The sequence below is a fragment of the Sminthopsis crassicaudata genome, chromosome 4 (genome assembly GCF_048593235.1).
Source record: "Sminthopsis crassicaudata isolate SCR6 chromosome 4, ASM4859323v1, whole genome shotgun sequence".
In the NCBI taxonomy this organism is placed as follows: Eukaryota; Metazoa; Chordata; class Mammalia; order Dasyuromorphia; family Dasyuridae; genus Sminthopsis; species Sminthopsis crassicaudata.
This window is the reverse complement of record NC_133620.1, coordinates 391,019,675-391,091,763: the sequence shown is the minus strand read 5'-3', so window position 1 is coordinate 391,091,763 and position 72,089 is coordinate 391,019,675. Positions and strand designations below refer to the sequence as shown.

The 72,089-nt window shown below is 33.3% G+C and overlaps 1 pseudogene; it reads right to left on the bottom strand.

The window, feature by feature from the left end:
* Window positions 1–29,798: 29,798 nt before the first annotated feature.
* LOC141540863 (formylglycine-generating enzyme pseudogene) lies at window positions 29,799–35,042 on the bottom strand (annotated as a pseudogene).
* Between the last annotated feature and the right edge of the window lie 37,047 nt (window positions 35,043–72,089).

Here is a 72,089-nt window from a genome sequence, read left to right as displayed (position 1 = left end):
GGGCCCTTACAATGAACTATGGGATGGCTCAATATGCTTATAATTTTGACTCATCAGTTTCCTGCTTTTCTTCTTATCTTAGTTGCATTGGTTTTATTTGTGTACAACTTTTAAAAAATAACATAATAAAGTTATCCAAAACTCCCTTTCTCTTATTTGGTCATAAATTGTTTCCTTATCCACAGATCCAGCAGGTAAAGTATTTCATGTTCTTCTATTTTGCTTATGATATCATTATATCTAAAACATAGAATTATTTTGACCTTAGTGAGAGATTTCTGATGGTTTGAGAAAAATTCTATTTATTATGTTAAGGAAAGATTTTTTTATTCTATCCTCTCTAGTACTGTTAATAGAAATGGATGTAGTATTTTGTCAAAATATTTTTTCTGACTACATTGAGATAATTGTATTCTTTCTATTGGGTTTGTCCTTGACATGGTCAATTATGTTGATAGTTTTCCTAATATTAAATCAGGCCTGTATTCCTTGTATAAATCCCATGAGCTTATAATATGATTTTTTGTGATATGTTACTGTAATCACTTTGCCAGAATTTTATTTAAAAATTTGTATCAATATTAATTGCAGAAATTGGTTTACCAGCACCATGTTTGCATAGTAGAAGGAATTTGATAGAACCTGTTTTTCTGCCTATTTTTCAAGATAGTGTCTTTAGTATTAGAATTAATTGTTCTTTAAATTTTTGGTTAAATTAACTTGTCAACCTGTCGGAATTGGGTTTTCTTTTTAGGAGTTCACTATTGGCTTGCTAAATTTCTTTTTCTTTTCTTTCTTTTTTTTTAATTAAATATTTTTTATTTTCAAAACATATGAATAGATAATTTTTAACGTTGACCCTTGCAAAACCTTGTGTTCCAAGTTTTTTTTTTCCCCTTCCCTTTCCCCTCCTGACTCCTCTAGATGGCAAGAAATCTAGTATATGTTAAACATGTGCAATTCTTCTATACATATTTCTACAATTATCATGTTGAAGAAGAAAAATCAGATCAAAAAGAAAAAAATGAATAGGAAAGAAAACAAACTGCAAGCAAACAACAACAAAAAAGTGAAAATACTATGTTGTAGGTATGTAAGTACCCAGAGTGCTATCTTTGTGTACAGATAGCTCCCCTCATCATAAGACCAGAGGAACTGTCCTGAATCACCTTACTATTGAAAAAAGCCATGTCTCTCAGAACTGATCATTATATAATCTTGCAAATGCAGTGTGCAATGTTCTCCTGGTTTTTTACTTCACTTAACATCAGTTTATATGAGTCTCTCCAGGCCTCTCTGAAATCATGCTGCTGATAATTTCTTATACAACAATAATATTTCATAACATTCATAACTTATTCAGCCATTTTCCAAATAATGGGCATCTATTCAGTTTCTAATTTCTGTCACTACAAAAAAGACTGCTATAAACATTTTGCACATGTAGGTCCTTTTCTCTTTTTCATGATCTCTGTGGGATACAGACCCAGTAGAGACACTGCTGGATCAAAGGGTATACACAGTTTGATAGCTCTTTGGATATCGTTCCAAATTGTTGTGTAGAATGGTTGATTAGGTCAGAACTCTAACAACAAAATGTTAGTGTCCCAGTTTTCCCATTCCCTTCCAACATTCATTATTATCTTTTCCTGTCATTTTAGCCAATCTGAAAGAGGTGTAGTGGTACTTCAGTGTTGTGTTAATTTGCATTTTTCTGATCAATAGTGATTTAGAGCACCTTTTCATATAACTAGAAATGATTTCAGTTTCTTCATCTGAAAATTATTCATATCCTTTGACCATTTCTCACTTGGAGAATGACTTTAATTCTTATAAATTTGAGTCAATTCTCCATATATTTTAGAAATGAGGTCTTTATTAGAACCCTTAATTGTAATATTTTCCCCCAGTTACTGTTTTCCTTCTAGTTTTGCCTGAATTTGTTTTATTTGTACAAACCTTTTTAACTTAATATAATAAAAATAATCTTTTTTGCATTCCATAATGTAGTCTGGTTCTTCTTTGGTCACAAATTTCTTCATTTTCCACAGATTGGAGAGGTAGATTGTCCTTTGTTCTTCTAATTTTCTTACAATACCACTCTTTATGTCTAAACCATGAACCCATTTCAACATAATTTTGGTATAGGGTATTAGATGTGGGTCAATGCTTAGTTTCTGCTATATCAATTTCCAATTTTCCCAGCAATTTTTCTCAAATAGTGAGTTCTTATCCCAGAAGCTGGGGTCTTTGGATTTACCAAACCCTAGAGTACTATAATCATTGACGATTATGTCTTGTAAACCTAACCTATTCCCTGAGCAATTACTCTATTTCTTAGCCAGTCCCAAATGGTTTTGATGATTTTATAATATAGTGTTAGATCTGGTACAGCTAGACCACCTTCATTTGCAACTCTTGTTAATTCCCTTGAAATTCTTGGCCTTTTGTTCTTCCAGATTAACTTTGTTATTATGTTTTCTAGCTCTGTAATTTTTCTTGGGAGGTTTGATTGGCACCACATTGAATAAGTAGATTAATTTAGGTAGTATCATCATTTTCATTTTATTAACTCAGCCTACCCATGACCATTAGATATTTCCCCAATTGATCAGATCTGACTTTATTTATGTGGAAAGTGTTTTGTAATTGTGTTTATATAGTTCCTGACTTTGCCTTGGCAGGTAGACTCTCAAATATTTTATATTATCTACAGTTATTTTAAATGGAATTTCTCTTTTTTTCTCTTGCTGCTGCATTTTTTTGGTAACATATAAAAATGCTGATGATTTATGTTGATGTATTTATTGTGTCCTGAAACTTTCCTAAATCTGTGAATTGTTTCTAGTAGTTTTTTAGTTGCCTCTCTAGGATCTCTAAGTAGATCATCATATCATATATGAAGAATAATAACATATTTTCCTCATTGCCTACTATAATTTCTTTAATTTCTTTTTCTTTTCTTATTGTGAAAGCTAACATTTATAATATAATATTGAATAGTAATGGTGATAATGGGCAATCTTGTTTCACTCCAAATCTTATTGAGAATGATTCTAGTTTATCCCCATTACATATGATGCTTGCTGATGGTTTTAACTATATGCTACTGATCAGGGTAAGGGAAACTCTATTTATTCCTATATTCTATCATATAGAATAGTATTCCTTTCCCCCTGTAATTTGAAATAATTTGCATAATATTAGAAATAATAGTTCTTTAAATGTTTGTTCAAGTTCACATGTAAATCTATAGAGGGCTGGACTGTTCCTGACTCTGGCTGATCCTGAGGCCCTCCAGAGAGCTAGCCTAGACATAACTATTTCTGCATTTGATTTTGAGGTTTTTGTGCCCTAATATATGTTCAATTTTTGTGTAGTTTCCAGGTTCTGCTGAGAAAAATATATATTCCTTTATTTCTCCATTCAATTTTCTTCAAATATATATCATACCTATTTTTTTTTTATGAGACAGTTATGATTAAGTGAGTTGCCCAGGATCACATAGCTAGGAAATATTAAGTATCTGAGGCTGGATTTGAACTTCAGGACTGGTGCCATCTAGCTGCCCCTCATATCTAATTTAAAAAAATAATTTACCTCATCTTCTTTCTTATTTATTTTGTAGCTTAATTTGTCTAGTTCTGACAGAGCAAATTTGAGATCCTCCATTAGATTCCCCCCCCAATCTCTTCTCTAGTAATATAGATGCTATACCTTTTGGTACATTTATGTTTAGTGTTAATATTACTTTGTTATTTGTGGTACCTTTTAGCAAAGTGTAACTTCCTTTCTTACCTTTTAAAATTATATTTATTTTTGCTTTTCTTTGATCTATTATGATTGCTGCTCCTGCTTCTTCTTCTTCTTTTTTTTTTTTTTTAATTCAGCTGAAGCATAATAGACTCTGCTGCAGTCTTTTACCTTTATTTTGTATGTATCATCCTGCTTTAAATATTTCTTGTAAACAACATTTTGTAGGATATAGGATTCTGGCTTTTAATCCAATCTGCTATCTGCTTCCATTTTATGGGAGAATTCATCTCATTCACATTCACAGTTTGAATTACTAACTCTGTAAATCCTGCCATCTTATATTCCCCAAATTATACCTGGATCTTTCCTTCCTTCCTTTCACTGCACCCCAGCATTTTGCTTCTGACTACTATCTCCAAACACAAATAGCCCTCTTTTTTTTTAAGTTCTTTCCCCTTTGTTATCCCTTTTCCCTTCTACTTTGTTCTCCCTTTTATTAGCCTTTTTTTTCCTGTTCCTGTTTCTTATCCTACTTTCCTATAGTTTGAGACAAATTTCTCTGAGTAAGTAAATATATTTGATAGTCTCTCTTTTAGTCAAATCCAATGAGAGTAAGCTTCACATAGTGTTCCTTCCCCCTTCCTTCTTTCCCTCAGTTGTAATAGGCCTTTTTTGCTTTCCATTGATATGTAAATCCATTTTACTTACCTTTTCCTCTTCTTCCAGTATAATTCCCTTTCCATCTCTAATTTCTTTTTTATAGCCTCACAATAAAATCAGATTATACCTTCATACTCTAAATATACCCATTACAGAATTATAGTTCTCAAGAGTTAAATATATCATCTTCCTATATAGGGATATAAACTTTTTAACTTATAAAAGAAACTTACTTTTTTTCTTTTCTTTTTTAAACTTTTTATGCTTCTCTTGTGTTTTGTATTTGAAGATCATATTTTTCTGTTAGTTCTGGTCTTCAGAAATAAAGGAAATTCATCTGTTTTATTGAATGTCCATCTTTTCCCCTGAAGCATAATGCTTAACTTTCCAGGATAGTTGGTGGTTGGCTGAAATGCAAGTTCCTTTGCCTTTTAGGATATCATATTCCAGGCCTTTTAATACTTTAAAGAAAGTGGAAGCTGTGAGGTTCTAAGTTATCTTGATTGTGCCTCCTTGATATTTGAATTGTTTCTTTCTGGATGCTTGCTATATTTTCTCCTTGATATGATAATGCTGAAATTTATCTATGATATTCCTTAGAGTTTTCATTTTGTGGTCTTTTTCAGGAGGTGATTGATGAATTCTTTCAATGGCTATTTTACCCTATGGTTCTAGGACATCAGGTTAGTTTTCTTGATGATTTTCTGAAATCTGTTGTTTAGACTCTTTTTTTCATCATGGCTTTCAGGAAGTCCAATTCTTAGATTGTCTCCCATCATTCTATTTTCCAGATCAATTGTTTGTTCAATGAAGTATTTTACATTTTCTCCTTTTTTTTTCATTTTTTGGGGGTTTTGTTTGACTGATTCTTGATGTCTCACCAAGTCATACATTTCTATTTGTTCATTTAGAATTTTTAGTAAGTTATTTCCTTCAGTTAGCTTTCTTATCCCTTTTTGCATTTGGCCAATTGAAATTTTAAACGAGTTGCTTTGTTCCTTGATTTTTTTTTTTTTAGTTCAGTAATTATATTTTATAAGTGAATTGGTTTCTTTTTCCATTTCATCAAATCTATTTTGTAAGGAGTTGTATGCTTTTTCCAATTTCCATTTCACTAAATCTATTTTCTTAGGAATGTTCTTCAGATAATTTTTGTTTCTTTTTCCAAACTCTCCTGTAATGTTCTTATTTTCTTCCCCCATTTTTCTTCCAACTCACTTTTCAGATCATTTTTGAATACTTCAAAGAGAACTTTGTGAGATGGACACCTACTCATATCACTTTTTGGGGCTTCATCTGCAGATGATTTGCTTTTACTTCTCAGGGTTTGAAGTCAGTTCTTTGTCTCTAAAAGGTGTAAATGTTCAGAGTTCTTGATTTTTTGATAATTTTTAAAGGTTGTGGTCTACACTTAGGATAATGAATATATTGTCTCAAGCTTCCTCTATAGGCAATAGTGGCTTCACACTATCCTGAGGTTGGTGCTGCTGACTTCCTTCCCATGCTAGATGGGCGTGGTGAAGTCTCATTTTATTCTGGGTTCAGTGGCTCACTATCTGCTTTTTGTAGTTGCATTGGATGTCTTACAGCTACTCTGCTTATCCATTGGCTTCTGAACCAAGACAGAATAACCTTTGCTGCTGTACTTTGGCTACAAATCTCTTTGGAGAATCCCCTGGCATGTGGACACCACACTGCCCTGGGTCTCTTCAACTGTGCTCAGTCGACACCTTTCCCATTCCTTTGCCCAATGGAAACAGACTTTTTTTAAAGTTCCTTCAAAATATCTTCTACTGGAAATTTACCAAATATTTGTATGTTCTGTCACTCCAAAATGAGTTCTGAGGCTTGATTTGGTATTGATCTGATGCAAACCAGGAAGAGCTCAGACTAAGATCTGTCAACTCTCTGCCATCTTGGCTTTGCCCCTAAATTTATTATTCTAAGATAAGATTACCTAAATATATTATTTACTCTTCTATTAACACAGAAAATCTATCTTTTTCTGTAAATATTCATACATTTTATTTAGATTGTTAGATTTATTGGCATATAATTAGGCAAATAAAGTTTAATAATTGTTTGAATTTCATCTTCATTTGTGATATATTTACCTTTTCTTATTTGATTTTAGTAATTTGCTTTTTTTTCTTTCTTTTTTTGGATAAAATTTACCAATGATTTATTTAGTTTATTGCTCTTTCCCCCATAAAACTAACTCCTACTTTTATTTATTAGTTCAATTGTTTTATCATTTTTAATTTCATTAATCAGTGTTTTGATTTTCAGGATTTCCCATTTGGTGTTTACTAGAGATTTTTTTTCCTAGGATTTTTATTGTTGTTGCTCATGCTAAATTCATTTATTTACTCATCACTATTTTATTAATGTGTTTAGAGATATATATTTCCCCTCCCATAAAATGTGGCATCTTGAAAGATGATTTATTTGAATCCCTATTATATTCCAATCAGTATTACTTTGATAGAATTATATCAAAATTCTGCATATAAGTCCCAAGAAATATAAGCTACATATTTATAGTTCACTTGCTTAAATATGTTAACTAAAGGCTTTCTACTTCATTTTTCCTTGTCATCATAGCTAAGCACAGTGTAGCAGAAGTGACAACTACATGGAAAGTCCCCCAAAATATTTGTGTGCCTCTAGACAAATCCCTTGTTCAACAGGAAGAGATGATCATCTTATGACCATGTAGGTCACTGACTATAAGAGATTGAACCATTTCTTCTTTTTTAACCTAAGGCAAAGTCTGCCAATATTGTGTGGAGATATTCCTTACTTCACCCAACTAGTGACCCTGATGATATATTATTTTGCTTATTTTAGCTTATTGTCACATGTTAATCAATGGAATTATTCTGTATTTGGTATAGCTGTTTTGGAGTGACTGGACTTCTAACCATATAAAAATAAGGACTTTCTGAGATCCATTTCATTAGATGGGACCATTGACTCTTTAATAAAGTGCCATTGGCTTTCTGCTCTGTCTCAGTCTTATTCTTGTAGATTGGATAAATTTAATCCCCACAATGTTGTTGTCTTTCTATTTAATTAAACTATTTTTTTATTTATAATTTGTTCTTTGACCCAATCATTTTTTTTTTATTTCAGGGCCAGTGCTCTATTTACTTTGCCATCTGGCTGCCCCTGACTCAAACATTCTTTAGGATTACATATTTTAGTTAGCAAATAAATATCAATTTATATTTCCCTAGCTCTAATGTAATTTTATTGTACTGTTTATAGGGTTCATTTAATATTTCTGCTTTTCTGCATTTAATAATAAGGTCTTTACGTCCTAATACATGTTTATTTTTTCTGCAGGTGCCATGGATAGCAGAAAAAAGTTATATTCCTTTGTATTTCTATTCAGTTTTCTTCAGAAGTTTATCATATCTAACTTTTCTAAGGTTCTCTTCTCCTTAACTTTTTTATATTTAGATTTACCCATCTCTGAGATGGAAAAGTTGAGATCTCCCATATTTTTACTGTTTCCTCCTGTAATTAATTTACTTTTTTCTTTATGAATTTGTATACTTTACTATTTGGCACCTGCATATTCAGTATTTATGTTACATCCCTAATACAGTTCCTTTTAGGAAGATAAAATTTTTCTGTTTATATATTTTAATTAGGACTGATTTTTCTTTCCTTTGAAATCATGTATAATCTTCTAATATAAAAAAGTAAACAGTTTAACCTTGCTGTGTCCCTTATGATCTCTCTTTTTTGTGTCTTTTTTATGTTTCTTTTGTGTATTGAATTTGAAATTCACAATGTATATTCAACTCTAATTTTTTTTCTTTATTAAGAATACTTTAAAGTCTCTATTTCATTAAATATATTTTCTTCCTCAAATGAGCTTATTCAGTTTTGCTAGGTAGGTTATTCCTTGTTGATTGTCCACTTTCTCACACTATTTTTGATTTGGAACTTTATGTCAATTTTGGATTTTGTTTCCCATATTGCAGGGGGTGATTAGAAGGAGATTGTATCTGTTAGGGTCTTTTTTACAAGGGTCAAGCCCAGTGCAAACAGGAAGTAAGAAGCCAGAAATGCTTGAGGTTTCCAGAGGATTTCTATGACCAGGAGATCATCTAGTGGGTGGGACTTTGCTCATATCGAGATAGCCTCATTAATGGAAGTGTCTCCTTCTCTGATTGACTTTATGTGTGAGACCTCACAAACCCTTCTTAAGCCTGGTTTAGCAAGAGGTCAGCCTCTTTGTCCCAGGGAAGCTGAGAGGATGGATAGCTGAGAGGTGAGGCTCCAGGTAGTGAGCACATGTGTCTCTTGCAGACCTGGTGTCCATGTGGGAGTTAATAGGTCAGGGCAATATGTGAGCAAGTATAATAAAGGACTTTAAGTTTGCGCATGGATGTCTTGAATGTACTATCGGTTATTAAACTATGGTTTGAGAAAACATAGCCAGAGACCTCTGAAGACCTCAGAAGAGGTAAGCCAGGTTACAGTTGGTTGACACTGCAAAAGGTCAATGAACAGAGATTCTCTGAATCCCTGAAATAGGAGAAACTGGCAATGTAAAGAGCTGCAGAGTAGTACTAGGGCATTTGCAAATGAAGTGACTAATCAGGGTTAAGTATTTTGCCCTTTACAATATCAAGTTTAAGACTCTGGTAATTTGGAAGTTTTCAGTGCTTCTAAGGTGGTATGGTTTGGGGAGACTTATGGTCATTGTTCTTTTGATCTGAACTCTGATTCTTCCCCAGGAAGAGTATTTGATTCCTTTGGCATGCAATGCATACTGCTCCTCAGGCCTCCCCTTTCTTTGGATTGGAAATAATGCCTTTTCTAAGGGCCAGAGATCCCTCAGGGCATGAAGTTATATTTTCCCTCAGGACTTCCATTTCTTGAACAAAGATGCTTCTTTCTGTCCTTAAACGATATCCTAAAATTTGGTATAGACAAAATAATTGCCAAACAGTTGTCCCACAAGGCTTCCACTCTCCCTTGATAGAACATGTTTCTTCTCTACTCTTCAACTATGACCCAGAAATGATAGTAGTGATGGAGACACCAAACAATGACTGTTTTTGTGTCTAGTATTAGCATTGGGATATACTATATTTTTTCTGACCAATTGCCAAATCCCCTTACCATTTCTCTTTTGGGGTCTTCCAAAGTTGCTACTGTTCTGTTGACAACAGTCTGGTTTTACATGCAGGTGTGATAGATGCAGATTCTTTTTTCAACCTAAGCTGAAAGAATGTCTAACTCTAATGTTTTGTTGACTCTTCTATTCCAAAATTCAATTTGAAGCTTTATTTTAAAGTTTTTTGGAAGGAACATTAGGAGAGATTTGGTGAATACTTCCCTACTCTGCCATCTTGGCTCTGCCCTTAGAAGTCATTTCCAAGAAAATTCTTTATTGGTTTTAGAGAGGGAAATGACAGAAAACCACATAATAAGCTCATCTTCTATACTCACTTTCAAAAAAACCTCCACAATTAATAAATCTTTCAGAAAATAAAAATCTCTTGAAAGAAATATAGTCCTGGAGGAGGAATAAAGTGGTTGAATTTGGAAATTTATTTATAGTAATTTATACTCTATAGAACCCACGTACACACATGCAAGCACACACACACACACACACACACACACACACACACACACACACACATACACTAATAACAGGATTTACTCTGGAACTACTGAAAATTATGTTGGGGATATGATATATTTCAGGAATGATAAGGGAATAATGCATATTACTAAAACCAAATGCTTGATTAGGTGGGGTATATATATACATATATACATATATATATGTATGTATATGTATATGTATATATATATGTATGTATGTATATGTATATGTATATGTATATGCATATATATATATATATATATATATATATATATATATATATATATATATATATATATGATCACAGAAGGGAAAGATCAATTTGTGGCAGTTAATTTTTAAGAATTAAAATTATGGGGGCAGCTAGGTGGCACAGTGGATAGAGCACCAGTCTTGAATTCAGGAGGACCGGAGTTCAAATCTGATCTCAGACACTTAACACTTCCTAGCTGTGTGACCCTGGGCAACTTAACCCCAGCCTCAGGAAAAAAAAAAAAAAAAAAAAACAATTAAAAATATGTTAGAGAGATTTAAAGTACTTGATCAGTGAAGATGTTGTTTTTGTTTTCTAATATTTGAATATCATTCCTTTGCATAGATGAGTTTTGTTATATGAGCTGAAGTCTAATAACATGTGGTTATAACATCATAAGGTATTCAGAATATTAAAAATATTACAGGATGCCATGGGTCAAAATATTTCCTTTGAAAATGTCTATGTTTTTTCAATATTTGATAGAATATAACCTATATTTTGAGGGATTCCATTATTTTTAAGTCTAGTTAGAAATACATACTTTATAGTTTGTATATATTTGCTTTCTTCTTGTTTCCTCATCCTTCCTCTAACCCACTTGTTCCACCTTCCCCTTGTTAAATTCCCCTTGTTAGTTCCTTGAGAAAAGCCTTTGTCTTTTTCATCTTTACATATCCTCATAACTTAGCACAGTTTTGGCCATATAGTAAGCTTTTAATAAATGTTTATTGACTAATAGATGAATTTGTAAATGATGTTTTAGTCAATATAATCATCCAATTTCCTCCAGTTCTGTTCAGTAGCAAGCATATATGTGAAGGAGGTAGCAAGCATATATAACTCAGGGTAAAATTTGGCAAGATGTAAATACCAATAGCATTCCATAACAGAGGATTATGTCTTTGATATTGAGAAGGGAAGAGATTATACTTAGCAAGCAGTTTTACTAGTTAGATGTTTGTGATGTACTTAGGTTTGGAATAGAATCATGTATTTTTTTTTTTTTTTTTTGTAACAGAAGTTTTAAAATACATGAAATGATATGAATTATTTATATTATATTATTTATATGATTATTTATAAATCCATATATTAAATTTGTATTGGTAACTTTGATGAGAATTAGATAAGGAGTATCTAAATGAAATTAGGTGTAATTGAGGTCTAGTGGCAAGTTCGGGGTACAGGGAGTCAAACAGAGCTCCCCTGCAACCCCTTTGAATTCGGTGCAAAGATACAAAGTTAAATGAGGTCTAGTAGCAGCACAAGAGTCCTCTGTAAAGGAATTTACAGACCCGAAAACCTAGATTGATAAAAGAGGTTTATTGTGGGGTTTGGAAGTAAGGTTGAAAAGCAGAAAGACACCAGGACCAAGGCTGGCACCGGTGGGCAGAAACCCCAACATGGCCAGTGCAAGGATGCCATGTTTGGGACTTCTGCAAAAATGGACTCCAAAGTTCCCTTTTTATAATCTGAAGGGGCTGTGGGTGGAGTCCCAGGTTTGCCTCTGGTTTAGGCTTCAACCAGGGTTAGAATTTGAATAGAATTCAATGGGTTTTTAGATAGGGAACTGAGGGTTGGGAAACCTGAGCAGATCATTAGAATGGGGGCTGGGACAGCCTGGATATCTCCCATTGGAATTCATGGGGGTTGGGAATCAGAAAGGAATCTTAACCCACATCAACTTCATAATACAACACACTTAATATCTAATAAGAGAAGGATAAGAGAGTATTCAAAGGGAATTTGTTCTTTGTTTGAATCTTGTATTATTTCTTGGATGATAGATTTATGTAAATGTTTGATAGATTTGTTACAACTTTAAAAATAGATAATTAAAAGATAAATTAAATCATATAGAATTGCAATTGATTTTAAGTAAAGGCATTTTTCCCCTTTAATAGGTACCTGATATTCCAAAATACTGGTGTTCTTTAAAAATCCTTTGTTCTTTATAGTTCTGTCTAATGTTTACCAAAATAACAAACATCAGACTGAGGCAAATTAAAAAGATTTAAAAGAAACTCAGTAGCTTAAGGCTTTATAACACACCAACAAGTTTATAAATAAATATTTCATATATCCCTCAGCTCAAATCTAATTCCCTTATTTCCCCATTTCTAATAGTACCTTTAAGATAAACAATGACTCTTCTGTGGATATAATATCACAAATTAATTTATCATTTGGCACAGGTTTTACTTTTGTAAATTGAATTAGTTACAGTCTTTTTTTTTTTTTTTTAAAGAAAATGAAGTTGTATTTGCTAAGGCAATAGACACTCAGACCTCCTTCCTTTAAATATTCAGATGTTTTCTTTTATTTTCATTTTAAAATTGTTATAATCAATAAAAATAGATGAATATATTTTAAGCAGTTTCTTTAAACAGATAATTTTATAACTTTACATTTTCTTTCAATTGCCTTTTATATCCAGTCTTGGGAAATATTGCTGGGTAGGTCTCCCTGTTATTGACATATAAGCTACTCTGTCCCTTGCTGCTTTCATAAAGCTTCCAGCATACACAGAGTGCTCATTCCTTTCATTCCTTTCAGATCTCTCAATGTCCTAGCCTAGACCTTTCTCAGCTGTCATTCACACCTGAATTTTTCTTAACAAAGATAATTTGAGGATAAGCCTTGTGTTACTTGCCTTAGCACTAGTTTGTACTATTGCTCTAGATTCAAAAATGATTAATTATGGATCAGAAGTCTACTGATACTTTCTATGTGGTTATATGAAATTAGAGGAAATAGTATAATGGTGTATATAAGATAAACTCAGTAAATGCCATTTAATTTCCACTCTTTGCAAAAATCAAGTAACAGTCTATAAAAATTATGGTAAATTAGAGCCAGTGGATTTTTTTGGCAATTCTATTCTGTGGCAGCCATGTAAAAACAGCTTTTGTGCACCAAGGAAAACTATTTTGGAAATAAACCTGTCAGACGGATTAAAAATATCATAATATAAGAAAAGAGAAAAATAATAGTTTAAACTTTTAGTATTGGCATAGACATACATGCATGTATATTTATATACATAAGTATATGTATATATACATAAATATATGTATGCAAGCACATATGTGTATATATATATATATATATATATATATATAGAGAGAGAGAGAGAGAGAGAGAGAGAGAGAGAGAGAGAGACAAAATGCACATATATAAGCATAAAATGCAGGTCTACACACATATACACAAGCACACACTTTTAAATACTCTAAAACACTACCTAAAAATTAGAGCATATCAAAGTTGAAAGGAAACAGAAGCTTTTTACTCAGATTTCTTTAAGAATTCCCTATTCAATATAGGCACCAGCACATTCCTGTTTTGGATGTTTCTAATTGTTAGACCTCTACATGAAACTTTTTCAAATTTCCTCATCTACTGGTGTTGTAACCCCTCTTATCTTGTCTATACCATTATTTTCTGACCCTAGTAGTTTGTGGGTTCTTTGGGGGGGGGAGGAACTGTTTCATTTTTCTTTTTTTTTTTTATTTTTAATCTCCATCCCTGAATACATATCATGATATTTAAAGGGGATTGTTTATTGTTTGTTAAATAGAAATTTTTTCTCCTTCCCTTACAATAAGCCTACATCTACATCAATTTCTTTTTTTTCTTTTTATTTTTTTTTATTTAGAATTTTTTCCCACAGTATATATGCATGAGTAATTTTTTAAAAATAATATTATCCCTTGTATTCATTTTTCCAAATTATCCCCCCCCTTCCTCCATTCCCTCCCCCCCCATGACAGGCAATCCCATACATTTTACATGTGTTACAATATAACCTAGATACAATATATGTGTGTAAATACCATTTTCTTGTTGCACATTAAGTATTAGATTCCGAAGGTATAAGTAACCTGGGTAGATAGACAGTAGTGCTAATAATTTACATTCACTTCCCAGTGTTCCTTCTCTGGGTGTAGTTATTTCTGTCCATCATTGATCAACTGGAAGTGAGTTGGATCTTCTTTATGTTGAAGATATCACTTCCATCAGAATACCTCTTCATACAGCATTGAAGTGTACAGCGATCTTCTGGTTCTATTCATTTCACTCAGCATCAGTTGGTACATCTACATCAATTTCTGTGCATTGCTCCTAATTGTATTTTTCTGAAAAAATCAGAACAAGTCAAATTCTTCTTCCATATAATGTCCTTCAAATACTTGACAATAGCTATTCTATTCCTACTAGATGATAGCTTCACTATCCAAAACATTTTCAAATTCCTGTAATATCCACATCAAATAAAATGGCTCCAGATATCCTGATTGAAATTCTCTTGATGCCACTTCAGTCTGTCAAAAACCTTTCTAAAATGTAGTACAAAGAAGTGAATATAATATACCATATGTGGTCTGACCAGGGCATGCTCTGATGATTGATTATTGCTTTTCCCTTTCTAGATACTATGCCTCAATGCAGCTTCATTAAAAATTAATCCAGAATTCTCCAAAAGGAGGAAATATTAAAACTAGACCTTAGAATGAGAGTGAACAATGCCTTCATTTTACTCATACAGACATATATGTATATATTTATATATGTGCATTATATATATACACACACATATATATATATATATATATATATATATATATATATATATATATATATATATACACACACACACATCCATCTATACGTCTTTAGACACAAATGGGTGTTTATATAATATGTGCACTTATTTATGCCCCTGCATGTGCATGTATTAAAAAAAAAACATATCTGCATAAATCTTTCAGATTAATTATAAACTTTTCTAGTAGCTTTTAAACAATTCCTTGTTTTTCTTTTCTCCTTAGGGAATGAAACTCAGTTTCTTCTGAAATCTGTTTGATTTATTAGCCATGTATCAAATCCACATTTCTTTTTGGTGTGATAGATCAAATCAAACTGCAAAATGAGATAGGAGCAAAGGACAAATTATCTGACAGAAGCTAAAAGAGAGGTCATATTATAGTCACTTCAAAATAAGAATTATGGGTGGTTGCAGAAAACTTGGAAAATATAAAGCAAAATGTATTAAGCAGGAAGAAATAAAGAAAAGCATGAACTATACAAGATCTTTCCTGCTTTTTCTAAATTGATGAAAAAACTTTAGAAAAGGATCATGTTTCATTTGACATTATTCTTTATTCATTCATCATTTCTTCTTTTCTTTTTACAGTTTTCTCCCCACTTTTACATTTCTTTCCTCTTGTTGAGCCTTCTATTTACTTTATTCATACCTTGCTTTGCTTGCTATCCTAAGACTTAATTTCTACCTTAGCAGAACTACAATAAAAGTATCTTCCAAACTTTTCTCTCTAAAACACAACACCACTAGCACCTAGAAGAAATAAAAATGCTTATCTCTCAAATACTTTTTGGCCATTATTTAATTCCCATCTCCCCATACTAATTTTAAAATTCCCAACAAAAGTGTGTGGAAGATTTTAAGAAGTATCTATAGACTGTTGATAAAATAAAAAAGGAGAAATATATGCAACTTGGGATATAAATCTGACACTTATTTTATATACCTCAAAAGATCTGTGATTTTATTAGTGAGTATTTTCTGGAATAATGCAGCTCTCCATCCTCATCCTTTTTGACTCTTGTTTTCCCATAAATCCTTCCTAGGGACTCTGTTTAATATGAGAATTCTTCCTAATATATAAGGATACTAGAGCTGCAAGGAATCTTTCTTTTTGTCATTTGATTACCTGAGTAGTCACCCTACCTAAGTACAAATCTTTAATAACACCTTTTATCATCATTTTAAATGCAATTGATCATTAACAATTCATTATTGATAGTATACTATAACCCACTTATACCCACCATACCTTTCTTTTATTACTACCTTTCGGCTGACAGACATCATTTTTCATAAGTTGTGATCTTTTAGGATGCATTTGTATTTCAATGAGAAATCTGGGATCACTGAAAATACTATTGAATCACAGAGGAAATTAAGTACATTTTCTTTGTCTTCCTTAATTTGTGGTCTAATTGTCTTCCTCAAAAGACTATCATAAATGTATTAAAAGATTAACTCAATGGACTGCCATCAAGCCACATTAGTAGTCTAGACAATGAATATTTTAAATTGGTTTGGAGTTTTTTGCATGTTAAGCTTTCAAGTGATCCTGAGTCTCATAGAGGAGGATGATAACAATCACTCTTGTTTTTTGAAATAAATTATATTGAATTTACTGGGGAACATTTGAAAACAAATAAACAAAAACATTGACATAGGCATGTCATACCAATTGAAATGATTTGAAAAATTAGCATATACTGTGATGATTCTAAATGATGCTCCAGGTATTTTAAATTAAGTGGGTTGGTATTTCATTTCCTCAGTCTCCAAGCCTCACTGGTATCAATAGAGGACAACAGTGAATTGACACTTTTTGTTTTCTAACTTCCTAAAAAATAAGGGCAAATCACATTACTTCTTAATCCTCAATTAATGTGTTTATAAATTAGGAGATGAAAATTGGTGACCTAGATGGTCATTTCCAAGCTTTAATTCCATAATTCCATAATTTTATGATTCACTGAAGGAAAGGGAATAGTGAGACCAAAATAAAGATGACAGGAAAGAAAGTATAATTGGGACACAAGCCAGAAGTTCCAAACGTCAGAAAAAGCTAATGTTAGTAATAAACTATAAAGACAGTATAAAGGTTTTCTTTTTTTTTTTTTTTTTTTAAATCTTCATATAAGAGGAAAGATCAAAGAACAGATAAGAACAGCTGCTCAGGGGTGAAAGGCAGTACTTCTCAATGAATTTCCCTGTTTGTTTTTTTTTTTTTTTCCTCCTCACAAATAGAATGGTTTAGACTGGGAAGCACAAAAGCATAAGGATTAACATTGAATTAAAACTCAAGATGATTACATAACATATTAAGAGAGAAACAGTCTTCTGTGAATTTAAATCACCAAATCAGATGTGTCTCAGCCAAGGGTATTTAAAGATCTGAAAATGTTTATTTTTAAGCTACTCTAAATAATTAAAAATATTGAAAATGTGAGAGTTGCCTCAATTTTGGTTATGAGTAAATATTCTAATTTTCAAAAACAAACAAATAAACAAGGGGAGAGGATAGAGTTTTGAAATCATAGACTAATGAATTTGATTTCAGTTTTTCACAAAAATTTTGGAATTTATTATTTTAAAGTAGTGAGTTCTGAGCAATTAGAAATGAAAGTAAGAACACTAAGATTGCCATGGTTTCGTAAAAAAAGCAAGTTATTCCTGGCTAAGTTCATCTTCTTTTTTTTTTTTTTTTTTTTTTTTTGATAGGATTTCTACATAGGTGTAACAAATGAATGTCAGGAACTCTGAATGCTTTCGTCATGTTATACAAAGTGTTTCATGCCATTCATAAAGATATAATTTTAAAAGAAAATTTTGATTTGAAAAGCTTTTTTTTTGGTATGTTTATACTTTGTTTAATGACTAGATAGCAAGTTTAGTATTTAATGGAATAATATCTTCATGGAAAACATGGAGAAGAGTCACTCACATTTTTAGCGTAGGTTCAGCAATTTTGTCAGTGAGTCAGAAGAAAACATATAAATTTCAGCTATTGATATTTGCTTTAACTTTAAATTCAATAATTTATTTTATCCTTACTCTTCATTCCTTTTAGCCTTCCTGTAGCATTTGAACTGTATTATATTCTCATTTTGTTATTCTCCTACTTTTTTGTCCATTCTTTTTCAGCTGTCTGTGGTGAATCAACCTCTTCCTTTGTTCTATTAAATATGGCACCTCCCCAAAACTTTTTCCTAGCTTCTAATTTCTTCTTTCTTTATACTCTATCAGTGATGTCATCAGCTCCACTGATTTAGTTATCGTCTTTGAGCAGTTAGCTCCCACAACAATGTTGGAAGACAATGAAGTTGTTTTGTTTTTCTTTTTCTTGAACAAAATAAAATCCCAAAGCAAAGAGGTTTTGCTGCTGACAGATGAGTATAATAAAGATAAGGATTCAACCAAGAGAAGATAATAATCTCTTTTCATTAACCTATATTTGGTTTCTATAGTATTGATGAAAATAATTTGCAAGATAGACCAGAAAAGAGCTTGCCTTATTCTTGAACTTAATTTAAGGAAAAATGTTGTGCTGTAATTATAACTATCTCCTCAGCTTAAATATCTATCTGGTCTAAGCATATAAAGTTCAAGCAAAAGAGGCACTATTTCTCTCATGAGGAAGGGTAGCTTTAGTTTATATTCCCTAGCTTAGCTCCTTTCAAACCATTGCTTACATTAAAAAAATTACACTAATTAATAGCAAAGTAATCTATCCAGACAAATAGCAGATAGATATCAAAATTATATAAATTAGAATATATCAATGAATACATCAGAGTGAATAAGTTCTTCAACTATTAGGGCAATTCAATCTCAATTCAAACAGGAAAGAAAGAATAATCTTAGCATAAGAGATTCTTTCTATCAGCCTCTAGAATTCAATTCAAGTTCAAAGACTTCATGGGACTGGCTTTCCATTAATGTCTGATATTTCTAAGTTTTTCCTTTTTTTTCTTAGAGTATTCTCTTTATACATATTTCTCCAACAAATATCTGGAACCAACTTAGTAGGACTCCATATATGTATTCAGTCATTCTTAGTATTCTTTCCATCACTTTTTTCCACCAGTTAGAAGTTATACTTCTTTCTACATCTAGAGTAGCACACAAAATACCTCAGGCTTGCATAGTTGCCATGTTACAAAGAATTGAATTTATTAAATGAATCCTTTTTAGAATGAGTAGAAGTTGTAAAAGGGCATATTTCAGCTCAATATTTTTTTTTATTCATTTTTCCAAATTATCCCCTCCTGCCCTCCACTCCCTCCCCCTGATGGCAGGTAATCCCATATATTTTACATGTGTTACAATATAACCTAGATACAATATATGTGTGTAAATACCATTATCTTGTTGCACATTAATTATTAGCTTCCGAAGGTATAAGTAACCTGGGTAGATAGACAGTAGTGCTAACAATTTACATTCGCTTCCCAGTGTTCCTTCTCTGGCTGTAGTTATTTCTGTCCATCATTGATCAATTGGAAGTGAGTTGGATCTTCTTTATGTTGAAGATTTCCACTTCCATCAGAATACATCCTTATACAGTATTGTTGTTGAAGTGTATAGTGATCTTCTGGTTCTGCTCATTTCACTCAGCAACAGTTGATTCAAGTCTCTCCAAGCCTCTCTGTATTCCTCCTGCTGGTCATTTCTTACAGAGCAATAATATTCCATAACCTTCATATACCACAATTTACCCAACCATTCTCCGATTGATGGACATCCATTCAACTTCCAGTTTCTAGCTACAACAAAAAGAGCTGCCACAAACATTTTGGCATATACAGGTCCCTTTCCACTCGTTAGTATTTCTTTGGGATATAATCCCAATAACAGCAATGCTGGGTCAAAGGGTATGCAGAGTTTGACAACCTTTTGGGCATAGTTCCAAATTTCTCTCCAGAATGGCTGGATTCTTTCACAACTCCACCAACAATGTATCAGTGTCCCAGTTTTCCCACATCCCCTCCAACATTCATCATTATTTGTTCCTGTCATTTTAGCCAATCTGACAGGTGTGTAGTGGTATCTCAGAGTTGTCTTAATTTGCATTTCTCTGATCAGTAGTGATTTGGAATACTCTTTCATATGAATGGAAATAGTTTCAATTTCATCATCTGAGAATTGTCTGTTCATATCCCTTGACCATTTATCAATTGGAGAATGGTTTGGTTTCCTATAAATCAGGCTCAGTTCTCTATATACTTTGGAAATGAGACCTTTGTCAGAACCTTTCCTTTTAAAAATATTTTCCCAATTTGTTACTTCCCTTCTAATCTTGTTTGCATTAGTATTGTTTGTACAGAAACTTTTTAGTTTGATGTAATCAAAATCTTCTATTTTGTGATCAATAATGATCTCTAATTCTCCTCTGGTCATAAATTCCTTCCTCCTCCACAGGTCTGAGAGGTAGACTATTCTCTGTTCCTCTAATCTATTTATGATCTCATTCTTTATGCCTAAATCATGGACCCATTTTGATCTTATCTTGGTATATGGTGTTAACTGTGGTTATGGTTGGGTAAATTGTGGTATATGAAGGTTATGGAATATTATTGCTCTGTAAGAAATGACCAGCAGGAGGAATACAGAGAGGCTTGGAGAGACTTGAATCAACTGTTGCTGAGTGAAATGAGCAGAACCAGAAGATCACTATACACTTCAACAACAATAATTCCTGACTATTCTTTGGCAGATGGATTCCCAAATACTTTATACTCTCAACATTTGTTTGGAATGGAATTTCTCTTTGTATCTCTTGCTGTTGCATTTTGTTAGTGATATATAAGAATGCTGAGGATTTATGTGGATTTATTTTGTATCCTGCCACTTTGATAAAATTCTGAATTATTTCTAATAGCTTTTTATCAGAGTCTTTGGGGTTCTCTAGGTATACCATCATGTCATCTGCAAAGAGTGATAGTTTGATTTCCTCATTTCCTACTCTAATTCCTTGAATCTCTTTCTCGGCTCTTATTGCAGAGGCTAGTGTTTCTAGTACTATATTGAATAGTAATGGTGATAGTGGGCAACTTTGTTTCACTCCTGATCTTACTGGGAAAGGTTGCAGTTTATTTCTATTGCATATTATGTTTACTGAAGGTCTTAAATATATGCTCCTGATTATTCTAAGGAATAATCCATTTATTCCTATACTCTCAAGAGTTTTTAGTAGGAATGGATGTTGGATTTTGTCAAATGCTTTTTCTGCATCTATTGAGATGATCATATGGTTTTTATTAATTTGATTATTAATATGGTCAATTATACTAATAGTTTTCCTAATAATAAACCAGACCTGCATTCCTGGTATGAATCCTACTTGTTCATAGTGTATTATCCTGGGGATGATTTTCTGAAGTCTTTTTGCTAATATCTTATTTAAGATTTTAGCATCAATATTAATTAAGGAACTTGGTCTATAATTTTCTTTCTCAGTTTTCAATCGACCTGGTTTAGGTATCAGTACCATGTCTGTGTCATAAAAGGAGTTTGGTAGGACTCCTTCATTCCCTATTTTTTCAAATAGTTTATATAGCATTGGGGCTAATTGTTCTTTAAATGTTTGTTAGAATTCACATGTAAATCCATCTGGTCCAGGGGATTTTTTCCTGGGGAGTTGATTAATAGTTTGTTCTATTTATTTTTCTGAAATGGGACTATTTAAGCAATTTATTTCCTCCTCTGTTAATCTAGGAAGCCTATATTTTTGGAGGAAGTCGTCCATTTCACTTAAGTTATCAAATTTATTGGCATAAAGTGGGCAAAGTAACTCCTTATTATTTCTCTAATTTCCTCTTCATTGGTGGAAAGATCCCCCTTTACATTTGTAAGACTAACAATTTGATTTTCCTCTTTCTTTTTTCTGATCAAATTTACCAAAGGTTTATCTATTTTATTGGCTTTTTCATAAAACCAACTCTTGGTTTTATTTATTAATTCAATAGTTTTTTTTACTTTCAATATTATTGATTTCTCCTTTTAATTTTTGTATTTCAAGTTTACTTTTTGGTTGGGGGTTTTTAATTTGGTCTTTTTCTAGCCTTTTAAGTTGCAAGCCCAATTCATTAATCTTCTCTTTCTCTATTTACTTCAAATAAGCCTCTAAAGATATAAAAATTTCCCCTTATTAGTGCTTTAGCTGCATCCCACAGATTTTGGTATGATGTCTCATCATTATCATTATGTTGGGTGAAATTATTAATTGTTTCTATAATTTGCTCTTTCACCCAGTCATTCTTTAAGATGAGATTATTCAGTTTCCAATTACTTTTTGGTCTATTTATCCCTAACTTTTTACTGAATGTAGCTTTTATTGCATTGTGGTCTGAGAAGAAGGCATTTATTATTTCTGCCTTCCTACATTTAATTTTGAGATCTTTATGTCCTAATATATGGTCAATTTTTGTATAGGATCCATGAACTGCTGAGAAGAAAGTATATTCCTTTCTATCACCATTCAGTTTTCTCCAAAGGTCTATCATACCTAGTTTTTCTAATGTTCTATTTACTTTTTAAATTTCTTTCTTATTTGTTTTGTGGTTTGATTTGTCTAAATCTGAGAGTGCAAGGTTGACATCTCCCACTATTATAGTTTTACTGTCTATTTCTTCTTGCAACTCTCTTAACTTTTCCTTTAGAAAGTTAGATGCTATACCACTTGGTGCATATATGTTTAGTATCGATATGGCTTCATTATTTATGCTACCTTTCAGCAGGATATAGTTTCCTTCCTTATCTCTTTTAATTAGATCAGCTTCTGCTTTTGCTTGATCTGAGATAATTATAGCTACCCCTGCTTTTTTGGCTTTACCTGAAGCATAATAGATTATGCTCCAACCTTTTTACCTTTACTCTATATGTATCTCCCTGCTTTAAGTGTGTTTCCTGTAAACAACATATTGTAGGGTTCTGATTTTTGATCCAGTCTGCTATCCGTCTCCGTTTGATGGGAGCATTCATCCCATTCACATTTACAGTTAAAATTACTAATTCTGTATTTCCTGCCATCATATTATCCCTAGATTATGCTTTTTCCCTTGACCCCCCTGAACCCCTTCCCCAATATTTAATTTACAGACCCCCCTTGTGACGCGCAACCCTCCCTTTTTTTTTTTAGTATCCCTCCCCCCTCCCTCCAAGTCCCTTCACTTATTCTCCTTTTCCTTTTCCCTTTTCCTCTCCCCCCTTTTAATGAGGTGAGAGAAAATTCTCTGAAAAACAAATATGTTAATTATTTACTCTTTGAGCCTCTCCTGATGAGAGTAAGATTCACACAATGATTCTCCCCCTCACTAAATTCCCTCACATATGGTGTATTTTCTATGCCTCTTCCTGGGATGTAGTTTCCCTCTTTTTATCATTCCTTCCCCTTTTTCTGAAACGACCTCCTTCCCTTTACTACACCCCCCTTTTTTTCTTTTATATCAGTAAAATCAAATTATCCTTGAATACTTTTTATATACCCACAACAGAGTTACAGTTCTCAAGGGTCCTGTGTACCTTTTTCTGTTTCTCTTCAGTCTTGTGGATGTAGATCAAATTTTTTTTTTAAGTATGGTTTTTTTCTTAGAAACATATAGAATTCCTCTCTTTCATTGAATGACCATCTTCTTCCATGGAAAAAGATGCTAAACTTAGCTGGGTAGTTCATTCTTGGTTGCAGTCCTTGATCTTTTGCCTTATGGAATATCAGGTTCCAGGCCCTTCTATCTTTTAATGTGGAGGCAGCCAGATCTTGAGTGACCCTTATTGTGGCACCTTGGTATTTAAATTGTATTTTTTCTAGCTGCTTGCAGGATTTTCTCCTTTGTGTGGTAATTCTGCGGCTTAGCCACTATATTCCGTGGTGTTCTTTTTTTAGGGTCTATTTCAGAAGGCGTTCAATGAATTCTTTCAATATCTACTTTCCCCTCTGTTTCTATTATCTCTGGACAGTTCTCTTTGATAATTTCCTGTAAAATAGAATCTAGGCTCTTTTTTTGGTCATAGTTTTCGGGAAGTCCAATGATCCACAGATTATCTCTCCTAGATCTATTTTCCAGGTCTATAGATTTTCCCAGTAAGTATTTGACATTGTTCTCCAACTTCTCATTTTTTTTGTTTTGTTTGACTGATTCTTGGGTTCTCTGTGAATCATTCATTTCTATTTGTTCCATCCTGACTTTTAAGGAGTTATTTTCTTCTTTCACAGTTTTTAGTTCTTTTTGTAAATGCCCAATTTCGTTTATAAATGAATTATTTTGCTCTATTGAATTTTTTTCCATTTCCCTAATTTTTTTTTGAGAATTATTTTCTTTTTCCAATTCAGAAATTCTATTTTCTTGAGACTTTTTTATCTTTTCCAATTCAGAAATCCTACTTTCCTGTGATTTTTTAACCTTTTCTAATTCACAAATTTTGTTTCCCTGCATCTCCTGTGAATTCTTTATTTTTTCCAACTCCAATTTCCAGACGTTGTTATTCTCTATCATAGCTTCCCTTTCCTTTCTCCATTTTTCTTCAAATTCTCTTACCTTTTTAATAGTGGAGAGAGTTATGTGATGGGCGGCAGGAATCGTTCCCCTTTAGGTTGTTATCTGCTGTCTCTCTGCTGTTAACTTCCTCAGAGTTGGATACCCGCTCTTTCTCTGTGTAGAAGGAATCTATGGTTTTTTTGGGCTTCTTGCTCATACTTAAAAAATCTTTTGGGGTCTGTGCCTGGGGTAGAACATTATTTATTTATTTATTTATCAGCTTCCTCCCAGACTGGATGGATGCAGTGGCTCTTGCGCCTGAGCTAAGAGAGCGCTCTGGGAGAGACTTCCCCACCCCCTCCCTGGAAGTGCCTCAGAGGTGATCAGCACTGCTGTGCTTTGAGGGCACTGTGTTCTAGGGGCTACCCTGAGGTTTGAGACTGAACAGTAAAGGCGACTCAAAGCCTAGCCTATGCGTCCCAGTGGGGCGTGGATGTCTGCAGCAGTTGACGTGAAAATCCCCTGCACTCAAACTGGAAGTGTCTGCCAGAAACCACGGTCCCTAGTTCAAAGGTTCCGCTTCTCTGGGACTTCCGTTCCACAGCCTCCAGCCAGTTGAGCCAGGCACTATGAGTTACCGCCCTGCCCATTTTTCAATCTCTTATCTACCCCCGGTGAAAGCCTGGATTGCCTTTGTCGGCCACACCCATAGTACCGAGATCTGCTGAGTCACCCCCGGGATCCAGGAAGATCCAATCTAGTTTTAAATTTTAAAGTGGCTTATATTTCTCCTCTGAACTGCTGTTTTATAAGCAGAGAAGAGCTAACAGCCTGTGCCAGATTCTTTTATGTCAGTGGATTCTCTGATCCCAGAGCCCTCCCCAGCGCAACCGGCGCAGTGTGCCACTACCCCACCATCTGCACTGGCCTCTCTTCTTTCTCCCCTGGGAGCTGACCTCTCCTGATGAAACTCCAGATTCTCTTCAGCTGGTAAGTCGTGCTTCCAGTCCTTGTGGATTCTATCAGTCCAGCGCTATTTCTGAGGCTGATTAAATCTAGTTGGTTGTGAGGGAAGAAAGGAGCTTACACAGTGGTGTGTATCTTCTCCGCCATCTTGGCTCTGCCCCAGCTCAATATTTTTTAAAAGTTACAAAATGAGAACCAAGTAAAAGTAGAATTATCTACTTAAGAAAATATTGCTTTCCTCAGCATTAGCATTCAAGTAAAGGATGAATGCTCACTTTTTGAGATGTTATAGAGGAGATTATTGTTTGAAAATAGTTTAGATTTTGATATCACTTGTCCCTTTCAACTATGAGATTTTTTGAGTTAAGGAACCAGAGGTAGAGGAAAATAAATGTGTTAACTATCTATATAGCTACTAAAGTAAGGTGGGAATTAGCATGACAAGAACTGGAATTAGAGACAAAACAAAGAGAGAAGAGAATCCAGGTCTCAAGAAACAAAGTATATTATTGGAAAGGTGTAAATCATGCCATATTTTGTCAGATTAGTGTCCCTGAGCCTTGTAGGAACCTCATATGATGCTTATTTTGCTAAAGTTTTATATGTTCTTTCTTAAGATGTAGTGAATTGAGAGACTACTAGATAATAGGTGGCTAACTGACATTTCAAACACTAAATAAACATAGGTAAGTAATAGTAACTTAGTAAAAATGATTTCATACCTTAATAATAATAAACAAAATAACTGATAGTTATATATCATTTTAATTTGGCAAACATAGCACTTTGCATACTTTATCTTCTTTGGTCCTTACAATAATCATGTGAGAAATAGATGCTATTAGTATCATTTATCTTACACAACGAAGGAAATTGAAATCGGCAAGATTGACCTTGACTAAAATCACAAAACTAGTAAATGTCTAGTATAGGACTGAACTCAGTATTATGATATTATCCTAATTTTTACACAGTTTGCACAATATCTATTCCATTCAACTATATGCTCCTTCAAAGCAGGGACTGTTTTTTCCCCCCTTTTTTTATTCCAGGCATTTAATATGATGATGAGGATGAGGAGGAAAATTTATTAAACATTAAATATGTACTAGACATTGTGCTAACTGCATTACAAATACTCTCTCCTTTGATCCTCACAATAACCATTGACTGTCTATATACTGTGTCATACTGTATCAGTTATAGATCATGAACAAGCACAGCCAATTTTAATTTTTAGCCTTTAAAATAAGAGCTTTGATAGATCAGTGAATGTTTGCAAAAGTAACAGACATTTTTATATGAACATGAAGACAATTGATATTATTATAGAGCAATTTAGAAGGAGTAATAGAGACCCATAATGGTCTTAGATAATTTTTTCTTCTGAATAAAGTTTTTTGTGATTTACTGGGTGCTACTACCATGTAAGACAATGTTGACAGCATCAAGATTTTTTTTTTTTTTTTTTTAATCATTTTGCGGCAAATGCAACTTGTGCAGGATTTGGAGGGAAACAAAGAGGACAATCAAGGGATCTAAGCTATGGCAAGGTAAATGATTACAGACTCAAATAACTTCTGCTAGTTGCAGATTTCCTATGTATACTTAAATCTTTAGAGGCTTTGGCCTCTAACAACAAAGAACATTTACATCAATCAGTGAGCAGAATATTTTAGCTCATTATAGCATTTCTGAATATATCCTCTTAAAATTACTTTAATGAATTTTAACCAACTAATTATACCCCAATAAGAAATAACTTGATTTTTGTGTTATTGTAATTATTATAAATCAAATGGCAATAGATATGGAAGAAAAGAAAGATACAAAGCAATTCTCCCATCACAGTGCTATGAAAACTAATTTTAATAATAAAAAACCAAGAATTAAATGAAGAGGACTTTGATGGAATAAGAATCAATATATCCCATTTGGAAATATGAGAAGTTTTGTATAAATTTAGTACTACTTAGAATATTGTGTTTGTGGGGGGGTTGAAGAAGCTCTTTCATATAGATCTGTTAGATCTTTGTGTTGTTTTTCCTCCCCTCTTTTTTTTTTTTTTTTTTTCATTTTCTCCTTGGGATTTTAGATGTTTTGGATTAAGAAAAAAAAGAAAGTTTAATTTAATAAAAATAGTTGTCAAAGAGACTTTATATTTTGATTCAATATAATTCAATCTTCAGTATTTAAATGATACTTTTATGATTTCATGGTTCAATATTCCTCAATCCAGTGACAAACAGGTGACTTCTCATATGTTATTTTCCCTTCTTCTTCATGCCTTTCTTTCTTTATAGAGGATTCACCCAATACTTTTTTTTTTTGTTTGTTATTTTGATGGTACTATTTGGTCTTATATATCTATTATTTCTCATCCTTCTCATATGACTATACAATTAAAATTTGTTTACCTTCAAGAATCAGCTGAAGGACTACTTTCTTCATGAAGCCTTTTATGATTCGCACAATTTATAGAGCAGCCTTACGCCACAAATATCTTGTAGTGTATAAATTTTGTATTTACTCATACATATAAATAGTGTTCCTTTACCACCCTTAACCTCTACCCTATCAGAAATAAACTCCAGTGGAAAGGAATTATTTCCCTTCTTTATGTCCCCAGTCCTTAGTAAATAAAGCTCCTCACATGTATTAAGAACTCAATAGGGGAGCTAGGTGGTGCAGTGGATAGATACCAGCTCTGAAGTCAGGAAGACCCACGTTCACATCTGGTCTTACACACTTTATACTTCCTAGCTGTGTGGTACCGGGCAAGTCACTTAATCCCAATTGCCTCAGGAAAAAGCAAAAAAAAAAAAAAAAGAACTCAGTATCCCTTTGCTTCCTTGCTTGATATTAAATGTCCTTGATATCTTTTACACTGTCTTTCACAAATGTGTTTATTAAAAACTTTGAGGGATATAGTTTCTGCAAAATTTAATAATTTCATTAATAAGGTCAGCATAGTTATTAATAAATTTAGTTTTCTCTCTTAGACCAAAGACCCTTCATGGAGAAGTATTCAGTTTATTTGCTCTTGACAAAGTGGGTGTTCCAGTGAGAGTGTCAATCAATTCTGATTGATTAACAATTAATGAGAAAATATAAGAAGAGGACAGGCTATATTATGATGCGGATCTTGTGATATCCACTTTCTGTCTGTGCAAATACAATGAGCAGGAATGCACCCTTTTGTCCAAATTTAGAATTTCTCTTATTTTCTGATAAGAAATAGCCTGGGTAAATCTCTGCCTAAGATATCTCACACTGGCTGAGATGATGAAGTACAGAAGAGAGAAAAAAAAGTTGGTCTTAATACAATAACTAATTATTAAATGTAAGGGAGAAATACTCATTTCTCACACTGGTAATAACATACAACCTACTTACATATTTCTTTTTTTTTTTTGGCTGTTTCTTAAGTTACTTATAATTTTGAGTGTCCCTTAATTATAGTATTCTATGAATCATAGCTATATATCATACATGATTCATATCCATATAGTTCCACAAATATAGATAGTAATGATATAATGGTATGGATTTTTATAACAAGGGCAAAAGACTCCAAATTAGTAATTGGATGAGACCTCTGAACATGCTATTTCAAAAGATTAAAAAATAAAGAATAAATTTCTGATTATGCAGTATAAACAAAAGCTGTTATAGGAAAACAAATCCACACATTTACTAAATACCTTCTTATGTGACAAGAAAATGACAGATCAACAAAGTTATTAATAGCCAGAGAAAACTTCATCATCCATGAAATATACCAATACCAGACAAATTTCACTATCACAAATTTTATTCTATTTAGAGCAAAATAGAAAGGATGAACTTAAGAAAGAACATATGAGGAAAAAAATCCAGAAATACTCAATTCCTATTTAGTTTTGATCTTCTCCACTTAGGAAATTGGATTTTGAATGATAAAAGGTTAGAGCAACATAATCATATTAATAATTTACATTATATTTTGCTTACAATTTAAACAGTGCTTTCACTATAGAAATCCTTTGATTTAGATAGATTATTTAAAAATAAATACTGTTATAGCAGAGAAAACTGAGACACAGAAAATTTTGATTTAAACAATTTTATGATTCCAAGTCTTGCCACTAATTGTATTTTTTTCTTCAGTATACCATTATTAAAGCTAAATGCAAAAGAGATGACGGTGTAAGACCTAATCAACTTTAAATGTGATAAAGATTTTTGTACTTAACTTCATTCAAGTGTAAAAGGTAATTATAGACATGATATTAGGGTTATTTTTTTAATTGGTTGGGGATTTTATCAAGAAATTTTTTTTATTTGCAATTGGTAAAATAAGGTAGAAATGTATGACAAATTTAGGGAATAAATCACATTTTATCTATACCCAATAGAATTCTCAAGCTCTTTATTTTTAAAAGCATATTATTATTTAATCTCACTTTATAGTTTCTTTTTGAAATAGAAACTATACCAAATAGACTCTGGAACCAAGAGAATTACATTTTCTGTCTGTGGATAGCATAGATATTTGTATTAATAGGAGTTATGGTTAATGTATGATCCAATTTTCTTCAGTTGGTCATTCCCAGAGGATTTTCCTTTATGATCAATGGTTTTATCAGCAGAATAATGAACAGTCCTCTGTACCAAAGCCAACTCCTATGCATTCCCCACTGTGTAGTATAGATGTTATTTATTTGGAGGAAAGGCAGTCAACAAACCCAGTTCCTTGGTAGCCATCTTTACTAGTGTTTCTCACACTTTTCCTGCCAAGTGTTTGCATAATATGGTTTGAACTTGTTGCCCTATGTGAAAAGCCTATTCTCAAGGACCCTTCTAAAGCTATATTCCCATTCAGCTTCTGTGAGTAACTGCTTTCCAGGTGAAGTCTACTGTGCCACCATGTTATTCCAGGAAACATGAAGAATTGGGTGATCTATTCTGTGCAAAATAGTAGAATTAGAGGCTTCTGGATTAGCTCCTTTAACAAGCAATCACCATATAGCAGCTACAACTGCCTGTTGAATGTCATTCTTTATCTAATCACTCAACACTTTGTCAAAGGTAAAGGAATCACCAATTTTTTTTTTGCTTTTATCACACAGCCAGTTAAGTTTGCAAATTTCTCAAATTTTGCATTATTGTCTTCACACAAATGCATGCAGAATGATTTAATTCTGATCCTTCTCTTGGATCCTTCATCTTGCTTTATTTGAGGATCATCTGTGCCCAATATAATATACTAGGAGCAATGTGGATCACTTGTGGAGATAGCACTGGCCTTGAGAGGATGGAAAGTGTGTTGTGTTAAGAGTCATGTGACCACTCAGTGTGTTCATATACATATATGTATGCATGTATGTATTTATATGTCTATCTATCTTTTATCTCAGTCTGCCTATCTACTTTCTGACTATCTATTTGTCTATTTAACAGACCCTTACTATGAGTATCATATAGAACATCAAGCATTGTTCATTTCTTTAGTTTTTTGGTAGCTAGACTTTGCAGTGAATATAATTTTGGACATGGAGTCAGAAAGATCTGAGTTCAAATGTGATCTTAACTTTACTAGCTATGTGACATTACAAAAGTCAACTAGTCTATATGTGTTTCTTTTTCTAATATGTAGAATGGGACTAATAACAGCATCTATATTCTAGGTTTGTTGTGAAGATCAAAAGGGATGATAATTGCAAAGTGCTTAAGAAAGTGCACTTAATTAAGGGTATAGAAAAATGTTCATTCCCTCTAATAATATATGATTCACTCTAATAACAGAGTTAATAAACTAAACTCTTAAGTAGTTATGGATATTTTAAAGGAGGATTTGCAATTATTCAAATCCTGATGAGTTTGTAAAATGTCATTTACAAGTATATCAGAAGGATTTCACCATATAGAACAGAGATTCTTCACCTGTTCTTTAATTTGTTTTTTAAAAAGTCATTCTCCAATAAACTGGCATTTACTTTGTTTACTGTGACAACAACAAATAAGTGTTGCTATGAAAAGTGCTGTGCATTGGGACCTTCCTATCTTTGATTTCCTTGTGTATACTTATAGTAATAAGACAGCTAGATCAGAGTATAGGTATTTAATCACTTTTTTTGTATTGATACAAATTGTTTTTCCTAACAGTCAAATCAATTCAACACTCCCTCAACAATGTTTGCACTTTTGTTTTTCTTTCTTTCCTTTTTTGACATTCAAAAAGCATTTATTAATACTTTTACTATTTTGCATAGATGTCAAACATTGTAAAAAGGAATAGTATGGTAACCACTAGTAAATTGTTTCAAAGAATTAACATACCCCCATTAATTTCTCTAAGACTTGGTTTCTTGATTTTCCATGTTTCTTTCATAATTAACTATTTCTGTCTTTTTCTAGTTGTGAAATCAAACCTCAGAATTGCTTTTCTTCTATTTCTGTCATAATTATTAGTGATTTTCTTTCACATGACAGTTAATAGTTTGAGATTTTATTCATGCAAAATATATTTAATTTCACATAATCAAAAGTATATTTTATTTTTGTGTTCATGTTTGATTAAGACTCTCCTCCCCTTCTAACCAGTTGTACTTATAAAAATTATTTGATTTCCTTATTTGCTTTTTGATGTAACTTTTATATTATAGTTAGTTGTGTTTTTTGAGTATGTAGTATAAGATGATATGAAACTTATTTGTGCCAAACTGCTTCCCAAATTTCCCATCAGTTTTCTATCAAATAGGAAATTCTTCATCAATTACTTTATTTTCTTAGATTGATAGAACATTTGGTTATGGAATTGAATTATTTATGCACTTATCTAGTCTATTTATGATTTTTACTTTCCAATGTAATTTGATGTCTGAAGGTGAAATTCTCCTTTCTACCTTTAAAATTATTCCCTTTGAGATTCCATACATTTTATTACTCTGAATGAATTTCATTATTGTATCTACCATATTTACCATTGGAGTTCCCATTAGAACTCAGATTTCTGTCTCTGGGATTCTGCACTTTGATTGATGAATCCTCTCTTACCAGGTCCTGAACTTGCCAAGGCAGTTTTTGGACAACTTTAAGACTCATTAATAGGAAAGAAAGAATGAAGGAAGGAAATAAGAATTTAGGTGACAAATATGTACCAGAAACTATTATAAGCTATTTGCATATATTATATTATATGATCTTCATAAGAACCGTAAGAGGTAGATACTGTTATCATTTCATTATACCATCAAGTAGCCTGAGGAAGATGGAGATTAAGCAACTTGCTTAGATTCACATAGTCAATAAGTGAATCTGAATTTGTATTCAGGTTTACCTGATTCTAAGACCTATATTTTTATTCCTTGCATCACCTTTGGGTAGCTAATCATATATCCTCTGAATCACTTTCCAATTCTTCATTACTTCTACATATTTTCTATGCCAATTAGAATGTAAATTTACTGGATACAAGACTGTCTTGCTTAAATATCTGTCCTTAGCACTTGGCACAGTTCCTAGTACAAAATTAAACTTTTAATAAATGCTTTTTCTCATTCATTCATTCATCTAATACTTTAAAGTAGTTTTTGGTATTTTGATTAGCATAGCACAAACTCAAACTTTAATTTGCATCATAATTTTTGTAATATTGGCATGGTGCAAAACTTAAGCAATAAATATTCCTTTAATTATATGTTTAATTCCTTATATCTTTAAAAAGTGTTTTATAATTGTATTTATATATTTTCCATGTGCTTTGGTAGAATAATTCCAAGAAATTGGATGAATTTTTTATTATTTTGAACAGGATTTTATTTTCCATTATTTTCTCCTGGAATTTGTCATTGTTATCAAAAACACTGATGAATTTGTGCATTTTATTTGAATTCCAACATTTGAGTGAAATGATTATTTTCATTAGCTAAGCAAAAAAAAAAAAAAGAAAGAAAAATCATTTCAGTAGTAGAATAGTAGAATCAGGATAATTCTATATCCTTATTTATATTTATGCCTTTTCTCTTATATTGTTTATATTGTTAGCAGCATTACTGTAATTGCTTCATATAACAAGCATTATGGCATAAGAAATAGGTGTATATTCAATTTACATTTGCCTTTTTATTGCCTTCCAATATTTCCATTTTTCAAATACACAAACACATATAATACACATACATTTAATTGAGAATAAATAGATAAATAGGGACTGGAACTATTCATCTGGAATTATTTTTTGTGTAATACAAGTTTATTCTTAAAATTGGGTTGATTGAGACTCATTTCATAATCTATAAAGTTAAGAATTTTATATTTTATAGGCAAACTTTTATTGAAATTATTTTGTTTATATAAATATTTTTGCATATAGTAAGTTCTTTTTAATAACTACTAGAGCCTATTATTATCATTCTTTTTATCATAGTTAATACTTTGTTCAGTTTTTCAAGCTATCATTATTAGATCATTTGATGTATCTTGTACCTCACTTTCTTAATCTTGAAAATGAAGAATGTGATTATATGATTTCTGAGATCTCTGGCAATTCTAACCCGTTGGTCATATTATTATTAAGATTTTTTTCCAGACATGTCACACCTTTGGCTCACAATCACTTTGTGGTCAATTCTAAACCTCCTATGCTTATCAAATAAAATGTTGCTGAATACAGTTTTTCTTTATTCTGCATGCTGATAATTTGATTACTCAATATCAATATTACATTAGTAGTTGGCAAATTTCATATTGGTTTATATTTACCCACTTGAGATTTCTTTGACCTTTTATTCTCCCTTAAATGGTATTAATTATTTCTTTACTTCATATTTTCATTTTGCTAATGTTTTAGTTTGTTTCAGTTGTTTTGAGACTTAAATATATATATATATATATGTATATATATATATATATTGTAATGAATCAAAGTAATAATGTATAAGGAACAGGTATTTCATGGTAGATTGTTTTAACTCATATCAAGAAAAGGATTAGTTCTAACTTGAGGCACCCAAATACATAGGAAAAGAGGAACATAAAAAGAGGGGAATCATAGTAAAGGAGACCATTAAATCTAGGTTACCAAAGAGGGATGATACAACTAAATCTTTGTCACTCTTCTTGGAAGTTACCATGCCAAAACTAAAATGATCCACTAGTCGAAACTAAGGGAACAAAGGTATTCATTGGTTCATATATAGTTTTCTTTCAGATTTCTCACTCAGGGAAGATGCCAGTTTTGTCACTCCTACTTTATGGAAAGAAATAGCTGGATTATTGCCATTTTCCCTTTGGAACAAGCCATTCTTTAATGGTGGCCTTAGATTTTTATTTTAAAAAATGTAAAAATCGCTCCATTGTAATCCAAGTTTAATGCTTGCACTGTTCCCAATTATAACTTATTAGTTGGGAATCAATTCCAATGAGAGTATACATACAAAGAGTAGGGGTTTTGCTCAAAGATATCATAGGTTAAGTATTATACAATCTAGAGGGGTATACGGAGTGCATAGTGATTGGCACTGCCTTGAAAATAGATGAGTTATAAATAGTTCATTAAAAGACATTCTCAAAAATTATAGTGGAACATAGAACAGGGTTCAAAAAAGTAGGAAGGATAGCCTTTACTAGGTAACATTTAATCACTAAATATTTCAGGATTGTCATAGCTTGCCCCTATTACTTATCATTTGTTACCTGAATTATCATTGTTACTGAATTTGAAAGTTTCTTTTTTTTAATTAATTTTATAATTATAAAAAAATTTTGACAGTATATAAGCATGAGTAATTTTTAATAACGTTATCCCTTGTATTCATTTTTCCAAATTTTCCCTTCCTTTCCTCTACTCCCTCCCCTAGATGACAAGCAATCCCATGCATCTTAAATGTGTTACAGTATAACCTAGATACAATGTATGTGTGTAAATCCATTTTTCTTGTTGCATGTTTAAGAATTGGTTTCCGAAGGAATAAGTAATCTGGGTAGAAAGACAGTAGTGCTAACAGTTTACATTCAATTCCCAATGTTCCTTCTCTGGGTATAGTTGTTTCTGTCCATCATTGATCAACTGGAAGTGAGTTGGATATTCTTTATGTTAAAGATATCGACTTCCATCAGAATATATCTTCATACAATATTGTTGTTGAAGTGTATACTGATCTTCTGGTTCTACCCATTTCAGTCAGCATCAGTTCATGTAAGTCTCTTCAAACCTCTCTGTATTCATCCTGCTGGTCATTTCTTACAGAGCAATAATATTCCATAACATTCATATACCATAATTTACCCAACCATTCTCCAATTACTGGATATCCATTCATTTTCCACTTTCTAGCCATTACAAAAAGAGCTGCCACAAACATTTTGGCACATACAGGTCCCTTTCCCCTCTTTAGTATTTCTTTGGGATATAAGCCCAGTAGTAACACTGCTGGGTCAAAGGGTATGCACAGTTTGATAACTTTTTGGGCATAGTTCCAAATTGCTCTCCAGAATGGTTGGATTCTTTCACAACTCCACAAAAAATGTATCAGTGCTCCAGTTTTCCCACATCCCCTCCAACATTCATCATTATTTGTTCCTGTCATCTTAGCCAATCTGATAAGTGTGTAGGGGTATCTCAGAGTTGTCTTAATTTGCATTTCTCTGATCAATAGTGATTTGGAACACTCTTTCATATGAGTGGATATAGTTTCAATTTCATCATCTGAGAATTGTCTATTCATATCCTTTGACCATTTATCAATTGGAGAATGGTTTGATTTCCTATAAATTAATGTCAGTTCTTTATATATTTTGGAAATGAGGCCTTTATCAGAACCTTTAACTGTAAAAATATTTTCCCAATTTGTTACTTCCCTTCTAATCTTGTTTGCATTAGTTTTGTTTGTACAGAAGCTTTTTAGTTGATCTAATCAAAATCTTCTATTTTGTGATCAATAATAATCTCTAGTTCTCCTCTGGTCATAAATTCCTTCCTCCTCCACAGGTCTAAGAGGTTGACTATCCTCTGTTCCTCTAATCTATTTATGATATCATTCTTTATGCCTAAATCATAGACCCATTTTGATCTTATCTTGGTATATGGTGTTAAGTGTAGGTCCATATCTAATTTCTGCCATACTAATTTCCAGTTTTCCCAACAGTTCTTTTTCAAATAATAAATTTTTATCCCAAATGTTAGTATCTTTGGATTTGTCAAATACTAGATTGCTATAGTTGTATCCTATTTTTTTCTGTGTACCTAATCTGTTCCACAGTCTATTTCTTAGCCAATACCAAATGATTTTGGTGACTGCTGTAGATCAGGTATAGCTAGACCACCTTCATCTGGCTTTTTTTCATTAATTCCCTTAAATTTCTCGACATTTTATTCTTCCATATGAATTTTGTTGTTATTTTTTCTAGGTCATTAAAATAGTTTCTTGGAACTCTGATTGGTATAGCACTAAATAAATAGTTTGGGGAGTATTGTCATCTTTATTATATTTGCTTGGCCTATCCAAGAGCACTGAATGTCTTTCCAATTATTTAAATCTGACTTTATTTTTGTGGCAAGTGTTTTGTAATTTTGCTCATATAATTCCTGACTTTTCTTTGGTAGATGGATTCCCAAATGTTTTATCCACTCGACAGTTGTTTTGAATGGAATTTCTCTTTGTATCTTGCTATTGCATTTTGTTGGTGATGTATAAAAATGCTGAGGATTTATGTAGATTTATTTAGTATCTAGCAAATTTGCTAAAGTTCTAAATTATTTCTAGTAGCTTTTTAGCAGAGTCTTTGGGGTTCTCTAAGTATACCATCATATCATCTGCAAAGAGTGATAGTTTGATTTCCTCATTACTTACATTCCTTTAATATCTTTCTCAACTCTTATTGTCAAGGCTAGCATTTCTAATACAATATTGAATAGTAATGGTGATAGTGGGCAACCTTGTTTCACTCCTGATCTTACTAGGATAGATTCCAGTTTATCTCCATTACATCAGTAAGCATAATTTACTGATGATCTTAAATATATGCTCCTGACTATTTTAAGGAATAATCCATTTATTCCTACACTCTTAAGCATTTTGGTAGGAATGGATGTTGGATTTTATAAAATGTTTTTTCTGCATCTATTGAGATGATCATATGGTTTTTATTAATTTGATTATTAATATGGTCAGTTATACTACTAGTTTTCCTAATATTAAACCAGCCCTGCATTCCTGGTAAAAATCCTACTTGATCATAGTGTATTATCCTGGGGATGATTTTCTGAAGTCTTTTTGCTAATATCTTATTTAAGATTTTAGCATCAATATTCATTAAGGAAAGTGGTCTATAGTTTTCTTTCTCAGTTTTCAATCTACCTGGTTTAGGTATCAGTACTATGTCTGTGTCATAAAAGGAGTTTGGTAGGACTCTTTCATCCCCTATTTTTTCAAATAGTTTATATAACATTGGGGCTATTTGTTCTTTAAATGTTTGGTAGAATTCACATGTAAATCCATCTGGTCCTGGGGATTTTTTCTTAGGGAGTTGATTAATAGCTTGTTCTATTTCTTTTTCTGAAATGGGACTATTTAAGCAGTTTACCTCCTCCTCTGTTAATCTAGGAAGCCTATATTTTTGGAGGTAGTCATCTATTTCACTTAAATTATCAAATATATTGGCATAAATTTGGGCAAAGTAACTCATTATTACTCTAATTTCCTCTTCATTGGTGGAAAGATCCCCCTTTTCATTTTTAAGACTAACAATTTGATTTTCTTCTTTCCTTTTTCTGATCAGATTTACCAAAGATTTTTCTATTTTATTGGCTTTTTCATAAAACCAACTCTTAGTTTTATTCATTAATTCAATAATTTTTTTTACTTTCAATATTATTGATTTCTCCTTTTAATTTTATTATTTCAAGTTTAGTTTTTGGTTGGGGGTTTTTAATTTTGTCTTTTTCTAGCTTTTTAAGTTGCAGGCCCAATTCATTAATCTTCTCTTTCTCTATTTTATTCAAGTAAGCCTTTAAAGATATAAAATTTCCCGTTATTACCGCTTTAGCTGCATCCCACAAATTTTGGTATGATGTCTCATCATTGTCATTATCTTGGGTGAAATTATTGTTTCAATAATTTGCCGTTTCACCCAGTCATTCTTTAAGATGAGATTATTCAGTTTCCAATTACTTTTTGGTCTATTTACCCCTAACTTCTTATTGAATGTAGTTTTTATTGAATTGTGACCTGAGAAGAAGACATTTACTATTTCTGCCTTCCTGCATTTAATTTTGAGAACTTTATGTACTAATATATGGTCAGTTTTTGTATAGGTTCCATGAACTGCTGAGAAGCAAGTATACTCCTTTCTATCACCATTCAGTTTTCTCCAAAAGTCTATCATACCTGTTTTTTCTAATGTTTTATTTACCTCTTTAATTTCTTTCTTATTTGTTTTGTGGTTTGATTTATCTAATTCTGAGTGTACATGGTTGAGATCTCCCACTATTATAGTTTTGCTGTCTATTTCTTCTTGCAGTTCTCTTAACTTTTCCTTTAGGAAGTTAGATGCTATACCAGTTGGTGAATATATGTTTAGTATTGATATGGATTCATTGTCTATGCTACCTTTTAGCAGGATATAGTTTCCTTCCTTATCTCTTTTAATTAGATGCTTGATCTGAGATAAGAATGGCAACCCCTGCTTTTTTGGTTTTACCTGAAGCATAATAGATTCTGTTCCAACCTTTTACCTTAACTCTGTATGTATCTCCCTGCTTTAAGTGTGTTTCCTGTACACAACATATTGTAGGTTTCTGACTTTTGATGCAGTCTGCTATCCGCCACTGTTTAATGGGAGTGTTTATCCCATTCCCATTTACAGTTAAAATGATTAATTCTGTATTTCCTGCCATCATATTATCCACAATTATGCTTTTTTTCCCCTTGACCCCCCTGAACCCCTTCCCCAGTATTTAAATTATAGACCCCACTTGTGACACTGACGTCCCTTTTTAGTTTCCCTCCCCCCTCCTTTTAAGTCACTTCCCTTTTCTTGTACCCTTCCCTTATTCCCCTTTTCCTTTTCCCTTTTCCTCTCCCCCCTTTTAATAAGATGAGAAAGAATTCTCTGAAAAACAAATATGTCAATTATTTACTCTTTGAGACTACTCTGATGAGATTAAGATTCACACAATGTTTCTCCCCCTCTCTAAATTCCCTCAGATGTGGTAGATTTTCTATGCCTCTTCCTGGGATGTAGTTTTTCTCTTTTTATCTCTCCTTTCCCTTTATCTGATACTATCCCATTCCCTTTACTACTTCCCTTTTTTATGTTATATCAGTAAAATCAAATTATCCATGTGGACTCTCTCTATATCCACAACAGAGATACAGTTCTCAAGAGTTCTTTTTAGTTCTTTTTACCTTTTTCTGCTTATGATTCCTGTGGATGCAGATCAAATTTTTTGTTTAAGTCTGTTTTTTTTTTTTTTTTTTTTTTTTTAAGAAACAAATGGAATTCTTCTGTTTCATTAAATGACCATCTTCTTCCATGGAAGGAAATGTTAAACTTAGCTGGGTAGTTTATTCTTGGTTGCAATCCTTGATCTTTTGCCTTTCGGAATATCAGGTTCCTGGCCTTGCGATCTTTTAATGTGGAGGCAGCCAGATCTTGAGTGACCCTTATTGTGGCCCCTTGATATTTGAATTGCTTTTTTCTAGCTGTTTGCAATATTTTTTCCTTTGTGTGGTAGTTCTGCAGCTTAGCCACAATATTCCATGGAGTTCTTTTTTTTAGGGTCTTTTTCAGAAGGTTTTCGATGAATTCTTTCCACGCCTATTTTCCCTTCTGTTTCTATTATCCCTGGACAGTTCTCTTTGATGATTTCCTGTAAAATAGAATCTAAGCTCTTTTTTTGATCATAGTTTTCGGGAAGTCCAATGATCCTCTGATTTTCTCTCCTAGATCTATTTTCCAGGTCTGTAGATTTTCCCAGTAAGTATTTGACATTATTCTACAGCTTTTCTTTTCTTTTCTTTTCTTTTCTTTTTTTTTTTTTTTTGTTTTGTTTTGTTTGACTGATTCTTGATTTCTCAATGAATCATTCATTTCTATTTGTTCAGTCCTGATTTTTAATGAGTTATTTTCTTCATTCACATTTTTTAGTTCTTTTTTTTTTTGTATGCCCAATTGAGTTTTTCAATGAATTATTTTGCTCTGTTGAATTTTTTTCCATTTCACTAATTTTTTTTTAGTGAATTCTTTTCTTTTTCCAATTCACAAATCCTACTTTCCTGTGATTTTTAAAAAACTTTTCTAATTCACAAATTTGGTTTCCCTGCACCTCCTTTGAATTCTTTATTATTTCCAACTCAAATTTCAGGACATTGTTATTCTCTATCATAGTTTCTCTTTCTTTTCCCCATTTTTCTTCAAACTATCTTAACTTTTTAATAGTCTCTTCTAGGAGAGAGTTATGTGTTGGGGGGCTGTTATCAATCCCCTTTAGTGTGTTATCTGGAGACTGTCTGCTGTTAGCCTCCTCGGGGTTGGATACCTGCCCTTTCTCTGTATAGAAGGTGTCAGTAATTCTCTTCAATTTCTCACTCATTGTTAAAAATCTGTGTGGGATCTGACCTTTGGGTAGGAAACTTATTTATCTGCTTCCTCCCAGATGGAGATAGGTTGGTCTTGTGTCTGGAGTAAGAGAGAGCACTGGGAGAGAGTTTTCCTCCTCCCTGGAAGTGACTTAGAGATTTTTAGCACAGCTGCGTTGTGAGGAGTGCCCAGTGAAGGACCCTTGTTGTGTGGCCTAGCAACTTCCCTGAGACTAAAGGCTGAACTGTAAAAGTGTCACAAATCCCAGCCAAAGCTTCCAGTGGGGCCGTGGATATTAGCAGCTGATGGGAAAAGTCCCTGTGCTCAAACTGGATGTGTGTGCCCAGAAAGCACAGTTCCTGTTGTGAATGTTCCACTATTATGGGAGTTCTGCTGGTGCTGGAGTTTTTGCTATAAGGAGAATTCTACTGCCTCAGGTTGAACCCCACACTATGTGGATTACAGGCTGCCCTGAACTGTGTCCCCCCTCTGTTCAGGTTCTTAACTGCCCCAAGGAAAAGCCTCGGACAGCTGCAGGCGGTTGCACAGCCATGATGAGATCTGTTAGGTCGCTTCTAGTTTGGGGTGATTATATTATCTGGCTATTGCTTTAATGTGGCATTGATTTCTCTTCTGATCTGCTATTTTTAAAAGCAGAGTAGAGCTATCAGCCTATGCCAGATTCTTCTATCTCAGTGGCTTCTCTGATCCCAGCCCATTTGGCACAGTGTGCTAGCCCCAATCCAACACTGTCTGTGCTGATCTTTTTTTTTTTTTTTTTTTTCCTCCCCTCAGAACCGACCTTTTCTGTCGAAATTCCAGAATATCTTCGGCTGGTAAGTTGTGCTTCTAATCCTTGTCGTTTTTTATCAGTCCAGTGTTATTTTTGAGGTTGATTTAGTATTGGTATTGAGGGAAGAAGGGAGTTTATAAATTTGCGTGTATCTTCTCTGCCATCTTGGCTCCGCACCCATATGAATTTGAAAGTTTCAAAAGAAGATTTTGAGAAACCAATTTTTAGAAATTGTGTTGAAGGGCTTCCTATGGCTGATAGAATAGTGCAAAAGCAGAATGTTATATTTGCATTCAGAAGTCACACATTTTAATCTTTGCTTAGTCAATTATGACATAAGATTTTAAGACACAACACTTTACATCTTGGGATCTCAGTTTCCCCATATGTTAAATGCTGAGTCTGATAATCAATCATAATTCCATGTTCCTATATTTTTATAGGTGTTGTTGTTGGTTAGATAACTTCTAAAGTCCCTTAAGACTACAATTGCTATGCTCTCATAAAAAAGTAAGACAATTTTTGCTATCAGCTCAAAAGAAAACAGGTTATATTTGGATCTTTTCAATTGCAGCTTCAAAGTATTTTCATACATGAAGGGCAACTGTATCTATTTTAAAGGTTTTGTAAGCCAAAAACAAAACAAAACAAAACAAAATAAACTTGTTAGTGTGGTATCAATGGCAAGCACATTTATTTTCCATTTAAAGAGAACAGTTTAAGTTGAATTACAAAGATATATTGTGATTAGGTGGCCTCTAAAAAAGGAGAGAACCAGATGAATTGCTTTAAAAAATTCTAAAGAGTATAGACATAAGACTCACAGTGAGTTGGGTTGTTGAAAGTATCATGCAGAGAGAAATAAATGTATTGTACCTTAGGATAAAAGGTGATGCAAATGACATTCAGGGGCAACAGGAAGTAGTAGGAGCATTTAAAAGGTCTCATTCATTCACAGCCTCATAGATGTATAAAATTGAATCCTCTAAGGAAAAGAAGAGACTAAAAGAAAATCATATAATCATTGAGATAGCGAATTACATTGTACATCTTATAAATGCTACTTATATATAATGTTAAAAGCAGATCATTACCTGGATAGAATATTTGATCTTTAAAGATAATGATTAATATTTTTTCTTTTCTTGCCCCCTTCATTGTTACTTACATGTTCAAATAGTAAAGAATGATGTTTCTAAAAGAAAAGGTTACATCTCAGTTTATTTTCTTGACTATTTTGATGTGGTGAGAATTTTGGAAGAATTTTGGAAGAATTTGAATAAGTTTGAAATCTTGATAGGAAACATGGTTGATACTTTTGAAACTAGTTAACATGCTGTACTGAATCAAATGTGTTCTTTAAACTAGTATTTTGAGCTAAACATGACTCATGCCAGTCTCCTAGCAGAGTACCAATTACCACTTCAGTAATCAAGAAAGGTTTTATTTAAGAGATGGCACCCTAGTGTGTAATTGTAAGAGGCAGAAGTAAGGAGAAGATACATTCTAGATATGGAAAATAAGTAAAGGTACAAATGTACAAGGAACAACTAGCAGGCCCAATAAAATGGCAGCAGAGGCTGATTTTTTTTTTTTTTTCTTTTTTTTTTTTTTTTTATTATATATATATATATATATATATATTTTATAATATTATCCCTTGTATTCATTTTTCCAATTTACCCCCCCTCCCTCTATTCCCTCCCCCCGACGACAGGCAATACCATACATTTTACATGTGTTACAATATAGTCTAGGTACAATACATGTGTGCGAATATCACTTTCTTGTTGCACAATAAACATTAGAATCCGAAGGTACATGCAACCTGGGCAGACAGATATTAGTGCTAACAATTTTCATTCCCCTCCCAGTGTTTCTTCTCTGGGTGCAGCTACCTCTGTCCATCATTGATCAACTGGAAGTGAGTTGGCTCCTTTATGTTGAAGATTTCACTTCCATCAGAATACATCCTCATACAGCATTGTTGTTGAAGGTACAGTGATCTTCTGGTTGCTCATTTCACTCAGCATCAGTTGATTTAAGTCTCTCCAGACCTCTCTATATTCCTCCTGCTGGTCATTTCTTACCGAGCAATAATATTCCATAACCTTCATATACCACAATTTACCCAACCATTCTCCAACTGATGGACATCCATTCATCCTCCAGTTTCTAGCTACAACAAAAAGAGCTGAGAGGCTGATTTTTAATAGTAATAAGACTGGAATAGTAAGTAGGAGTCAGATTATGGAGAGATTTTAATGATTGTCTGAAGAATGTATTTTATCCTAGAGGCAGAAGAGAACCAATGAATATTTTTGAGTAGTTATGGTGACATGATCAAATCAGATTTTTATTAATATAAATTTAGTAGCTGCATGAAAAAGGGATTGTGAAGAAGATGTATTTTAACCTAGAAAATTTTGCTAATTATTTGAACTGTCATTATTATATTGAGATGTTCATTGTTATTTGATGTTATTTCATAGGATTGAATTTTATTTAAAATAAAGGAAATGGAGGGACAGAATGATCTTTTAGTGAGTAGAGGAGATCAAGGTACAATCAATTCTTCTGCTTACTGTGCTTTATGAATACTGAGACATCAATGTCTGAGAGGTTTTTCTCATATATAATATATATAAAAAGCCACAGCCTGCATTTTCTCAGGGGAAAAATGCTGAAAGCTTTTAGACCTATGATAGGTCACTCAATTTCAGTAGTATCATTTCAAATATCATTTCAAAATACAAAACCTTTCTTATATTTGCAAACAGTCATTATCAAATGAATGATTTGTATTAAACTCCCTTATAGTAGTTGTTCTTTTATGTTATTTTTGGACAGTGAAACAAGTAGACCTTGTCATATGCTCCTAGATTGCTTGATACTAATGTTATCTTGTTGCTTGTCCAACATTATTACTATTAAGAAACATTGGAGAAGTCTTCTATAGAAGGTGGGATTTTGGTTGGAATTTAGAGGAAATCAGAGAGGTCAGTAGTTAGAAGAGAGAGAGTATTCCATGCATGGGGATAGTCAGAGGGAATGTTTGGAGTCAAGAGATGCAGTGTCTTGTTTGTGGAATAGTAAGGAGGTCAGAATCACTAGATCAAATAATATGTTTTGGGGAATAAGGTATAACAATACTGGAGAGGTGGCAGGGAGATGAGGAAGGACATTCAGTTATGAAGAGCTTCAGATGTCAAACAAATCATTTTGTTTTTGGTCCTAGAAGCAATAGGATGGTATTGAACTTTATTGAGTAGAATGACCTGATCAGATCTGTGCTTTAGGAATATTTTAGTAGTTGAATTGAGGATGGATAGATAGAAACGGGGAGAGATTTGAGGCAGGCAAATCCACCAGCAGGCTCTTGAAATAATCAACACATGAAATTATGAGGACCTGTGCTAGAGAAATGGCAGTGTCAGAAAAGAAAAGGAAATATATCCAAGAAATGTTGCAAAGGTGAAATCTATGGGCCTTGAAATCAGCTTTGACATTGGTCATATGGTGTGGCAAGAGATAATGAGGAATACAATTCAATACAATCTAATAAACATTATTAAGTACCTAGTATGTGCCAGGAACTGTGTGATAAGTGCTGGTTATACAATTAACTTAAAAACAAAAATCAAAAAACAAAAAAACAAAAAAAAAAAAACACGTTCCCTGTTCTCAAGGAGCTTATAATTGAATGGGGTGGGGAAACAACACACAAGAAGAATGCCAAAATGCTCCCCAAATTAATTTACTTATTAAGTGCTAAAGCTACCAAACTACCAAAAATGTTATATAGAGTTAGAAAATTTTATTAAAAATTTCTTCTTGAAGGATAAAAGGTCAAGAATATCAAAGTAATCAGTGAAAAAATAGTGAAGGAAGGTAAACTAACAGTATTAGATTTCAAATTATATTCCAAACCAGTAATTATCAAAACAATATTATATTGGGTAAGAATGGAGTAGTTTATCAATGAAATATATTAGGTACACACCATATAGAAGTAAATAGCTAGAGCAAGCTAGTGTTCGATAAATACAACAAGAAATAAATAAAACAAGATAGGATCATGGGAGGCAAAATGGATAAGTTTAGTATGATAAATTAAAAAAGGCTTTGCATAAACAAAATCAATTCAGTCAAAATTAAAAAGAAAAAGGAGGACTTATGGAATATAAAATACATCATTCACTTTATTTTTATTTTTTTTTTTTTTTGCAACATGGCTAATGTGGATATATGGCATGTCTTCAAATTTATAGTAGATATTGTGTTTCTCTTTTTCTTGTTTTTGTTTTTCTGTTTTAATATATTTATATATCATATGTTCTCTGTCTCTCTGTATATATGTTTAAATCTTGTATGGTTCAGATAAAAATGAGGTCCATGAGATACCCAAATCTCACTATTTCTTCTATATTTATATTCAACACTATGGTTATGTGAGATAGCAAGACCCTTTCCTTTATTTCTTAGTTCTTCTATAATATATATTTCCCTTTTATTTTCTTTGTCAAAAAACCTAAAAAACAGAAAAGAAAAAAAACCCCAACAATTCCTACCTACTGTCAATCTCACTTAACTCTCTCTATTACCCTTGAAGGAAGCTCACCTCTGAAAAGATATATTTTTCAATCGCATATGAATACAAGTGCTTTATGATTCTTTATATTCTATGATTCTGTTCAGATGCATTTAAGTTTCTAGTTATCACTTCACTCATGTATTTTCATTTCAAAGTATACACTAAGTTCTGACTCTTTCATCAAATGCTTGGAAGTCTTGTATTAAAAGGCTATTATTTCCACTGATAGGATCAAATTTATTTATTTTTTTAAATTAATTAACTTATTTTTAAATTTTTTAAAAGATTTTTATTTACAAAATATATGCATGGGTGATTTTTCAACATTGACACTTACAAAACCTTCTGTTCCAAATTTTCTCCTCCACCCCACCAGCCTCCCTCCCTTATATGGCAAATAGTTCCATACATGTTAAATATGTTAAAATACATGTTAAATCCAATATATGTATACATAGTTTATACAGTTATCTTGTTGAACAAGAAAAAATCAGATCAAGAAGAAAAACAACTGAGAAAGAAAACAAAATGCAAGCAAACAACAACAGAAAGAGTGAAAATGCTATGTTGTGGTCCACACACAGTTCCCACATTCCTCGCTCTGGGTGTAGATGGCTCGCTTCATCACTGAATGATTGGAATTGTTTTGAATCATCTCATTATTGAAGAGAGTCATGTCAATCAGAATTGATCATTGTATAGGCTTGTAGCATAGCCATGTATAATGATCTCTTGATTCTGTTCATTTCATTTGACATCAATTCATGTAAGTCTCTTTGATACTCTCTGAAATCATTCTGTTGGTCATTTCTTACAGAACAAAAATATGTCATAACATTCATATAACATAATTTATTCAACCATTCTTCAATTGGTGGACATCTGTTCAGTTTCCAGTTTCTTGCAACTACAAAGAGGGCTTCCACAAACATTTTTGTACATGTGGGTCCCTAACCGTACTTTAAGATCTCTTTAGAATATAAGCTTTGTAGAAACACTGCTGGGTCAAAGGGCATGTGAAGTCTGATAAGTTTTTGAGCATAGTTCTAAATTCTTAGTTCCATCAGAATGGTTGGATCCATTCACAGCTCCACCAATAATGTATCAGTGTCCCAGTTTTCCCACATCCTCTCCAACATTCATCATTATCTTTTCCTGTCATCTTAGTCAATCTGAGAAGTACGTAGTGGTATCTCAAAGTTGTCTTAATTTGCATTTTTCTGATCAATAGTGATTTGGAGCACCTTTTCTTTTTTTTATAGCCAATTAATTTTTTTTTAATTTTATAAATTTTTTGACATTATATATGCATGAATATTTTTATAACATTATTCCTTGTATTCATTTTTCCCAATTATCCCCTCCCTCCCTCTACTCCCTCCCCTTGATGACAAGCAATCCCATATATTTTACATGTGTTACAGTATAACCTAGATACAATATATGTGTGTAGATACCATTTTCTTGTTGCACATTAAGTATTAGATTCCAAAGGTATAAGTAACCTAGGTAGATAGACAGCAGTTCTAACAGTTTACATTCATTTCCCAGTGTTCCTTCTCTGGGTATAGTTGTTTCTGTCTATCATTGATCAACTAGAAGTGAGTTGGATCTTCTTTATGTTGAAGATATCCACTTCCATCAGAATACATCTTCAAACAACATTGAAGTGTACAGTGATCTTCTGGTTCTATTCATTTCACACAGCATCAGTTGATGTAAGTCTCTTGGAGCACCTTTCCATATGACTAGAAACAGTTTCAATTTCTTCATCTGAAAATTGTTTGCTCATATCCTTTGACCATTTATCAATTGCTTGAATTCTTATGAATTTGACTCAATTCCCTATATATTTTAGAAATGAGATCTTTATCAGAACCTTCAAATATAAAACATGTTTTCCCAGTTTGTTGCTTCCCTTCTAATATTGTTTGCATTAGTTTTGTTTGTACAAAGGCTTTTTAATTTAATATAATCAAAATTTTCTATTTTGTGATCAATAATGATCTCTAGTTCATCTTTGGTCATAAATTTATTCTTCCTTCACAAGTCTGAGAGATAAATTATCCTATATTCCTCTAATTTATTTATAATCTCATTCTTTATGCCTAAATCATGGATCCATTTTGATCTTATCTTGGTATATGGTGTTAAGTGTGGATCCAAATCTAATTTCTGCCATACTAATTTGCTAGGAATAGTTATAATTTATCCCCATTACCTATGATACTACTGATGGTTTTAAATATATGCCACTGACTATTTTAAGAAAAAGTCCATTTATTCCTATACTCTTAAGCATTTTTAGTAGGAATGAATGTTGGATTTTATCAAATGCTTTTTCTGCATCTATTGAGATGATCATATAGTTTTTGTTAATTTAGTTATTGATATAGTCAATTATGCTAATAGTTTTCCTAATGTTGAACCTGCCTTGCATTATCCTGGTATAAATCTTACTTGATCATAGTGTATTATCCTGGGGATGATTTTCTGTAATCTTTTTGCTAATATTTTATTTAAGATTTTAGCATCAATATCCATTAGGGAGATTGGTCTATAATTTTCTTTCTCAGTTTTCAACTTACCTGGTTTAGGTATCAGTACCATATCTGTGCCATAAAAGGAATTTGGTAGGACTCCTTCATTGCCTATTTTTCAAATAGTTTATATAGCATTGAAGTTAATTGTTCTTTAAATGTTTGGTAGAATTCATATGTATATCCATCTGGTCCCGGGGATTTTTTCTTAGGAAGTTGATTATTAGCTTGTTCTATTTCTTTTTCTGAAAGGGGATTATTTAGACTACTTACTTCTTCCTCTGTTAATCTGGGCAAGCTTTATTTTTGAAGGTATTCTTCCATTTCATTTAAGTTATCCAATTTATTGGCATAAAGCTGGGCAAAGTGACTCCTCATTATTGCTCTAATTTCCTCTTCATTAATGGTGAGTTCTCCCTTTTCATTTTTTTTTTATGAGAGTATCCCATTATTTTTTTATTTATTTTTTTCTTTTTAATTTTTTATTATATATATATTTTTTATAATATTATCCCTTGTATTCATTTTTCCAAATTATCCCTCCCCCCGATGACAGGCAATCCCATACATTTTACATGTGTTACAATATAGTCTAGGTACAATACATGTGTGTGAATATCATTTTCTTGTTGCACAATAAACATTAGATTCCGAAGGTACATGCAACCTGGGCAGACACATATTAGTGCTAACAATTTACATTAACTTCCCAGTGTTTCTTCTCTGGGTGTAGCTACCTCTGTCCATCATTGATCAACTGGAAGTGAGTTGTTTTTTCTTTATGTTGAAGACTTCCACTTCCATCAGAATACATCCTCATACAGTATTGTTGTTGAAGTGTACAGTGATCTTCTGGTTCTGCTCATTTCACTCAGCATCAGTTGATTTTAGTCTCTCCAGGCCTCTCTGTATTCCTCCTGTTGGTCATTTCTTACAGAGCAATAATATTCCATAACCTTCATATACCATAATTTACCCAACCATTCTCCAACTGATGGACATCCATTCATCTTCCAGTTTCTAGCTACAACAAAAAGAGCTGCCACAAACATTTTGGCACATATATGTCTCTTTCCGCTCTTTAGTATTTCTTTGGGATATAATCCCAGTAGTAGCGCTGCTGGGTCAAAGTGTATGCACAGTTTGATAACTTTTTGGGCATAATTCCAGATTGCTCTCCAGAATGGCTGGATTCTTTCACAACTCCACCAGCAATGTATCAGTGTCCCAGTTTTCCCAATCCCCTCCAACATTCATTATTATTTGTTCCTGTCATCTTAGCCAATCTCACAGGTGTGTAGTGGTATCTCAGAGTTGTCTTAATTTGCATTTCTCTGATCAGTAGTGAGTTGGAACACTCTTTCATGTGAGTGGATATAGTTTCAATTTCTTCCTCTGAGAATTGTCTGTTCATATCCTTTGACCATTTATCAATTGGAGAATGATTTGGTTTCTTATAAATTAGGGTCAGTTCTCTATATATTTTGGAAATGAGACCTTTGTCAGAACCTTTCCTTTTAAAAATATTTTCCCAATTTGTTACTTCCCTTCTAATCTTGTTTGCATTAGTATTATTTGTACAGACACTTTTTAGTTTGATGTACTCAAAATCTTCTATTTTGTGATCAATAATGATCTCTAGTTCTCCTCTGGTCATAAATTCCTTCCTCCTCCACAAGTCTGAGAGGTAGATTATCCTCTGTTCCTCTAATCTATTTATTATCTCCCTCTTTATGCCTAAATCATGGACCCATTTTGATCTTATCTTGATATATGGTGTTAAGTGTGGATCCATATCTAATTTCTGCCATACTAATTTCCAGTTTTCCCAACAGTTTTTTCCGAATAATGAATTTTTATCCCTAATGTTGGTATCTTTGGGTTTGTCAAAGATTAGGTTGCTATATATGTACCCTTTTTTGTCCTTTGTATCTAATCTGTTCCACTGATCTGCCGGTCTATTTCTTAGCCAATACCAAATGGTTTTGGTGACTGCTGCTATATAATATAGCTTTAGATCACGTACACTTAGACGACATTCCTCTGAGTTTTTTTTCATTAGTTCCCTTGCAATTCTCGACCTTTTATTCTTCCATATGAATTTTGTTGTTATTTTTTCTAGGTCATTGAAATAGTTTCTTGGGAGTCTGATTGGTATAGCACTAAATAAATAGATTAGTTTGGGGAGTATTGTCATCTTTATTATATTCACTCGGCCTATCCAAGAGCACTGAATGTCTTTCCAATTATTTAAATCTGATTTTATTTTTGTGGCAAGTGTTTTGTAGTTTTTCTCATATAATTCCTGACTTTTCTTTGGTAGATGGATTCCCAAATACTTTATACTCTCAACATTTGTTTGGAATGGAATTTCTCTTTGTATCTCTTGCTGTTGCATTTTGTTAGTGATATATAAAAATGCCGAGGATTTATGTGGATTTATTTTGTATCCTGCCACTTTGCTGAAATTTTGAATTATTTCTAGTAGCTTTTTAGCAGAATCTTTGGGGTTCTCTAAGTATAGCATCATGTCATCTGCAAAAAGTGATAGTTTGATTTCCTCATTTCCTACTCCAATTCCTTGAATCTTTTTCTCGGTTCTTATTGCCGAAGCTAGCGTTTCTAGTACTATATTGAATAGTAATGGTGATAGTGGGCAACCTTGTTTCACTCCTGATCTTACTGGGAAAGGTTGCAGTTTATTTCTATTGCATATTATGCTTACTGAAGGTCTTAAATATATGCTCCTGATTATTCTAAGGAATAGTCCATTTATTCCTATACTTTCAAGAGTTTTTAGTAGGAATGGATGTTGGATTTTGTCAAATGCTTTTTCTGCATCTATTGAGATGATCATATGGTTCTTATTAATTTGATTATTAATATGGTCAATTATATTAATAGTTTTCCTAATATTAAACCAGCCCTGCATTCCTGGAATAAATTCTACTTGATCATAGTGTATTATCCTGGAGATGATTTTCTGAAGTCTTTTTGCTAATATCTTATTTAAGATTTTAGCATCAATATTCATAAAGGAGATTGGTCTATAATTTTCTTTCTCAGTTTTCGATCTACCTGGTTTAGGTATCAGTACCATGTCTGTGTCATAAAAGGAGTTTGGTAGGACTCCTTCATCCCCTATTTTTTCAAATAAGTTATATAACATTGGGGCTAATTGTTCTTTAAATGTTTGGTAGAAATCACATGTGAATCCATCTGGCCCTGGGGATTTTTTCCTGGGGAGTTGATTAATAGCTTGTTCTATTTCTTTTTCTGAAATGGGACTATTTAAGCAATTTATCTCCTCCTCTGTTAATCTAGGGAGCCTATATTTTTGGAGCAACTCATCCATTTCACTTAAGTTATCAAATTTATTGGCATAAAGTTGGGCAAAGTAACTCCTTATTATTTCTCTAATTTCCTCTTCATTGGTGGAAAGATCCCCCTTTTCATTTGTAAGACTAACAATTTGATTTTCCTCTTTCTTTTTTCTGATCAGATTTACCAAAGGTTTATCTATTTTATTGGCTTTTTCATAAAACCAACTCTTGGTTTTATTTATTAATTCAATAGTTTTTTTACTTTCAATATTATTGATTTCTCCTTTTAATTTTTGTATTTCAAGTTTTTAATTTGGTCTTTTTCTAGCCTTTTAAGTTGTAAACCCAATTCGTTAATCTTCTCTTTCTCTATTTTCTTCAAATAAGCCTCTAAAGATATAAAATTTCCCCTTATTACTACTTTAGCTACATCCCACAGATTTTGGTATGATGTCTCATCATTGTCATTATCTTGGGTGAAATTATTAATTGTTTCTATAATTTGCTCTTTCACCCAGTCATTCTATAATATGAGATTATTCAGTTTGCAATTACTTTTTGTTCTATTTATCCCTAACTTTTTACTGAATGTAGCTTTTATTGCATTGTGGTCTGAGAAGAAGGCATTTATTATTTCTGCCTTCCTACATTTAATTTTGAGATCTTTATGTCCTAATATATGGTCTATTTTTGTATAGGATCCATGAACTGCTGAGAAGAAAGTATATTCCTTTCTATCACCATTCAGTTTTCTCCAAAGGTCTATCATACCTAGTTTTTCTAATGTTCTATTTACTTTTTTAATTTCTTTATTGTTTGTTTTGTGGTTTGATTTGTCTAAATCTGAGAGTGCAAGGTTGAGATCTCCCACTATTATAGTTTTACTGTCTATTTCTTCTTGCAACTCTCTTAACTTTTCCTTTAGAAAGTTAGATGCTATACCACTTGGTGCATATATGTTTAGTATCGATATGGCTTCATTATTTATGCTACCTTTCAGCAGGATATAGTTTCCTTCCTTATCTCTTTTAATTAGATCAGCTTCTGCTTTTGCTTGATCTGAGATAAGGATAGCTACCCCTGCTTTTTTGGCTTTACCTGAAGCATAATAGGCTCTGTTCCAACCTTTTACCTTTACTCTGCATGTATCTCCCTGCTTTAAGTGTGTTTCCTGTAGACAACATATTGTAGGGTTCTGCTTTTTGATCCAATCTGCTATCCGTCTCCGTTTGATGGGATAGTTCATCCCATTTACATTTACAGTTAAAATTACTAATTCTGTATTTCCTGCCATCGTATTATCCCCAGATTATGCTTTTTTCCCTTGACCCCCCTCATCCCCCTACCCGATATTTAATTTACAGACCCCCCCTTGTGACACGCAACCCTCCCTCTTTTTTTTTTTTTTTAGGATCCCTCCCCCCTCCCTCCAAGACCCTTCACTTATTTTCCTTTTCCTTTTCCCTTTTCCTCTCCCCCCTTTTAATGAGGTGAGAGAAAATTCTCTGAAAAACAAATATGTTAATTATTTACTCTTTGAGCCTCTCCTGATGAGAGTAAGATTCACACAATGATTCTCTCCCTCACTAAGTTCCCTCAGATATGGTGTATCTTCTATGCCTCTTCCTGGGATGTAGTTTCCCTCTTTTTATCATTCCTTCCCCTTTTTCTGAAACGACCTCCTTCCCTTTACTACAACCCCCTTTTTTTCTTTTATATCAGTAAAATCAAATTATCCTTGAGTACTTTTTATATACCCACAACAGAATTACAGTTATCAAGGGTTCTGTGTACCTTTTTCTGTTTCTCTTCAGTCCTGTGGATGTAGATCAAATTTTTTGTTTAAGTCTGGTTTTTTTCTTAGAAACATATAGAATTCCTCTGTTTCATTGAATGACCATCTTCTTCCATGGAAAAAAATGCTAAACTTAGCTGAGTAGTCCATTCTTGGTTGCAGTCCTTGATCTTTTGCCTTATGGAATATCAGTTTCCAGGCCCTTCTATCTTTTAATGTGGAGGCAGCCAGATCTTGAGTGACCCTTATTGTGGCACCTTGGTATTTAAATTGTTTTTTTCTAGCTGCTTGCAGGATTTTCTCCTTTGTGTGGTAATTCTGCAGCTTAGCCACTATATTCCGTGGTGTTCTTTTTTTAGGGTCTATTTCAGAAGGAGTTCGATGAATTCTTTCCACATCTACTTTCCCTTCTGTTTCTATTATCTCTGGACAGTTCTCTTTGATAATTTCCTGTAAAATAGAATCTAGGCTCTTTTTTTGTTCATAGTTTTCTGGAAGTCCAATAATCCGCAGATAATCTCTCCTAGATCTATTTTCCAGGTCTATAGATTTTCCCAGTAGGTATTTGACGTTGTTCTCCAGCTTCTCATTTTTTTTGTTTTGTTTGACTGATTCTTGGGTTCTCTGTGAATCATTCATTTCTATTTGTTCCATCCTGACTTTTAAGGAGTTATTTTCTTCTTTCACAGTTTTTAGTTCTTTTTGTAAATGCCCAATTTCATTTTTAAATGAATTATTTTGCTCTATTGAATTTTTTTCCATTTCCCTAATTTTTTTTTTTTGAGGATTATTTTATTTTTCCAATTCAGAAATTCTATTTTCTTGAGACTATTTTTATCTTTTCCAATTCAGAAATCCTACTTTCCTGTGTTTTTTTTAACCTTTTCTAATTCATAAATTTTGTTTCCCTGCATCTCCTGTGAATTCTTTATTTTTTCCAACTCCAATTTCAGGACGTTGTTATTATCTATCATAGCTTCCCTTTCCTTTCCCCATTTTTCTTCCAACTCCCTTAATTTTTTAAGAGTTTCTTCTAGGAGAGAGTTATGTGATGGGGGGCAGGAATCGTTCCCCTTTAGGTTGTTATCTGCTGTTTCTGTGCTGTTAGCTTCCTCGGGGTTGGATACCGGCTCTTTCTCTGTATAGAAGGAATCTATAGTTTTTCTGGCTTTTTTGCTCATATTTAAAAAATCTTTTGGGGTCTGTCCCTGGGGTAGGAAATTATTCATTTACTTCTTTACCAGCTTCCTCCCAGACCGGATGGATGCAGAGGCTCCTGTGCCTGAGCTAAGATAGAGCTTTGGGAGAGAGTTCCCCACCCCCTCCCTGGAAGTGCCTCAGAGGTGATTAGCACTGCTGTGCCCGAGGGCGCTGAACAGTAAAGGCAGCACAAAGCCCAGCCTATGTGTCAGGGTAGGGAGTGGATGTATGCAGCAGATGACATGAAAAGCCCCTGTGTTCAAACTGGAAGTGTCTGCCAGAAACCGCGGTCCCTAGTTCAAAGGTTCCGCTTCTCTGGGACTTCCTGGAGCTGAGTTCCACTCCCTCCAGCTAAACTAGGCAGTGTGTGTTGCCTTGGGCCGTATCCACCCACTTGTCAATCTCTTAACTATTCTCAGGTGGTAGCTGAGGCCACACCCCCTGGTGCCGAGATCTGCTGAGTCACCTCCAGGATCCGGGGAAAATCTAATCTGAGTTTTTAAAGTATTTTGGCTTTCTCTTCTGAACTGCTAAATAATTAGCAGAGAAGAGCTAACAGCCTGCGCCAGATTCCTTTATCTCAGTGGCTTCTCTGATTCCAGAGCCCTTCCCACCGCGATGGGCAGAGTATGCTAGCACCCAGCCGTCTGTGCTGGCCTCTCTTCTTCCTCCCCTAGGGACTGACCTTTTCTGTTGAAACTCCAGATTCTCTTCAGCTGGTAAGTCGTGCTTCCAGTCCTTGTGGTATCTATCAGTCCTGGGCTTATTTTGAGACTTAATTTATCTAATTGGTTGTGAGGGAGTGAGGACATTCACAGAGTTGTGTGTTTCTTCTCCGCCATCTTAGCTCCACCCCTCCCTTTTCATTTTTAAGATTAACAATTTCATTTTCTTCTTTCCTTTTTTTAAGGATTTGTCTATTTTGTTGGTTTTTTGATAGAACCAACTCTTAGTTATATTAATTAATTCAATAGTTTTTTTACTTCCAATTTTATTAATCTCTCCTTTTATTTTTAGAATTTCAAGTTTAGTGTTTGTCTGGGTTTTTTTAATTTGTTCCTTTTCTAGCATTTTTAGTTGCAAGCCCAATTCATTGACATTCTCTTTCTCTATTTTATGCAAGTAGGCTATATGAAATTTCCCCTTATTCCTGCTTTGGCTGCATCCCACATATTTTGGTATGATGTCTCATTATTGTCATTTTCTTGGGTGAAGTTATTAATTATGTCTTTTATTTGCTGTTTCACCCAATCATTCTTCAGAATGAGATTATTTAATTTCCAATTATATTTTTGTCTATTTTCCCCTGAATTTTTATTGAATATAATTTTCATTGCATTGTGGTCTGAAAAGGATGCATTTACTATTTCTGCCTCACTGCATTTGAGTTTGAGGTTTTTATGTCCTAATATATGGTCAATTTTTGTATAGATTCCATGAACTGTTGAGAAGAAAGTGTACATCTTTCTTTCTCCATTTAGTTTTCTTCAAAGCTCTATCATATCTAACTTTTCTAGTGTTCTATTTACCTCTTTGACTTCTTTCTTATTTATTTTGTGATTTGATTTATCTAATTCTGAGAGTGCAAGGTTGAGATCTACTACTATTACAGTTTTGCTTTCTATTTCTTCTTGCAGCTCTCTTAATTCCTCTTTTAAGAATTTAGATGCTACACTATTTGGTGCATATATGTTTAATATTAATATTGCTTCATTGTCTATGCTACCTTTTAGCAAGATATAGTGCCCTTCAATATATATATTTCTATTTTATTTTTCCAACTCACTAATTCTGTTTTTCAAGGATTTTATTTCTTTATCCCCTCTGTCTTTAAATGAGTGGGATGACGTATCCACACTTTCTTGCCACGCTTCCCTTTCCTTTTCCCATTTTTCTTCTTGCTCTCTTGTGAGAGCCTTTTTAATTTCTTCTCTTGTGTGTTGAGGAGCAGATCATATCCCCCTTTGGGGATTCATCTGGAGACAGGATGTTTTTAGTCTCCTCAGGTTTTAATGTCTGCTCTCTATCCATATACAAGCTATCAATAGTTGGAGTCCATTTAAATTTTTTGCTCATTTTGTCAAAGAAGAATCAAAGAAAATAAACTCCCCCAAAACAAATGCAGTCATGCAGTCTGCTTTTTTTTTTTTTTTTTTTTTTTTTTTTTTGCAGGGGGGAGGCTGGATGTTATTACCAAGCTTCCTCTACAGACTGAAGGGGTGCAGCAGCAAGGCACTAGCAGGACAGCGATGTCTGGACTGTGTCTGTACTCTAAGAGTGTGCTGTCACTCTGGATGGGTGTGGCCAGGTCCCGAGAGACCCTAGCTTTTGGGGGTTATAGTCTTTACCCCCTTTGTTTTTAACTTCTCTGCTTGCCTACTGGCTTTCTGCCAGAGCAAAGTAGCCAACACTGTGGTAAAGCTCTTTCCACAGAAACAGCTGAGATCACATCCTACCCCCTCTAGTTTGCTTATCTCTGAGCTGCGTTACTCTGTCTCCTGTCCTGCTGCTGCCTGCCTTCAGTTTGTGCCCGATGTACATCCCCACCCACAAGCAAAAACAGACCTTTTCTGTCAAATTTTGAGGAAATCTTCTCTTGGTAATTATTTGTGTTTTGTGTTTTGTTTGTTTGTTTCTTTGTTTGTTTTTGTTTTGCTTTGTTTTCAGTTAAGCACTAATTTTGAGGCTTGTCATGAGATAAATTATTCTGAGAGAAAAGACAGAGCTTAAGTAGATGTGTATGTCCTCTCTGCCATCTTGGCTGGAAGTCCTTATGAATGCATTTTGATGTTATTTTGGCATATGGTGTTATGTGTGGGTCAATGTCTAGTTTCTGTCATTCTAATTTCCAGTTTTCCCAGCAGTTTTTGTCAATAGTGAATTTTTATCCCAAAAGTTGTGATTTTTAGATTTGTCAAACACTAGATTACTATAGTCACTGACTATTCTGTCCTGTGAACCTAACCTATTCCACTGATCAACTACTCTATTTCTTAGAGAATACCAAATGGTTTTGATGAACATTGCTTTATAATATAGTTTTAGATCTGGTACAGCTAGGCCACCTTTGTTTACTTTTTTTCTCATTAATTCCTTGAAATTCTTGACATTTTGTTCTTCCAGATGAATTTGTTGTTACTTTTACCAGGTCAATTGGATTTATTTTTGCAGAGTAACTTAGTCTTGATCACAATCACAAACCTTTCTCTTTTGCTCTTTGTTATATTTTCCCAAGCTTTTTTTTTCCTTTACAGAAATTATACCATATTTATATATAATCTTGACAGTAGTTCTTTAGCACTTAAACTCATTGTTTCTGACTTTTTTATATTTTTTCCCTTTGATTTGAAACCCTGAATTTTGATTATAGACCTCATAAGTGGTTTTAGCTTGGGATATCCTTAAGGAAGTGCCTAATAGGTTTTTGACATTTTACTTTACCTTCTATTCTAATGGATCTGGCTTTAATAGAGAAATATAGCTTATTGTAGTGGAAAAGACAAGGGACTCAGAGTCAAGAGAATATGGGTTCAAATCCTCAACAGACAAAATTACAAGTGGTGTGAACCTGGACAAATCTCTCTTTGCCTTAGTTTGTCCATCAGTGAAATGAAAGGGGGGGGGTTTAGATATAATATCCTTTATGGATTTGTTAAAGGTATTCTGACATTCATATCCTGTTAATTTAGTTTCATTTTGGGGAAAATCAGGCATTTAGAAGTCATATAATAGTTTTAAAAAAGAGATTTACTTAGTCCTAAAATAACAAAGATATTCTGTAACTGCTATAATATCTGTCCTCCTTATAACAATAAGATCTTCAGAGATCCATCATAAAAGAAGAGTCTCAACTTCTTGGGGAGAGCTCTTCATATTAGCTGATCAGAAAAATGTCTCAAAAGACCTGGGTTTCATTGGGTCCCAAGGTCAGTTTTGTCTCCTGTTTGAGAAAAATAATCCTTATAATGAAAAGGAGACGGGAACCTGTGGTAGATGCTGAACATAATAGAGGTGCTTTTTAGCTCTTAGATCAATGAGTATATTTTTGTTACATCATTGAATCCTGACTACTATACTTAATTTCATTCTGTGTCCACTACTTGGTTCCAATGTTTTAAATATTTCCTCCTAGACTCTAATTTCATTTTTCTTTCTTGCTACATTTCATTCTAGCCATTGGACAATGCCTAATAAAAAAATGTGACATGTTTCCTAATTATCTATTTAGCCTTCTTTGACTTAGTTGTGTGTTGTGAATGTGTTGTGTTATGGTATGAATATTTAATATTTCCAGTCTTAGTTATTCTATTAGGAGTTTGTTGTGGTCAATTCTCTTTTGTATTTTTTGAAGGATTATATGGGTCTAGTTTGACCCACTCCTTCTGCCCTTTCAATGCCATTGCTAAACTGGATATGCAGCACTAAGCCAACTAGTACTGCTTTCAGAGTTTCCTAAAATTGTAATGGGAATTCTGGCCAACACTAGTCTCTCTCCATCTTTGTTTTAATGTCATTCCCAAATGATATTTGATCCCAACCTTATAGGCATCTAGTAGATATTGATAATTATTATGGTCTCAGGTCTTCTGAAAAGTTCTCTTCCATTGCTGTTTCTGAAATAGCTCTAAATTATTCATTTGCTTTCTGTTTCCTGCCCTGTCTTACTATATAATGATATCTGGGGATCTGATGTACCACTAACTTGTGTTAGTAGGCTAAACCAGGATCTAACTTCAGAACCCACCTTGTTCATAATGAATAAAAGCCTGTTTTGAGGAGTTTGGCTCTCCTAGTGGGGGGCTCCTTTCCCAACCTTTGCTTTCCAACCATTTTACCTGAATTCAGTGCATTATCTGATGTAATTTTTGTATTATCATCTGATGATTCATATTTTGTGCAGTTTTGAACTGAATAGCAGAACTGTCTTCTGTTTCTCTTGGTGTTATCTATCTGGATATTAGCCTTTTTGTGTGGGATAGTTAGGCTTTTGCATAACCTTTTATGTAGTCCCCTCAAATGGCATGATAGCTTAAGAGCTGAACTAGTTTCAGAAGGGAACTAGATACTTCCTAATTTTTGGAAATTTAGAGTAAGGACTAAGGGCAAACTAAAACTTTGTTGTTGTTGTTTGCTTGTTTGTTTGCTTTAGATTTGGAAATGATTGATATGACTCAGCAAAAAAAGTTTCAGAAATTATGCTAAGCAATGGTGATACAAATAAGGCAGAACCTGTCCTTAAGGAAATGAAAATCCATTAAATTAAAATGAAACTACATATAGAATAAATTACAATTAATCTCAAAGGGAAGGTAATCAGAATGGGTAGGAATGAGAAAGTCCTTTATGGTCAATGTATAATGACTACAAAAATGTAACTAAAAACCAAAGAATTTTAAAAAGAAACTTATGAATACACAATTTTACTCTAGAGAAGATATATAATAACAACAACTTATATTTATGTAGCACTTTACATTTTGCAAAATGCTTGACAGATATCATGTCATATAAATATGACATAATATTTGAGCACTATGAAAAGAGTTATAACTAGTCCACTTTCCTGATGGTCTTGTAGTATGTGGCTAAACATATTGTTTAACAAAGATTATGTAAATCTCTCCAGTAGAAGAATAGAGGACAATCTGACTGTTTCCTAAAGACTAATTTGTTCTTTGTGTGACAGTTGTATTGAAATCCGTATACACATAGCCATGGTGGGACTTTTAACGAATTTTGTGTAGATGTCAGATAAAAATAAATGTCTTTTTTATTAATTTAATAATTATAACATTATTTTGTGACAGTACATATGCATAGGTAATTTTTTTTTTACAACATTATCCCTTGTATTTCCTTTTGTTCTGAATTTTTCCCCTCCTTCCCTCCACCCCCTCCCCTAGATAGCAGGCATTCCCATAAATATTAAATATCTTATAGTATATCCTAGGTACAATATGTATGTGCAGAACCAAATTTTTGTTGTTGTTGTTGCAAAGGAAGAATTGTATTCAGAAGGTTGAAATAATCTGGGAAGAAAAACAAAACAAAAAAAGGCTCACAGTTTACACTCATTTCCCAGTGTTCCTTTTCTGGTTGTAGCTGATTCTGTCCATCATTGATCAATTGGAATTGGATTAGCTCTTCTCTATGTTGAAGATACCCACTTCTATCAGAATACATCTTCATACAGTATCATTGTTGAAGTGTACAATGATCTCCTAGTTAAGCTTGTTTCACTCAGCATCAGTTCATGTAATTCTCTCCAAGCCTCTCTGTATTCCTCCTGTTGGTCATTTCTTAGAGAATAATAATATTCCATAACATTCATATACCATAATTTACCCAACCATTCTCCAATTGATGGACATCCATTCATTTTCCAGTTTCTAGCCACTACAAAAAGGGCTGCCACAAACATTTTGGCACATACAGGTCCCTTTTCCTTCTTTAGTATTTCCTTGGGATATAAGCCCAGTAGTAGCACTGCTGGGTCAAAGGGTATGCACAGTTTGATAACTTTTTGGGCATAATTCTAGTTCATAGTTCATAGTTCTTCCAACATTCATCATTATTCGTTCCTGTCATCTTAGCCAATATGACAGGTGTGTAGTGGTATTTCAGAGTTGTCTTAATTTGCATTTCTCTGATCAATAGTGATTTGGAACACTCTTTCATATGAGTGGAAATACTTTCAATTTCATCATCTGAAAATTGTCTGTTCATATCCTTTGACCATTTATCAATTGGAGAATGGCTTGATTTCTTATAAATTAAAGTCAATTCTCTGTATATTTTTGAGATGAGGCCTTTATCAGAACCTTTAACTGTAAAAATGTTTTCCCAATTTGTTACTTCCCTTCTAATCTTGTGTGCATTAATTTTGTTTGTGCAAAAACTTTTTAATTTGATGTAATCAAAATTTTCTATTTTGTGATCAATAATGATCTCTAGTTCTCCTTTGGACACAAATTCCTTCCTCTTCCACAAGTCTGAGAGGTAAACTATCCTATGTTTCTCTAATTTATTTATGATCTCGTTCTTTATGCCTAAATCTTGGACCCATTTGATCTTATCTTAGTATGTGGGTCCATGCCTATTTTCTGCCATACTAATTTTCCCAGCAGTTTTTGTCAAATAATGAATTCTTGTCCCAAAATTTGGGATCTTTGGGTTTCTCAAAGACTAGATTGCTATTTTTATTCACTATCTTGCCCTGTTAACCTAATCTATTCCTTAAATAAGTCTATTTCTTAGCCAATACCAAATGGTTTTGGCGACTGTTGCTTTATAATATAGTTCTAGATCAGGTATAGCTATACCACTTTCATTTATTTTTTTTTTCATTACTTTCCTTGAAATTCTCAACCGTTTATTATTCCATATGAATTCTGTTGTTATTTTTTCTTGGTCATTAAAATAGTTTCTTGGGAGACTGATTGGTAGAGCACTAAATAAATAGATTAGTTTAGGGAGTATTGTCATGTTAATCATATTTGCTTGGTCTATCCAAGACCACTGAATATCTTTCCAATTATTTAAATCTGACTTTATTTTTGTGGCAAGTGTTTCATAATTTTGCTCATATAATTCCTGACTTTCCTTTAGTAGATATATTCCCAAATATTTTATACTATCGACGATTATTTTGAATGGAATTTCTCTTTGTATCTCTTGCTCTTGCATTGTGTTAGTAATGTATAAAAATGGTGAGGATTTCTGTGGATTTAAATTGTATCCTGAAACTTTGCTAAAGTTCTGAATTATTTCTAATAGCTTTTTATCAGAGTCTTTGGGGTTCTCTAAGCATACCATCTTTTCATCTGCAAAGAGTGATAGTTTGATCTCCTCATTTCTTACTCCAATTCTTTGAATCTCTTTCTCGGCTCTTATTGCTGAGGCTAGTGTTTCTAGTACTATATTGAATAGTAATGGTGATAGTGGGCAACCTTGTTTCACTCCTGATCTTACTGGGAAAGGTTCCAGTTTATCGCCATTACATAGGATGTTTACTGACAGAATTAAATATATGCTCCTTATTATTTTAAGGAATAGTCCATTTCTTCTTATACTCTCAAGCATTTTTAGTAGGAATGGATGTTGGATTTTATGAAATGCTTTTTCTGCATCTATTGAGATGATCATATGGTTTTTATTAATTTGATTATTAATATGGTCAATTATACTAATAGTTTTCCTAATATTAAACCAGTCTTACATTCCTAGTATAAATCCTACTCGATCATAGTGTATTATCCTGAGGATGATTTTCTGAAGTCTTTTTGCTAATATCTTATTTAAGATTTTAGCATCAATATTCATTAAGGAGATTCGTCTATAGTTTTCTTTCTCAATTTTCAATCTAACTGGTTTAGGTATCAGTACCATGTCTGTGTCATAAAAGGAATTTGGTAGGATTCCTTCAATCCCTGTTTTTTCAAATAGTTTATATAACATTGGGGCTATTTGTTCTTTAAATGTTTGGTAGAATTCACATGTAAATCCATCTGGTCCTGGGGATTTTTTCTTTGGGAGTTGGTTAATAGCTTGTTTTATTTCTTTTTCTGAAATGGGACTATTTAGACTACTTATTTCTTCCTCTGTTAATCTGGGCACGCTATATTTTTCAAGGTATTCTTCCATTTCATTTAAGTTATTGAATTTATTGGCATAAAGTTGAGCAAAGTAGCTCCTAACTATTGTTCTAATTTCCTCTTGATTTGTAGTGAGTTGTCCCTTTTCATTTTCAAGACTAACAATTTGCTTTTCTTCTTTCCTTTTTTTAATCAGATTTACTAAGGGTTTGTCTATTTTGTTGGTTTTTTCATAGAACCAACTCTTAGTTATATTAATTAATTCAATACTTTCAATTTTATTAATCTCACCTTTTGTTTTTAGAATTTCAAGTTTCATGTTTGACTGGGTGTTTTAAATTTGTTCCTTTTCTAGCAATTTTAGTTGTAAGCCCAATTTGTTGACCCTCTCTTTCTCTATTTTATGCAGGTTGACCTCTAGATATATTAAACTTCTCCTTATTACTGCTTTGGCTGTATTTCACACATTTTTGTATGATATCTCATTATTGTCATTTTCTTGGGTGAAGTTATTAATTATGTCTATGATTTGCTGTTTTACCGAATCATTCTTTAGTATAAGATTATTTAGTTTCCAATTATTTTTTGGTCTATTTTCCCCTGGCTTTTTATTAAATGTAATTTTAATTGCATTGTGGTCTGAAAGGCATGCATTTACTATTTCTACTTTACTGCATTTGATTTTGAGGTTTTTATGTTCTAGTATATGATCAATTTTTGTATAGGTTCAATGAACTGCTGAGAAGAAAGTATAATCCTTTATGTCTCCATTTAGCTTTTGCCAAAGATCTATCATATCAAATATTTTTAGTATTCTATTTACCTCTTTGACTTCTTTCTTATTTATTTTGTTTTTTAATTTATCTAATTCTGAGAGTACAAGGTTGAGATCTCCCACTATTATAGTTTTGCTGTCTATTTCTTTTTGCAGCTCTCTTAATTTCTCTTTTAAGAATTTAGATGCTGCACCACTTGGTGTGTATATGTTTAATATTGATACTGCTTCATTATCTATGCTACCCTTCAGCAGGATATAATGCCCTTCCTTATCTCTTGTAATTAGATCGATTTTTGTTTTTGCTTGATCTGAGATGAGGATGGCTACCCCTGCTTTTTTGACTTCACCTGAAGCATAGTAGATTCTGCTCCACCCTTTTACTTTTATTTGGAATGTATCACCCTGTTTCAAGTGTGTTTCCTGTAAACAACATATAGTAGGTTTCTGACTTTTAATCCAGTCTGCTAACTGTTCCTCTTTATGGGGGAGTTTACCCCATTCACATTCATGGTTAGAATGACTAATTCTATATTGCTTGCCATCCTGTTAACCCCTGCTTATGCTTTTCTCCTTTCCTTCCCTCTTAACCTCCTACCCAGTATTAAACTTGTGAACACCACTTGCTTTTCACAGCCCTCCCTTTTTTGTATCCCTTCCCCACTTTAAAATTCCTCTTCCTATTTTACCCTTTTTTCTCACAATTTCTGTATTGCTTTCCCCTTAGCTTACTCCTTCCCTCTCACTTTTCAATGACGTAGAAGAAGTTTCACCATAAATCGACTATGTCTACTGATACACACTATGTTCATCTCCCTCCTTCCTTTCTTTCAGAGATTATAGGTTACCTTTGCCTCTTCATGAGATGTAGTACCACCATTTTACCCTTTTTTATGGGTATAATTTCCCTTCCACCTCTAGTTTCTAGGACAAATTATACATGTGTTCTTTATATATCTTTATGGCAGAAATATAGTTCTCAAGATTTCTTTTTACCTTTTTAGAAATCTCTTAATGTCTTAAACTTATAGTATCAACATTATTTAGGACATAAAATAGCCAAATGTTTTAGTAAAGGAGGGCATGATTGATGAAGATTAACATATTTTACTATCTTAGCCAAGTAAGCTAATATTGCTTCAGTTTCTTCTCATATTTGCCATCATGTTGACATAGCATTAGTTTAAAGTCTGGGGAATTGTTTTCTCTGTTCCACATGTTTTTACCCCAAGAAGGTAAACCTAAGGCTTTAATAACATTTTCAATGATGTGACAATTTGTTTTGCTTTAATATGCTTTTAAATTTCCTAATCAGAATTTTAAAAAAAGGAATTGAAAATTATACTTTTTTTTTTTAATCTACCACTGTGTTTTGTTATTTTATTTGTGTCCAACTTTTGGCAAATATGATGAAGTAATTTGCCATTTCCTTCTCCAGTTCATTTTATAGATGAGAAATAAAGACAAAGTGGGTTAAATGACTAACCAGGGTCACACAGCTAGTAAGTATCTAAGGCCAGATATGAACTCAAGAAAATATCTTTGTCACTGTAAGCTTAGCTTTCTATCCCTAGTTAACCCCAGATACTGTCTTATGTCCTTATTCTCTGATTTTAGTTTGGATTTCGCAGATTGTTGTTGTTGGTTGTTGTTTGTTTGTTTGTTGTTGTTGTTGTTGTTGTTGTTGTTGTTGTTGTTGTTTTCAAATGATGAATGAGAAAGGTGGCATGGAGAAAGGGTGTGCAAATTTTATAATAATATTTATGTAAAAGAAACTCAGGGGCATAAACTCTATTGAATAAAAATAAAAGTATTTTTGTATTATTAATAATAAGAAAAGTAGCAATAATAACACTAACAATAATGTGTCCCATTGTATATTATGTCTAATTAAAGGAGTAGATGCATGAAGAAGAATATCTGATAGATAAGACTAAAATATGATCCTTTCCTACAATGGAATAGGATTCATAATGAGGCTTATTTAATTATCTGTGAAGTGAGTTATTTTTAACTCCACATTCTAGTTGATCTCTTTCAAACATTTGCTCTCTAGTTCCTTGGGATTGCAATATCCTCCTATATGCAATTTTTATTAACACCTTCCTACTTTCTCAGCTTCATTTGGAATTCCTATCACCTTTTATTTTATAGTCCTATTGCTACGTTCTACAAATGTGTCTCTAATAAACTTGATTAGCTTCACCATATTACCAACCAAGGATATACTTCATAATCCTGTCCTTCCTGGGTGGGGGATTCTCATTATTTTTGAAGGCTGTTTCCTGTTGTGAAGGAATAGAAACAAATGACAGGAGGGGGAAAATATAGTTCTTTAAAGCAGAATACACCAAAATAAAATGAAAATCCTACCTAAGAGAATGTCCTTAATGTCTAAAAATGTGAAGGGTATATTACTTTCCATAATGATTCCATTAGGTTATACAATCCGCCAAAAGAAGGAACTGAAGTTAAACACATACATGCACACACACACACACACACACACACACACACACACAGACATACATGCTTCAATTATTTCTTTCATAATCATTGATTACTATTGAGTTTTATGATATATTTTGCAAACTTTACCTTCCAAAGAAAGAAAAATAACTTAATAGGGTTGGAACAGGGGCAGAGAAGGAATGATTTAATGATTAAAAATGTCTTAAGTCAGTACTTACTTCTATGAAGGTGCCAGGAGGTTGAAGTATTTTTAAGGACAAGAAGTAAAGGGAACAGGCATAAAACAATTAAATTAGCCCTCATGAGATTTGACCAGGACCCTAAAACAGATGCTCTTACTGCTTTTATTTTTATATTCAAAGCCACAGGGACCTTGAGCAACTAAAAATGATCAGAACCTCATTTTTATACTTCATCAAATAATGATACATTGGACAATTCTTTAGCTTTAGGTTTATATTGAGAGACCTGAGGGTGACTCACTGGGAAAGTAAATTGTCAGGTATTGGATCATAAGAACCCTGCGTAAGGCAAGATGGTCTTACCTTGCCAGTTACTTTCTTGATTACTGATTGTCTGACCCTCTTAAAAATGTAAGAGCAAATTGGACAGGAGTTTGAGACAGAATATTTGTAGACCACAAACCTCCAGGGATTTCTTAATGGGATTTAAGTTACTGAGATGTCTCCTTTTCTTCTAAAAATAAAGTAAAACTCCTTTCTTTTTGTTAGAGCATATATTTTTTATAACTATAAAATATTACAATAATGTTACATACTTATCTAAAGAAGATAACGAGCAAAACTGATATGTAATAAGGGAAACTTTCTAAAAACTTTCTCAGAATATAAATAGTTGCTGATTAATTTTCAATTAATTTCAATAGAAATTTCCCTCTTTCAGAAATGAAATTTCACTAGCATATTGCATACGATGAGGTTAGAAAAATCTATCTATGCAGATTGACACCTTCTCTGCAATTTGTAGTTTTAAAAAGCTAGGTTAGTCCATTGATAAAATAACTGACTTATCTAGTGACATAAAGTTAGATTGTCTCAGAAGTAGTAGTTAGATCTAAGAGTCCAGCTGACAGTCCAGCCCATGAAACTGATTTTCAATATGTCAAATATAACATAAATTAGTATTGAAGATCATGGTAAGAATCGGATTTCTTTAATTTCTACCAGTATTGGGGACTTCCGGCCAAGATGGAGGGCATGGAGACAGACAGCTGGTTGAGCTCCACATTTTCTCTCAGGATTTACTTCATGACAAGCCTGGGAATTAATGCTTGACCAGAAAAGAAACCCACAAATAATCACCAACAGAAGACATCCTTGATATTCTCCAGAGAAGATCTGTTTGCTTGGGGGAGGGGACAAACATACTGGGTGCAGACTGAGGCTAGGCAGTGCACTCCAGGCAGGCAGCTCACACAGCTCAGCCTGGGGTGAGGGAGGAGTGGGAGGATATGATCTCTTCCATTTCTGTGAAAAGACTTTTACCCCAGTGTGGATATTTCATCTTGGCAGCAAGGCAGGGTGTAAACACTGGAGGTGAAGAATAAAACCCCAGAAAGCTAGCATCTCTCAGGACCTGGCCACCCCCAGCCCCACCAGGAGTGACTCAGCCCGTTCTTAGAGCCATAGAGTGCAGACACAGTGAGCAGCCATTGCTGTCCTGTTAGTGCCTTGCTGCTCTCTCCCGCAGTCTGTAGAGGAAGCCCGGGCACACCAGCCCCCCGAGGAATCTCCTAAGGGCAATATGATCTGCTCCTCAATATATAAGACTTTCATAGAGGAAATAAAAAAGGCTCTCACAAGAGAGATAGAAGAGAAATGGGAAAAGGAAAGGAAAGCTTGGAAAGAGAGTCTGGAGAAGTCATCCCACACATTTAATGACACAGTGGATAAAGAAATCAAGTCACTGAGAAACAAAATTAGTGAGTTGGAAAAAGAAAACAGCTTTCTAAAAATTAAAATTCATGAAATGGAAAAAATTCCATAGAAGATAAAAACTCAATTGGACAATTACAAAAATATATAAAAAAAGTGAGTGAAAAAAATACATCATTGAAAATTAGACTTGCACAAGTAGAAATGAATGACTCAAGGAGAAACCCAGAAGTAGTCAAGCAAAACCCGAAAAATGAAACAATTGAAAAGAATGTCAAGTACCTTATTGGAAAGACAACAGACCTGGAAAACAGATCCAGGAGAGACAATTTGAGAATAATCGGATTCCCTGAAAAATGTTAGGAAAAAAAGAGCCTGGACACTATTTTCCAGGAAATTATCAAAGAGAACTTCCCAGAAATTTTGGAAATAGAGGGTAAAATAGACATTGAAAAAATTCATCGATCACCTACTGAAAGGGACCTTAAAATCAAAACGCCAAGAAATATAGTGGCCAAGTTCAAGAACCATCAGATGAAGGAAAAAATATTGAAAGCTGCTAGAAAAAAGCAATTCAGATATGGAGGAGCCACAATAAGGATAACCTAGGATCTAGCAGTGTCTACATTAAAAGAATGAAGGGCCTGAAAGATGATATTCTTAAAGGCTAAGGAACTTAGTATGCAGCCAAGTATAACTTACCCAGCAAGAATGAGCATCGTTTTCCAGGGAAGAAGATGGATATTTAATGAAAAATATGAATTCCATCTATTCTTGATGAAAAAAAACAGACCTACACAAAATGTTTGATCTTCAAATACAGAACTCAAGAGATTTCTAAAAAGATAAAAAGAAATCTTGAGAACTATATTTCTGCCATAAAGATACATAAAGAACACATGTATAATTTGTCCTAGAAACTAGAGGTGGAAGGGAAATTATATCATAAAAAAGGGTAAAGTGGTGGTACTACATCTCATGAAGAGGCAAAGGTAACCTATTATCTCTGAGAGAAAGGAAGGAGGGAGATGAACATAGTGTGTATCAATAAACATATTCGATTTATGGTGAAACTTCTTCCACTTCATTGAAAAGTGAGAGGGGAAAAAAAGCTAAGGGGAAGGCAATACAGAAATTGTGAGAAAAAAGGGTAAAATAGGAAGAGGAACTTTAAAGTGGGGAAGGGATACAAAAAAAGGGAGGGCTGTGAAAAGCAAGTGGTGTTCACAAGTTTAATACTGGGTAGGGGGTTAATAGGGGAAGGAAAGGAGAAAAGCATAAGCAGGGGTTAACAGGATGGCAAGCAATATAGAATTAGTCATTCTAACCATAAATGTGAATGGGATAAAATCCCTCATAAAGAGGAAGCTGTTAGCAGACTGGATGAAAAGCCAGAATCCTACTATATGCTGTTTACAGGAAACACACCTGAAACAGGGTGATACATTCCAAATAAAAGTAAAAGGGTGGAGCAGAATTTACTATGCTTCAGGTGAAGTCAAAAAAGCTGGGTTAGCCATCCTCATCTCAGATCAAGCAAAAACAAAAATCGTTCTAATTACAAGAGATAAGGAAGGGCATTATATCCTGCTGAAGGGTAACATAGATAATTTCTACCAATATTAAAGGTGGTTCATTTCTTCTTTTTTTCTTTTTGAGTGTATAGTGACTATTTTCGAAATTTAAAAGTCCAAACTATTCTTCCATAAATAATTAAGAAATAAGCATTTATATTGCTTATTGTGTGCCTGCACTATGGTAATCCCTTAGGATACAAAGAAAAGCTAAAGCTTCACTCTTGCCCTCAAGGAAGTCTTATTCTAATGGAGGCAACAGCATGTAAAAAATATCTATACAAAAAACAACCAAAAAAAAAAAAAACACTATAGCACAAAGAAAAGAGGTTTCAGAGCAGGAATATAGCAATGGTGGCAAAGAAAGGCAGGCTACAAAAGGTGGGATGTGAGATGTCTTGAATGATTCCATAGCATCTAGGAGAGATTAATGAGGAAGGAGACCATTCTAATCATGGGACATATCCAGTGCAAAGGCAGAAAGTTGAGGTGAATGCTAAGTGGGAGCAACAGTATGAAGACCAGTATCATTCAATCAAAGACTTATGTAGAGATGAGCTAAGTGTAAGAAGACTGCAGAAAGATAGGAAAGGGCTAGTTTTGAAGGACAACAAATTTGATCATATAGGTGATATGGCCTCATCAGAGTGTATTAATTAGGAGGATAATATGGTTAGAACTATACTTAGGAAAAAAATCACTTTAGCAGGGGATTGTGCACTTTGAGCAGAAAATGGATTGAGAGAGACTTGATCCAGGGAGAACAATTAGAAAGTTATAGTAGTACTACAGGTATAAGGGGATATTGTAGCTGTGGTGTGAACATAGAGAATAACAGTAAGACATTGTAGTGTTACAATATAAGACAGAAACATTCAGGATGTGACAACAGATTGGATGTGGAGTTAGTGTTAGTGAGGAGTTAAGGATAACAATAAATTGGCAACTCTGAATGGCTGAGGGTTATGTTGCCTTCATCAATGACAGAGGAGAATTTTGGAAGGAAGATGAACAATTCTCTTTTGTACATACTAGGTTTGAGATAGTCAAAAGACAGTTGATGATCTGAGACAGAAACTTAGGAGAGAGGGTAGGACTAAATATATAAAATTGGGAATAATCTATCTATCTGTCTATCTACCTATCTACCTATATCTATACCTTTATATCTATACATCTATCTATATATTTATATCTATATCTATATATGTTAAGTTATTTCAGTCATGTCAGAGTATTCATGACATCATTTGGGGTTTTCTTGGCAAAGATACTAAAGTGGTTTGCCATTTCCTTCTCCAGCTCATTTTACAGATGAGAAAACTGAAGCAAACAAGGTTAAATGACTTGCCCAGATTCATATAACTAGAAAGTATTTGAGGCCAGATTTGAATTAAGGTCTTCCTGACTTCAAGCCGAATGTTCTATTAACTGTACCTTTCCTCTCTGTCTCTCTGTCTCTCTGTCTCTCTGGCTCTCTGGCTCTTTCTGTCTCTCTCTGTCTTTCTCTCTGTCTTTGTCTCTCTCTTTCTCTCTCTCTCTCTCTCTCTCTCTCTCTCTCTCTCTCTCTCTCTCTCTCTCTCTCTCTCTCTCTCTCTCTCTCTTTCTCTCTCCTCTC